This window comes from Solanum verrucosum, unplaced genomic scaffold, assembly GCF_900185275.1.
Source record: "Solanum verrucosum unplaced genomic scaffold, falcon-dt-bn FXZP01000101.1, whole genome shotgun sequence".
Classification (NCBI taxonomy): Eukaryota; Viridiplantae; Streptophyta; class Magnoliopsida; order Solanales; family Solanaceae; genus Solanum; species Solanum verrucosum.
This window is the reverse complement of record NW_026020111.1, coordinates 2,725,507-2,797,595: the sequence shown is the minus strand read 5'-3', so window position 1 is coordinate 2,797,595 and position 72,089 is coordinate 2,725,507. Positions and strand designations below refer to the sequence as shown.

General features: G+C 35.1%; 1 protein-coding gene and 1 non-coding gene across 2 annotated transcripts; both read right to left on the bottom strand.

The window, feature by feature from the left end:
• Positions 1–5,762: 5,762 nt before the first annotated feature.
• LOC125825545 (small nucleolar RNA R71) lies at positions 5,763–5,869 on the bottom strand. Its single transcript, XR_007442865.1, has one exon. It is a non-coding gene; the product is annotated as a small nucleolar RNA R71 (small nucleolar RNA).
• Positions 5,870–42,268: 36,399 nt separating this feature from the next.
• LOC125825505 (ethylene-responsive transcription factor-like protein At4g13040) lies at positions 42,269–47,764 on the bottom strand. Its single transcript, XM_049504829.1, has 7 exons — positions 47,484–47,764; positions 46,546–46,605; positions 46,202–46,332; positions 44,572–44,656; positions 43,106–43,280; positions 42,725–42,846; positions 42,269–42,640 (listed from the first exon to the last, which is right to left on the bottom strand). Exons 2-7 carry the CDS (start codon positions 46,586–46,588, stop codon positions 42,480–42,482), a joined length of 717 nt encoding a protein of 238 aa, XP_049360786.1. The 5' UTR covers positions 46,589–46,605; positions 47,484–47,764; the 3' UTR covers positions 42,269–42,479.
• Positions 47,765–72,089: the final 24,325 nt, after the last annotated feature.

Below are 72,089 nucleotides of genomic sequence, written 5' to 3'. Positions count from 1 at the left end.
AGTTATTGCATAGGAGCGAGGGTTTTACCCTATGCGCACCCAAAGGGTAGCGTAGTTATTAGAAAATTCAAATTTAACCGAGAACAAATCATTTGATAGAGTCCGGAATCAAAACACACTTTTTGAACCCTAAACACCTAAAGGGACCCTCTCTAAAAACACACACCAAAATGGATAGTTCCCTATTTATGGGCGAACTACAACTCCCATATTTTAATTTTGTAACCCCTGTTAACTCCAAATTCACCCAAATCAATATTACACAAATTTTAAAGGTAGTTCGCTCATTTATGGGCGAACTACAATTCTTTTTGTTAACTCATCTGAATATATATCTTTCTTCCTTACATGAAGCTATATCTCTTTCTTCAACAATAAATATGGTTATTCAGTCCACATTTTCTCATTCATCTTCTATTTTTTTTATATTTTATATTTTGATTTTTGAAATTTGATAGTCATATCTCAACAATATGAAAAGTCTATATATTCAATTGAACCAAATGTTTGTAAATGCAAAGAGTATTATAAAATGAAAACGTCAAGGACTCCAAGAAATTCCGGTCGTAAGTTTTGGAGTCGTGTGCGTTTAAAGATTAAAAAAATTATTTTGTTCACTTAAAAATATTTGGATATTCACTTGATTTCTTTTTTTTTTATTTCAAGAAAATAATGGATGCGATTATATTTGGTGGGTAGAAAACATGCTCATAAATGAAACTAGCACCATTCTTTCACGGGTGAAGAAACCCTCTTTCGACCGTTGGTAGTGTTCAAGTGGAAGAATAAAAGAATAGCACTTAGATGTTATCGAACATGTTATGGAGGTCCTATACGATTCAAGAATTATATATGTTAGAATAGCGGGCTCGTAGGTTTTCCTACGGTCTGTAGACACCAACCATAGAAATCAATTTTAACCCTCAAAATTCACCAAGTCTGGGACTCACATACGAAATCTATCTACGACTCATACATAGGATGACAGACCATCCTGGTAAACTGTAAAAAGGGTACTGAACTTGATTTTAAAAAATTATTTTCCCTCTTCATACGAGTGCCATCTACGATCATAGAAGCTTCTACAGCCCGTAGAACCAAACTTCAGCCCAAAATGGTCCTTTCTCCATTTTCCAAAATTCTAGGTGTTATAATATCTCCTCCTTGGGAACATTCGTCCTCGAATGGGACTCAAGGCAACACAAAGAAAATAGGTGATGGGATCTAGGAGCCCAACAAGAATGCAACTTCATCAAAAGCACATAACCATACTCAAAACATCATTTCATAAGGTACATATGAAAATCATACTCAAATGCACATAATCATGAAAAAATCAATCAAGTCAACTTATTTTCTCAAAAAACAAGTTTTCATGAATATGCATGCATGAGGAAACATGAGCACAACTAAGACACATGAAACCAAAAGGATAAACCAAAAGGAGCTAAATACATCAAGTTAGAGTAGGATCGGAGGGAAAGAGATGGGGATAACGGGATATCATATTAGCCTTGGCCTCCCAAGTATCACCCTCAACCCTTTGATTCCTCCATAAGACCTTTACGGATGCAACTTTCTTATTTCTCAACTTTTCAACTTACCTGTCCAAAATATCAACCAGAACTTCTTCATAAGAAAGACTCTCCTATATACCAAGATTCTTCAATGGTACTATGGATGTCGGATCACCAACACATTTCTACAAAGAGACATGGAAAACCGGATGTACCGATGCTAAGTCATTAGGCAAATCAAGTTCATAAGCAACTTTACCGATACACATCAAAATCTTATATGGGCCCACATAATGGGGACTAAGCTTTCCTTTTCTTCCCAAATCTCATCACACCCTTCATAGGTGAGATTTTCAAATAAACCCAATCATCGACATCAAATTCAAGATACCCCCTTCTAACATTGACATGGGAATTTTATTGACTTTGAGCCATTTTCAACCTTTCTCTAATAAGCCAAACTTTCTCCATAGCCTCATGTATCAATTCAGGATCTATCAAAGAAATCTTACCAACTTCAAGCAAACCTTTAAAAGATCTACACCTCCTACCGTAAAAAGCCTCAAATGGAGCCATACCAATGCTTGAATGGTAGTTGTTATCATAAGCAAACTAAATCAAAGGCAAATGATCGTCCTAATTTTCCTTGAATTCAATCACACAAGCTCTTAACATATCTTCCAAAGTTTGGATAGTATGCTCTGCTTGTCCATCAGTTTGAGGATGAAAGGTCGTACTAAGCTTAGCACGAGTACCAAGACCCTTTTTGAAAGACTTTCAAAATTGAGAAGTGAATTGGATACCATAATTGAAGATAATGGATAGTGGCACTCCATGCAACCTAACCATATACGTTAGATACAACTTAGCATAGTCTTTCACCGAATAAGAAACCTTGACAGTAATGAAATGAGTTGACTTCGTCATATGATCCACAATAACCCAAATCGAATCATGTTGTCGTCGGGTGCGGGGTAAACCAACAATTAAGTCTATATTCAAATCTTCCCACTTCCAAGTAGGAATACTATTATCTTGGGACAACCTCCTGGATTTTGATGCTCGGCTTTGACTTGTTGACAAATAGGACACTTAGCCACAAATTCTGCAATATCCTTCTTCATTCCATTCCACCAATAGACCTCCCGCAAGTCATGGTAAATCTTGGTGGCTCCCGGGGGAATATAATATAGAGAACTATGGACTTCTGATAAGATTTTCTCTCTTAACTCAGCGACATTTGGAACACACAACCGACTTTGATATCGAAGCACTCCATCTCCCACTTGGGAGATAGCCTCAACGGGTTTCTTAAGTAAAGCTTCCTTTTAACTCTACCAAAATCAGATCAAGACCTTGCTTAGCTTTCACATCCGACACAAAGGATGATTCTGAACCATCATGAAAAATAACACTACCTTCATTAGAATCAACCAACTGAACACCCAATCGGGCCAACCTATGAGCATCACGAACCAACTCCTTTTTATCTTTCTCGACATGAGAACCACTACCCATCGATAATCGATAAAGATCATCCACCACCACATTCGCCTTATTGGGGTGATAGAGAACACTCATGTCATAATCCTTCAAGAGTTCTAGACATCTAGGTTGATGAAGATTTAGATCCTTTTGCTTAAACACATAGTAAAAACTTTTATGGTCGGTAAAGACATCAACATGAACACCATATAAGTAATGCCTCCAAATCTTTAAGGCAAAAACAACCGCCACTAACTCCAAATCGTGGGTAGGATAGTTCTTTTCATGAATTTTAAGTTGCCTTGAAGCATGAGCACTAAAATTTCCATTTTGCATGAGGACATACCCTAGTCCAATCCTTGAAGCATCACAATAAACAAAAACCCTATCAGACCTTTCTAGTAAAGTTAACACCGGAGAGGAGGTAAGTCTACCTTTCAAATCTTGAAAACTCCTCTCACATGCTTTCGACTATAAGAACTTGACCTTCTTTTAGGTCAATGCCGTCAATGGAGATGCAATCGAAGAAAACCCTTCCACAAACCTTCTATAATAAATAACCAAATCCAATAAGCTTTGAATATCCGAAGGGGATAGAGGTCTAGGACAACTCTAAACCACATCCATCTTCTTAGGATCTACCTTGATACCCTTGATGAGTCCATCGTTTGGACTCATTTATGACTTTATTTTAATAGAATTAGTATCCTCAAATGCATGTTCTGTGTCAATGAATGATGTAAAGTCTTGAATTGTAGGTATTTCAAATTAGGAATGATACATGGACAAAATTGATCAAAAAGGGAACAAAGCAAGCTAAAGGAATGAAGAAATGAAGACCTGATGATCGATGATGTCATTCGGCGAATTACCAATGTCATTCGGTGAATCACCAAGATACCACCTAAAGTTACAAAATGTCGGAGCTAAAATGGGGGTGAATTCGGTGAGCAACAACTATATTTGGCGTATCGTCGATCTAGTCGACGAAGGACAACCAAGTCGCTAAAAGTACTAAAGAAGATTCAAGCAAGTGCTGATGGGCGAGATGGAAGGATAAAGGGTGAATCACGGAGTCATTCGGCGATCTCGACCTGGATCGCCTAAAGTTACAGTAGCTAGACCAAGAAAAAGCAAAAAATGAAGGCTAGATGAAGAACAATCGGCGATTCGCTGATCTGTCAGCGACTCCCGACTTACTTCGCCGAGTAGTCATAAGCAGTGACACTTCAAACTTATTTAAATTAGTTTTGTCTAGAGAGAGAAATTCATTCAGAACAAAAAAAAGGAATTACTTAGAGAGAAAACACTACCAAAGGGTTGAGTGAGTGATTTTAGCAAGATTTTGAGAGAGATTTTGTAAGAGAGGAGATTATCAATTGATTTTCATCTATAATTCTCATTTTGTACCCAACTATGGGAGTGATAATTGATTTTGATTCTCTTATTTTTTAGATGAGTGGATAAAACCCTCTACTTGGGGTTTTGATCATGAAGCCAATTGTTGAATTTACTTAGTGGGTGTTTGTTAGTTGCAAAGAATGGTGTTAATTTGAAGTGGGTCTAAGTTGTTTGTGTTTTGAGGTTAAATTGCGTGACTTCGTGTGTCAATTTTAGTGTTGTGCACTTGCTCGAGAGAGAGGTGTGGAACCAAGGTGACAATCTTAGCATCCTTAGTAGTGGATTTCCTTGGTCTCCGCTCAACAGAGTGAAACAAGCGATCCATCCTTTGTATTAAGCTCGAAAGAGTGGATTTGATGAGGGTAAAGAGCTGGGCTTCTTTCGATTGGTGTTGAAGTTCGAGAGAATTCAACATAGAAAAGGTAATTGTTCGAGAGAAATTTACTTTATATATGCTTCGACCTACCTACAACAAATTATCCCATTATGAGCAGTAACATTTATCTACTTCGTTAAGATTCAATAATTGGCTGATCAATTCCCCAAACTTTACTCTAATATTTGATTGTTTGTGTTCAAGTGTAAATTTGGGATTGATAGGTAAAACCTGAAATTTGAGATTTGAACATTAATTGTGCAAGAATTGTTTGATTGAAGAGGTTGTCATTGTACTTTTCTTATTGAATTTGAAGAAAGTAACTACTCCATGTGGGATCGACCCCAACTCACGTAGTTGGGTTATTATACTGACGAATGATCGTTGGCATTTAGTATTGGATGAAATGCCTTGATACGTTAATCAAAATGGCGCCGCTATCGGGGAGTAGCGTTACTTAGAATTCTTTGATTAAAGATTTGACACTTTCAAATTCGTTGGCTGTAGTTGAATTAGTTTTGACTGCTTTGTGTAAGTGTTGGTTGGACTACGTAGAAGTGAACATGAGTAAGGAAGACATGAATGACAGCCAAACAGGTCATTGAGATGGTATACACAACATCAATAGTGTCTACAACCCAGCTCAATCGGGTGGAATGGGTGCAATTTGCATCCTACAAGCTGATGAGAATGTGATGTTTGAAGTCACTATCACAACTCTTCATCTTTTCCTAATGAGGGGACTATATGGAGGGCTAGATCACGAAGACCCGCATGAGCATGTGAGAAACTTTACAGAGGTTTGCAGCCCTTTTTCATTCAAAAATGTTTCACAAGAGTCAATTCGGCTGCGGTTATTTCCATTGTCCTTAACAGGAGCAGCTAATAAGTGGTTAATCGAGTTACCAAACAATTCCATCACCTCATGGGAGGAGCTGGTTATAGCATTTAACACAAGATTCTTTCCTCCATCAAGGATGATAAAACTTAGAGATGAAATTCAAAGTTTCAAGCGACAAGAGGGGGAACCCATCCATGAAACGTGGGTGAGATTCAAGAAGTTCTTACTTAAATGCCCAACTCATGGGCTACCAAACGATTTGTTACTTCAATATTTCTATCGGAGTCTCAATTCGGTTAATAAAGGAGTGGTTGATCAATTGGTACAAGGAGGAATAATGTTACAATAATTTGAGGTAGCTTCGTTTCTTCTGGATGGCATGAATAGAATAAACCAAGTGTGGTACACCAAAGAGGATCAAGTTTCTCCATTTCATTTTAGATTAACGCAGGAGCAACTTGATAAAGAGATAGAAAGGGATGAAAACATCAAGAAGATGTTGACCCAAATGGAATTTCTACAAGAGCACATGAAAGAGACATGTGGAGTGTTTAAAGTTGAGGAGGGTTCTTCTTCCGGTTACTCAAGGCCGGGGGAGAATCAAGGTTGGAACTCCAAGAGATATGATGAGGGTTTCCACCCACGCTCTCTACAATGAGGCGAAAATCAAGGTTGGAACTATCATAAGAGAGAAGAACAAATGAGATAATATCAAGATTGGGTCGAGCAAAATGATTATTGGAGAAGGGAATATGATTACGAGGAAAACCATACTCACTCAAGTGAAAGCCCAAAATCAAAAGGTAATGCAAGCAGTCCCCGGGTGAATGATGTGTTGTCACGCATACTTGCCAAAGTTGAAGGTTCAGATGATTTGTTGAAAGGGATGAAAGATGACTTTACATCATTGAATAGTAAAGTGAACTCTTATGTCGACGCCATCAAGACACTTGAAGGACAACTGAGTTTATTATCAGCTTTGTTGAAACCAAAAATAAAGATAGAAGATGACGATAGAGGGCTGACTGTGGTTACTTGAAGCGGAAAGGTAGCAATAGGTAATGTGATGGGAAATGAAGATGCTCAAAAACATGAAGAAGGTGAAGGCATGGAGGAACAAGAGTTGCTTATACATCGAAACCTTGCCAAAGAACCACAAAAGGAAGTGGAACAACACGTTCAACTTCCAAAAGTCATGCAACCTTTACCCAAAATACCTCCACCATTTCCCCTACGTTTAAAGAAGAAAAATGAAGATGAGAAGTTCAAGAAGTTCTTATCAATGTTCAAGACACTATCAATCAACCTCCCCCTTGTGGAAGCATTGTTGGAAATGCCGGGATACGCCAAGTTCATGAAAGAGTTGGTCACGAAGAAGAGGAGTTTAGATTTTGAGACAATTGAAGTTTCCCATAATTGCAGTGCAATTATGACTAAGAGCTGATAAAAAAGAGGGAAGATCCCGGGGCATTCACCATTCTATGCACCATAGGCATGCTCCAATTCGCTAAAGCTTTATGTAACCTATGAGCAAGCATCAACTTAATCCCCTATGCGATATACAAACAACTTGGATTGGGTGAACTGAAAGCAACCACAATGAGACTATTGATGGGAAACCGTTCAATTAAACATCCCGTGGGGATACTGTATGACATCTTGGTGAAGGTCGATCGGTTCATTTTTTCGTCTGATTTTGTTATTTTAGAATGTGAAATAGATGTTGAAATTCCCATTATTTTGGGAAGGACATTCTTAGAAACTGGGAGAGCATTGGTGGATGTTGAAAGTAGAGAATTGAGGTAACAAAAATGAAGTAACTTTCAATATTTGCAAATTCATGAAACACCCAAGTGATATTCATGTGTTGTCTACTGATGATATTATCGATGAGGCGGTAGCTAGTGTAAGCCATTTGATGTGCATGAATGCACCCCTTGAAGTCGTACTTGCTAATTATGATGAATCCGAAATTCAGGGCTATGAGGAGGTAGTAGTTGCTTTGACAGGTTTAAGAGGCTATTCAAAGACTCCAGTCAAGTTGGATATTGACCTAAAAAATAGAGAGAGTCCTCCCGCAAAACCATCATCAGAAGAACCACCTAATCTGGAATTGAAAACATTTCCCTCTCATCTCCGATATGCTTTCTTGGGGGAAAATAACACTTTACCGGTGATCATTGCAGTTGACTTGCTTGAATGGCAGGTGAAATTGTTCCTTGAAGTGTTGCGAAAACATATAAAAGCTATAGGATGGACCATCACTGATATAGTACATCCCTCCCGGTATTTGTACTCACAAAATCCAGCTTGATAATGAGTGTAAGCCTAGTGTTGAGCATTAGTAGAGATTGAACCCAATAATGCAAGAAGTGGTAAAAAAGGATATCATCAAGTGGTTGGACGCATGTGTGATCTACACTATTGCAGATAGCAAATGAGTAAGTCCGGTGCAATGTGTATCGAAAAAGTGAGGTATTATTGTAGTCCCAAATGAAAAGGGGGAGCTTGTGCCGACTAGACCGGTGACCGGATGGAGAGTATGCATGGATTATCGAAATTTAAATTTATGGATTGAAAAAGATCGCTTTCCTATGTCGTTCATGGATTAAATGCTTGACAGGCTATCAGAGAGGGGTTGGTATTGCTTTTTATATGGGTATTCTGGTTATAACCAAGTTTCCATCACACCGGAAGACTAAGAGAAAACCACCTTCACATGTCCCTATGGAACTTTTGCCTTAAAAAGGATGCCCTTCGGGTTATGCAATGCCCCGGCAACCTTCCAACGTTGCATGCTATCGATTTTTGCCGACATGGTAGAAGATTCAATAGAGGTATTTATGGATGACTTCTCAGTTGTGGGTGATACCTTTGAGACATGCTTAGTACACTTAGGACAAGTTCTCCAAAGATATGTGGAAACGAACTTGTTCCTCAACTGGAAAAAGTGTCACTTCATGGTTAAAGAGGGAATAGTACTTGGTCACAAGGTGTCGCAAAAGGGGTTGGAGGTTGATAGAGCAAAAGTTGAAGTTATTGAGAAATTGCCACCACCAATTTCGGTAAAGGGGGTTCGTAGTTTCTTAGGACATGCCGGTTTTTACCGGAGGTTCATCAAAGACTTCTCAAAGATTGCACATCATTTATGCAAACTCTTAGAGAAAAAGTGAAATTCCATTTTGATGATGCTTGTATGATGGCTTTCTGGTGCTTGAAGGAAAAATTAGTATCGACCCCAGTCATTATCAGTCCTGATTGGTCAGAATATTTCGAAGTAATGTGTGATGCAAATGGAACGACATTGGGTGTTGTGTTGGGGGCATAAACGCAATAAAAATTTTCACCCAATTTATTACGCAAGCAAGACTCTAAACAGTGCTTAGCATAATTATACCGTGATTGAAAAAGAGTTGCTTGCGGCAGTCTATGCATTTGAGAAATTCCGAGTGTATTTGTTAGGCACTAAAGTTAGTGTTCACACTAATCGTGCTGCACTCCGTTACCTAATGGCAAAGAAGGATGCAAAACCAAGTTTGATAAGGTGGGTGCTCCTATTGGAAGAAAACTCTTCCACAAACCTTCTATAATAAACAACAGAACCCAAGAAACTTTGAATATCCGAAGGGGATAGAGGTCTAGGATAACTCTAAACAACATCCATTTTCTTAGGATCTACCTCGATACCTTTACCAGAAACAATGTGACCTAGAAAATCCAAGGATCTCAACCAAAACTCGCATTTACTAAAATTTGCAAAGATTTGTTGGTCCTTGAGGACTTGCAAAACAATTCTCAAATTATCGATGTGCTCATCCTAACTCCTTGAGTAAATAAAAATGTCACAAATGAACACAATCACAAATATATCAAGATATTGTCTAAACACTTTATTCATCAAGTCCATAAATTCAGCCGGAGCATTAGTGAAACCAAACAACATCACCAAAAACTCATAATGACCTTACTGAGTCTGGAAAGACGTCTTTGGAATTTCATCTTCCTTTACCCTTAATTGGTGATAACTCGATTAGAAGTCGATCTTAGAGAAGTAACTCACTCCTTGGAGTTGACCAAACAAATCATCTATCCTTGGAAGAGGATACTTATTCTTCATAGTAACCTTGTTCAATTACCGATAATCAATACACATGCGAAGTGAACCATCCTTCTTCCGTACAAACAAGATTGGATCCCCCATACAGAGATACTCGGTTGGATGAAACCCTTATCCAACAATTCTTTCAATTTCTTAGTTTTGCCTGAGCCATATGGTAAGAAGGAATAGAGCTAGGTTGTGTATTGGGGAAAAGGTCTATACCGAAGTTTATTTCCCTTTAAGAAGGAACACCAGGTAGATCATCAGGAAACACTTCCGGAACTCATTTACAACGGGCACCGACTCAAGAGTAGGGGTGTTTAAATCCGTATTCCTAGCCTGAACAAGATGATATATGTAACCTTTAGTGATCATTTCCCTATCTTTAAGACAAGAAACAAACTGACCCTTAGGCATAGAATTTCCCCTTTTCCACTATAGGACGGGCTTCTTAGGAAATTAAAACTTGACAACTCGGTTCTACAATCAGTAGAAGCATAAAAAGAATGGAGCCAATCCATGCCAAGAATAACATCAAAATATAACATATCAAGCTCTAAAAGATCAATGAGTGTGACTCTATGGGATAAGGAAACATGATAATTTTTATACTCTCTTAGCCACAATAGATTTACCAATAGGTGTAGAGACCGAAAAATGGTCTATCAGCACATCCGGAGAAACATCAAACATCATTGTCACGTATGACATCACAAAAGACTAAGTAACACCGTATTAAGAAAATCATAAACATTAAGATGAAAGACTTTCAAAATACCAGTAACGACATCGAGAGAACCCTCTTGATCATAACGAGTTTGAAGTTCATACAATCAATTTTTCTTTGGAGCACTTGAACCCAAACCACTATGTGGATCTAACCTACCATCCCTTCCCTTATCAATTCTAGACGAATAATATCTCAAGCACTGACCACTTTTACCACAACCAAATCAATTATCCATACCCATCAAGAGTTCTTCAGGATGACTCTTGCCCATTTCCACCACTATTTCCTCTTGGAGGCTTAGGGTTAGACACCCAATCTTTGTTGAACTTAGAAGTTGGAGCATTGGAGGAGCCTTGACCGAAAACCTTTGTTGGATTGAACCTTGAATGTGAAAAGTCACCTCACCAGTCTTTTCCCTCTTTGCCTCCCTAGACTTTCCCTTAAGTTTCTCCTCTTTAATTTGTTGATCATGAATTATTAGACGAGAAATGTCCATTCCTTGATGAGGATGGCCATACGACATTCCTTAACCACATCTTGGACACATCCGAAATAAACTTGCTCATTTTGCCCTAGGATCAACAACCATAGTAGGAGCATATCAAGACAATTGCGTGAACTTTAAGTCATACTCTTTCACACTCATATTTCCTTGACGAAGGTTGATGAATTCAAGTACCTTTGCCTCCTTCATCTCAAGGGGAAAAAACCTATCAAGGAAAGCAATCTTAAACTTCTCTCAATCAAGAGGACCTGCATCAACCACCCTCTCTTCCTTCCATTGGTTTAACCAAACTTAAGCAACACCCTTAAGTTGGTAGGTGGCCAATTCCTCCTTTTCCACTGGTGTCACTCCCATAGTTATCAAAACATTGTATACCTCATCAATGAACTCTTGAGAATCTTCTTAAACCTTGAAACCATGAAACTCTGGGGGTTTCATTCTAGTGAAATGCCCCACTCTAGTTGCCGTCGTACCCATATTTGGGTTCATGGGGACCACAACTTCCCTATTGGCTTGAGCCAACACTTGAAAAACAGCTTGTAACTCCGCATTAGTCACTTGTTCGGACAAAGGGTCGGCCATAACTTGTGGAGCTTCTCGTTTCACATTCTCATTCAAATTTCTCCTGACGTATGCTCTTTGAGGGGCCATATCCTAAAAAGCATCGGATAATGATTAGGAGAGAGACATATAGAGTTAAACTATATCACACGACTTTAGAGTGATTAAAAAATTGGAATTTTCTAAATGTCTTATAGCTTCATATTCATATATATGGCGTGCTTCACACTCATGAACAAGGCTCTGCTCGACGTGTCTTATGAGATGTCATAGGACCTTTCTAAACCTTATGCTCTGAAAACCATGTTTGTCACTGTCATACCCCAACCCTAGGTGAGGCAGACAAGTACCATATGAACACATGCTTTAAAAGTGGTCTATGATGAGAAAGTAAACTACTATGCTGATAGATTTACTTATGAGAAGCTTCATATACAACATATGTCGACTAGCTGAACCGATACATGTGACAAGTGAAACTATAAATACAGATGATAACTTTACAATGTCTACAAAGCCTCTACTGGAATCCATGACTATACCACTATGAAAATACACATAGTAAAGACACGACAAAGCCCCGAATCAACCTGGAGCTCACCAATAACCGCTGAGTATCATGTTCTTCTATTGGGGAGATCTACTAGTTGAGTACATGTACCTGCAGCATGAAATGCAGCGTCCCTAATAAGGGACGTCAGTACGAAAGAATGTACTAAACATAAGAGGCATAATACAACCATATGTAAAATCAGAGCTCAAGTGAAACCAAATACCAATAGATAAGGATTAGAGACCACCTTTGCTTATACTTATAGAATCGTGTATGTTACATTCTTCTATTTACTTTTCTATACATTATTATCTTTATAAGACATATCATACAAATGACCAGCTGATTAGTGGTAGAAAAGGATGACCCATGCTAGGCATTTTAACCCCTAGATGTTGTCCTCATAATTTCACAAATTAGGATCGGCCCATGCTAAGCTTTTGCCCCCGAGCTGCCACCCTTTTATACCATTTGGTATCGGTCCATGCTAGGCTTTGAGCTGCCACCCTTCTATATAAATTGGGATCGATCCATGCTAGGCATTTACCACTGGTCTGCCACCCATAATTATACAGATTGCTTCGCTTAGATTCTTTAATTTTTGAGATTGTTGTTTCGGTGTTCATAACTCTTTTGAGATTGTTCTTTTGATGATTATAACTCTTTTGAGATTGTTCTTTTCATGATCATAACTCTTTTGAGATTGCTGTTTTGGTGGTCATAATCATTGTTGAGATTTGGAACTATGGACCAGTAGTAGAAGACATGAATATGGACTTACGATAATAACAATGACATGGGAAGCAAATGTGACACCAACGTAATACTTAGGAGCTTATAACACTCAGTAAGAATTTTGACATCTCAAATTGAAACACATATGAAGTGAAGACATTTAGCATTCAACCAAGAGATTTGAACTCTATATGATAGCCAAATACTCACTAACTAATATCAAAGACAAGGTATACATGAACGCGGAACCAAGGGAGAACATGGGCAGATTCAACTTAAGAACTATTACTTATTTCAAGTAAGTACATATAAAATGTACAATAGAGCAAGTATGGATCTTGTGACGTAACATTATAGTTTAACACAATGGGAGTAATAACCAATAAAGGGAACATATGAGCATGTGAAAAGATGACATATATGATAGAATAGACAATTGAAGCAAGTTGGCAAGATATGGGTAGATTGTATATCTAACATATAAACATATGTACCATGTGTAATTTAGGATACGTGCATGATAATACTTGGTAGAGAAAGCACGTTCATTTAGTAATAAACTCATATTAGAATACTCTCTTTAATGCTCTAGGGAGTAGGAGCTGCAACTATGGATCAATCACTACCAAGGGGACTTAGAAAGCTTACTTTGTAATACAAGTGTTGGATTCATGCCAAAGAAATAGGAAATAAAATAGCCTTACATACCTTATTTTCTGACCAATATAACTATCACGATTCAGCCTCCCTTTTTGGTGCTAATCTTAGTTTCTGGAAAGTTATCCTCTAAACTTTAAGTTCAAGAACTGAAACTCTCCTTCAAACTTTTTCTTGAAAAATGGGTCAATATTCAAGAACCCTAAGGTGTTTTAGGGATGCTGTGTTAATACAAGAATGACCAAGAGAGAAACTTAATAAATCTGAAATTTTGCAAGTTAAAAATGAAGCAAAAGATCTGATCTTTATCCGTTTAAAAAGGAGGTGCATTGGCCGACTTTCTTGGCCAATTTTGGGCCATATATTGTCAAGTAGGTGACCCACCTACTTGGTTTATTAACTTGGGCCTTTGTGACTTCAACACTTGTTGGGCCTTGCTGCCAATTATCCCGCTATTCTTTTCAATTTGGGCCTTAATTAATGCAAGTAGGTGATCCACCTACTTGGACTTTTCACTTTGGCCTTTTTTGGACTTAAAAATATTGGGCCTTGGCTGTCCATTTTCCCCTTAGCCTTCTACTCAACTTGGTCCAGATTAATGCATGTAAGTGGTAGTGTACTTGGCCCAATTGCATGGTCAAAAGAGTCTTAGTAGGTGATGCACTTATTTGGTCCTTTGGACTGGTCAATAAGTCAAAGTAGGTGATGCACCTACTTGTCACCTACTAGCTTAGTTAAGTCAAGCAAGCACCTCAATATTTTATTCCATTTCTAGACCTTAATACCTTTAACTTAACTTAAAACTTATATACACTATGTCAATTTAAATTTTAGACTCAAATACCGCCTTATGATCTCAAGTTTAAATACTTCCATCGACGTCAACTTAATCGGGTCGCATCAAAATCTACGGACAATTCACTTTAAGCCTATTCTATTGTCACTAGTTGCATAGGAAACCGAGTCCATAACTATACCACAAGAAAATTTATAAGCGTCATATAAATAGAACTAGTACACGTAGAATACGGGGTGTTACATCCTCCCCCCTTATGATCATTCGTCCTCGAATGATAGGTGCACCTGATAGTTCAGTTGATCTTGAAATTTCATATAGAGATTTGCGAGTGTTCCCTTTGTAAATAGGACTATCCAAAATCCATAGACTAACCTAAAACACGTATAGACAAGTCTAGTATGACGTCTCAATAGATATGGTTCATGAAATAATAATATGAAAAATAAAACCTCTTCTTTACCATGTAATTCACTGAAGATACACAAGTAGGACTCATACAAATAAGTACTTTAATATACCTAAACACAAGACATGCAAATGACATATCAAATAAGGGGACCACATGATCTAAGATCCTTATGTTGATGTTTAGGATGAAAAGGGTTATTTAGGATCTCTACCATATTCTATTCCCAAGTATCTTTATGTTATATTCTAGTCGTTCAATAATACTTCAATGGAGATTACACCTTTGAGCTTAGCTTCCGGGCCTTAACAATCAAGAATAACTATAGTATCTCCCAAAATAAATATATGGAACGGACACGTAAAATCATAGGTCTAACCTTTCTGGGCTCTACTTTGACGCTTTCCAAATGTGAGTCTTATAAGAACGCATAGATGTTATTATAAAATCTAAAGTTTTATGTCGCACCTTCCGATAAGGTATTATGCTAAGTTATTTATCTATGGTTGTGATAAAATTTACATATATTCCCAACCTTTTCTGGTCAAACTCTTCGCTACATAGTGATACAAGGAAACATTTTCCCAAATTGTTCAAAACTCAAGTCAATAAGCGCAGAGTGGCATAATATACGGATAAACAAGTCACATTGGGTATGACACAGGAAGACTAGCCCAAAAGGGAGTGCATGGTACACAGGCATTAAGCTATAAAAATATGTGGTGTACGCGTGCATATGACCTATAGGGTAGCATGTGAGCGAATGAACTATAGAACATGTAGGAAATGGACTAGATGAGCACATAATGCATGAGTACTAAAGCTATGAAATATATAATATGTAAGCAAGTAGACTATAAGACATGTAGCCATATAAGAAAATGAACTACGGAACACAAATCACATTGAGAAAGTGTGTTATATCACATGGATAGGTGGATGAACATGTCCATAAGTACACATATGATATATGAGCAAGTGAGCACATGACACATGGCTAGAAAATCTATAAGGCCTGTAATGTTTAAGCAAGTAGGCTACGAGGCATGTAATATATATAGAAATGGTCTATGATGCATATGACATGTAAACAAGTGATATTCGAGTCATATAACCCATGAGCACTAATTTTTACCATAGCATATGATCAATTAGCATGCAGTACCCACACAATATGGACAAGTGACATGTGAAAAGTAACCAGTACAATAAATATATAACATGTGAAAAGGTCCTACGAAAACATATAACAATAAACAAGGGTGCTCCGAAGCGGATAACACTTACCTGTAAGTATTCTATGACATTAGGTAACATGTGAGAAAGTGATCAAGGGAAAATGACATACAAATAGATAAGTTATAGAACATGCAACATGTATAATTATATAACAAACCATCTTTGGAAACTACGAGATATCCTATAGAATCACTCTAGCATATTAACAGCAAACACATTGTCTTAAGTGTTAAGTCATGGGTGGGATAGTTCTGCTCATATTCCTTATTCACCTCAAAGCACATATAATTGATTTCCCCATCTTCTCTCTTCAATCTCCTAAGAATTCTTATAGGTGTTCTGCTATTGGAACTTTGTTTCCTTCTAGGTCAGTATAAATACTACAATTAAGATAGAGATAAAAATCCTCAATAGTTCATCTATTGGAGTAGGAGGTCGAGGTCAATTTTACCTTCGTTACTTGCTTGCTTTATATCATGCTCAATATCTGGTGCCTTTTGAAGGTCGAAATAGAAAATAAATAGTGAAGCTTGAACGCACCATAAAACATGAACTCTAGTAACATGTAAATGTCAGGTACCTATAAAGTTATATCATGATTCATAACGTCTTAGAGTTAGCTGTTTTGGGCCTAACTAGATAGGTCTGGCCATACTAATAGATTTTTTTATTTTTTATTTTATAACAAATGAGGGTGATCCGACTCTTTTCCCATGCAAGATAGCAAATAAGAACAACTAGCATATGATCAATTTTTCTTCTGCCTTAACTAGACTATGATTGACGAATTACTGCAGGCATATTAAATGAATCTTGTAGTAGCCCTATTCAATTTGATGGAACTCTATACACGTGGATAATGCTCTACTTCTCTTTTGTACTAATGATGTAGATAAACAAGGTCCATGTATCTTCTATCTAGGTAACCTTTCTATTCTCCTTTTTTTCTTGTTGTTATCAAGACTTCAATACTAGAATGATTTCTCTGTCTAACAAAGGTTCACAAAGTTTTTCCCGACTGTGCCTTTATAACTCGTTAGGGTTGAAGAGTTGATACCGTATTCTTGCCTTATACACTTAGCAATCACTTTTTCATAACCACCTATCTCACTCTTCTATAGCATCCTCATATCACTCCTACTCCTATGTTTAGGGGATTTGACATATCCCATCTCTTTCTAACTAGAAGCTCTACGTACATATTTGTCCCATGTAATTCAAGCTTCATTCTCACATGCTTCCTATCTAACAAGTACCTTCTAATCAAAACTAGTAGCTTCATGTACTCTAATCCCTCCATGTACAACCTGACTAATCACTACTTAGGTCTAACCAATCAATTTTCCTTTTTTTAACCTTACCCTTTAGTCACACACTAATCATCTATAGCCAAAACATAGATCACAATAGGAACTACCATACATATATCATTTTCAGCAATTGGCACACTTATCCCTAAGTTTTATAACCATGAAAAGAATACAAATGTTATTAGTACACTTATTCGGGGTGGCTAGTACATAACATATAAAAATCCAACTATTAACATATTCGGGATGATATATGGTGAGAATTTGGGCCCTGTCAACCAATTTGGGGTATCACTAGTAACACTATTACACTGATACATTCACCTATCAGATTGTGCCACTGTCTTCTTCCAACTAAAAGAAACTGGTTTAACAACATCAATTTCGAGTACATGTGTAATGCCGACAATTCAATGTATAGCACAGACTAAGAACAAGTGTCCTCTAAAGGAATAAATTATATAAATATAGAGGAAATATAGAACTCAATAGTTGGTTACATCCTCCTAGATCTGCCTGGAAATGCTAAAAGCTCATATATGTAACTAGGAAACCAAACGTTTTTTTAAGCATATACTATTTCTTTCTCAATTGCACCAACGTGATACAAATGGTACAAATGCAACTTAAAATGCAAATAACATAAAAACCTTTACACACCTTGTGGAGTGGGACGGTTGAATAAAATGAGCTCAATCTAGTCTAAATTTGATAACTTAAGATCCTTTTATGTAGTTGAATGTTGACATTTTAGCTATCGTTAACCTCACCATAGTAGGCATAATATGAATAACATGATCAGGTGCAAGTGGAAATTGACTTCTTAACTTTGCTCTATTGCACGATTTGGATTATGAAGAAAGTAACATTTCCTAAATGCCCAAGTAGCCCCCTAAATATATATGTGGCATGCAACACATTCATAAGTAAAACTCTACTAGACACGGCTTTGTAGACTCCCTAGGATGAACTGCTTTGATATAACTTTTTGTCACACCCCAAACCCTAGGTGAGGCAGACAAGTACCATATGAACACATGCTTTACAAGTGGTCTATGATGATAAAGTAAACTACTATGCTGATAGATTTACTAATGAGAAGCTTCATATACAACACATGTCGACTAGCTGAACCGATACATGTGACAAGGGAAACTATGAATACAGATGATAGCTTTACAATGTCTACAAAGCCTCTACTAGAATCCATGATTGTACCACTATGAAAATACACATAGTAAAGACTATGCAAAGCCCCGAATAAACCTGGAGCTCACCAACAACCGCTGAGTATTATGTGCTTCTATTGGGGAGATCTACTAGTTGAGTACCTGTACCTGCAGCATGAAATACATCGTCCCCAATAAGGGACGTCACTACGAAAGAATGTACTGAATATGAGAGGCATAATACAACCATATGTAAAATCAGAGCTCAAGTGAAACCAAACACCAATATATAATGATTAGATACCACCTTTGCTTATACTTATAGAATCATGTATGTTACATTCATCTCTTTACTTTTCTATGCATTATTATCTTTATAAGACATATGATACAAATGACCAGCTAATCAGTGGTAGAAGAGAAAGACCCATGCTGCATTTTAACCCCTGGGATGTTGTCCTCATAATTTCACAAATTAGGATCGGCCCATGCTAAGCTTTTGCCTTGAGCTGCCACCTTTTTATACCAATTGGGATAGGCCCGTGCTACGCTTTCGCCCTTGAGCTGCCACCCTTCTATATAAATTGGGATCGACCCATGCTAGGCATTTGCCCCTAGGCTGCCACCCATAATTATACAGATTGCTTCACTTAGATTCTTTAATCTTTGAGATTGTTGTTTTGGTGTTCATAACTCTTTTGAGATTGTTCTTTTGATGATTATAACTCTTTCGAGATTCTTCTTTTGATGATCATAACTCTTTTGAGATTGCTGTTTTGGTGGTCATAATTATTGTTGAGATTTGGAACTATGGACCAGTAGTAGAAGACATGAATATGGACTTACGATAATAACAATAACATGGGAAACAAATGTGACACCAACGTAATACTTAGGAGCTTATATGACTCAGTAAGCATTTTGACATCTCAAATTGAAGCACCTATCAAGTGAAGACATTTAACATTCAGACAATAAATTTGAACTCTATATGATAGCCAAATACTCACTAGCTAATATCAAATACAAGGTATACATAAACGCGGAACCAAGGGAGAACATGGGCAGATTCAACTTAAGGACGGATACATATTCTAAGTAAGTACATATAAAATGAACAATAGAGCAAGTAGGGATCTTGTGTTGTAACATTATAGTTTAACACAATGGGAGTAATAACCAATAAAGGGAACATATAAGCATGTTAAAAGATGACATATATGATAGAATAAACAATTAAAGCAAGTTGGCAAGATATGGGTAGATTGTATATCCAACATATAAACATATGTACCATGTGTAATTTAGGATACGTGCATGATAATACTTGGTAGAGTAAGCACGTTCATTTAGTAATAAACTCATATTAGAATACTCACTTTAATGCTCTAGGGAGTAGGAACTGCAACTATGGATCAGTCACTACCAAGGGGACTTAGAAAGCTTACTTTGTAATACAAGTGTTGGATTCATGACAAAGAAATAGGAAATCAAATAGCCTTACATACCTTATTTTCTGACCAATATAACTATCACGATTCAGCCTCCCTTTTTGGTGCTAATCTTAGTTTCTGGAAATTTATCCTCTAAACTTGAACTTCAAGAACTGAAACTCTCCTTCAAACTTTTTCTTGAAAAATGGGTCAATATTCAAGAACCCTAAGGTGTTTTAAGGCTGCTGTGTTAATACAAGAATGACCAAGAGAAAAACTTAATAAATCTGAAATTTTACAAGTTAAAAATGAAGCAAAAGATCTGATCTTTATCCCTTTAAAAAGGATGTGCATTAGCCGACTTTCTTGGCCAATTTTGGGCCGTATATTGTCAAGTAGGTGACTCACCTACTTGGTCTTTTAACTTGGGCCTTTGTGACTTCAACACTTGTTGGGCCTTGCTGCCAATTATCCCTCTATTCTTGTCAATTTGGGCCATAATTAATGCATGGACTTTTCACTTTGGCTTTTTTTGGACTTAAAAATATTGGGCCTTGGCTGTCCATTTTCCCCTTAGCCTTCTACTCAACTTGGGCCAGATTAATGCATGTAAGTGGTAGTGTACTTGGCCCAATTGCATGGTCAAAAGAGTCTTAGTAGGTGATGCACTTACTTGGTCCTTTGGACTGGTCAATAAGTCAAAGTAGGTGATGCACCTACTTGTCACCTACTAGCTTAGTTAAGTCAAGCAAGCACCTCAATATTTTATTCTATTTCTAGACCTTAATACCTTTAACTTAACTTAAAACTTATATACACTATGTCAATTTAAATTTTAGACTCAAATACCGCCTTATGATCTCAAGTTTAAATACTTCCATCGACGTCAATTTAATCGGGTCACATCAAAATCTACGGACAGTTCACTTTAAACCTATTCTATTGTCACTAGTTACATAGGAAACCGAGTCCATAACTATACCACAAGGAAATTTATAAGCGTCATATAAATAGAACTAGTACACGTAGAATACGGGGTGTTACAGTCCCGACCTAAAGTAGACCCTAGGCGTAAAATGACTTATAGAACTCCGAGAGTTCCTACACAAGCCACTTTATATACATCATTCAAGATAATAGAATTAAAGAATTTAAAAGATAACATTTTCATATATCAAAGATTATGACAAAGCGAAGTCTAACATAAGTCTCAAAAGCCATCTAATACATCATAAGAAAAGTGATTGGGTAGTAACCCATACATCACATATAAGTATGAAAATGGAAAATGATATTAAGTAATAAAGTGTCTCGGTTCTCGGAACATAAGGACTCACAAATCACTTGAAGCGCTCAATAGATGTCTAGCCACAAGTATGAGAGGTAGGGACGTCAGACCCTACATTCATGAGATAATGTAGGCACAAGTATGAATTAGTACATGAAATGTACTAAGTATGAGGCACTATGCGTAAACATGGACATGAAAGCATAATGGTTTACAGCATGTAGACATGATCAATATTTGGACATTTTAAACATAAGGAAGCAAAACATGATTATCATAAGGTACAGTCAACATATTTGAAATAAAGGACATAAGAAAAGCTTTGAAGAAAACATAGTCATTTTGTGGGATCTTAGCTTTACGGACAATAAGACCATGAGAGCTATATCATGAATCCGGTATAACCCTCAAACCGAAAAAAAGGAAATCTACTTGCCCAGTTAGAATCCGTACATATCATCATTTGCTAAAGTGGATCCACTATCTAGGTCATTTAAGACTCTCCTAGGGGGAACACAATTTGGGACTAGAGGTTGCTATTGGAGACTACCCTATTTGAGCCTCCACCTCAAAGCCCTCTCGGTGCTAAGTCTAAGTCCCAACGGAATAGGTAAAATTCAAATACCAATATAACATGGTAAAGGCAATGATCAACACCAATCCACATCTTTCAAGATCAAAACATAGAATAACTCCTTGAACATAATTCAACATAGATGAGAAAACCTTTCACCAATGTGAATTCGTATGTGAGAAATTCCTTTCACAATCAGGATCATAATAACATGAGATAAAGCCTTTCATAATAACATTAATACCTTTCTTTCAAAGCATCCCATGATTATTTACAATAACTTCATAAAAACAAGAATTCGTAAGTTAATGAGTTAATCATAGGTTCATAGTTGTGAATCATAATTTAGGCATGTGTCAACATAATTTCAACTAAATATCATGTATTAGCATTGAATCATGCATTAGAAGGATTAATTAACAATAGTCAATCACTATTGAATGAAACTCATAAAGATTGAATTGAAAACCCTAACTTAAATCAATTGAGATTGGAGGACGGGATTGGAAACCTTAGGGACCCCATGGGGGAAAGTACTCAATGGGTGAATACCCACATACCTTGATGTTTGAAGTCCAAAAAGAATGAAGATTTGGAGACTTGGATGAACCCCTACTCTTCCTCCTTAGTCTTAAGAGAATTTAGGGGAAATTTTGGAGAATGAATTGAAAGTGGGTAATTTAGGGCTTCAGATCTTTATATAGCGCTGAGGGTAGAATTTAAACCAATGTAATATAGGGTTAAAACAATTAGGGAAAAGACTCAAAATCCCCTTAAAATAACTGCCCGACTTGACCTACGATTTGGACCTACGGACCATAGATCTTTCTACGGTCCGTACTGGTCAACCGTAGACCAAGTATTGGGACCATGAAAATCACCTATCTTTTGATGGAACACTTCTATGGCTCGTAGTTCTTCCTACGTTTCGTAGACACCAACCATAGAATTCAACTTTAACCCTCAAAATTCCACTAAGTCTGGGACTCACCTATGAAACTTATCTGCGACTTGTACATAGGATGACGGACCACCCTAATAAACTATAAAAAAGGTACTGGTACTTGATTTTGAAAATAATTATTTTCCATATTCCTACGAGATCCGTAGATGGGATCTGTAGAACTAGACTTCAGCCCAAAAAGGTCTTTTCTCCCTTTTCCAAAATGTGATGTGATACATGAAATAGTAAGTAGGAAGTTAGATTCTTACTCCCTGAAGCAATTTCACCTTATCCGTAGATTCCTTCAGCAATATTTTACCCTATGGACTGACCTTGATAATATCAAACTAACCCATCGAAGAACAACCTGTTCTACCATACAAAGCCACAAGTGGAGCTATCTGAATCCTAAAATGAGAATAGTTATTGTAAATAATCTTTGTCAAAGGCAAAAACTAGTCCTAATGACCTTTTAAGTCAATTCCACATGCTTGTAGTATATTCTACAAAACCTCAATTCTGTTCATGGGTAAAATACTAGAGAGTATATGATCATGAGTATAAGAACGTGTAATACCTCACAAATTATACTCTTAGGATCCAAATTGTTCGTCATAATGTATAAACTTGGAACAAATGATATTCTCAAAACACTCTCAGCAAAGTTTTCAGAACTTGATTTTCACAAACTCAAACTATGGCTCGTGGATTGAACCCATCACAATTCAAAGTAGACCCTAGGTTTATCATGGTGTGTAGAACCCCGAGAGGCCCTACACAAGCCACTTAACATACAACATACAAGTTAATAGAATTAAAGACTTTAAAAGATAGTATTTCATATATTAAAAGAGTTTGATAAAGCGAAAGTCTAACCTAAGTCTCCATAAGCAAACTAATACACCGCAAGGAAAGTGACTGGGACATAACCATACATCACATACAAAAGTCCAAAAATTTAAATGACAAAAAGATATAAAGTGTCTCGGTCTTTAGAACATGAGGACTCACCAATCACTTGAAGCGCCCAATAGATGTCTTGCCATAAGTGTGAGAGGTAGGAATGTCGGACACTACATTTTGAGATAATGTAGGCACACACATGCATTAGTACATGTAATGTACTAATTATGGGGCACTATGTATAAACATGGACATGAAAGCGTACTGGTTTAAAGCATATAGACATGATCAATATTTGGACATTTTAAACATAAGGAAGTAAAACATGAAAATCATAGGATATAGTCAATGCATTTGAAATAAAGGACATAAGAAAAGCTTTGAGTAAAACATAGTCATTTTGTGGGATCTTAGCTTTAACCGACAATAAGACCATGATATATATATATATATAATGGAATCTGGTATATCCCTCATACTGAAAGAAGAGGAATCTACTTGCCAAGGTAGAATCCGTATATATCATCATTTGTTAAAGTGGATCCACTAGATAGGTCATTCACAACAATCCTACGGGGGAACGTAGTTTGGAACTAGAGGTTTCTACTAGAGACTACCCTACTGAGCCTCCACCTCAAGCCCTCTCGATGCTTAGTCAAAATCCCAACGGAATAGATAAAAGTCAAATATCACTTTAACATAGGAAAGGCAATGATCAATACCAATCGACATTTTTCAAGATCAAAACATAGAATAGTTCCTTAAACATAATTCAACATAGATGAAAAAACCTTTCACCAATGTGAATTCATATGTGAGAAATACCTTTCACACAATCATGATCATAATAGTAAGTGAGAAATCCTTTCAAAATAGCATTGATACTTTCCTCTCAAATCATCCTCCAATCATTTACAATAATTTCATAAAACCATGCATATCTTCATAGATTCATAATTCATAGTTCATAACCTTCATCATGGGTTCTTAATAAAAAATCATGGATCATGTATGGGTCAACATAATTTCAACTACTATCATGTATTAACATTAAATCATGCATTAGAAGACTTAATTAACTATAATCAACCTTATATGAATGAAACCCATAAAGATTGGATATAAATCCTAATTTGAATCACTTGAAATTGAAGGAAGAAATTGGAAACTTTGTGGACCCCTTGGAGGAAACGACTCCAGGGTGAATACCGACATACCTTGATATTTTAAGCCCAAAAAGAATGGAGAATTGGAGACTTGGATGAACCCTAGCTCTTCCTCTTCTTCCTTAGCCTTGAGAGAATTTGGAGGAATTTAGGAGATTGAATAGAAAATGTTAATTTGGGGCTTAAAAGCTTTATATAGGGGTATAAGGCAAAATAACATAATTTTGGGTTAAAACAATTAGGGAAAAGACTTTAAAACCCCTTTAAATAACTTTCGGACTTGACCTACGTACGGTTCCAACCTACGGACCGTAGATCTTTATATGGTTCTATGGTTCGTACTGGTCAGCCGTAGACCAAGTACTGGGACCATGAAAATCACCTATCTTTTGACATAAAATTTCTACGGCTCGTAGGTTTTCCTACGGTCCGTAGACACCAACCGTAGAATCCAATTTTAATACTCAAAATTTCACTAAGACTGGGATTCACCTAGGAGAGATATCTACAATTCGTAGATAGGATGATGGACCGTCCTGGTGAATCGTAAAAAGGGTAATGACTTAATTTTGAAAAAAACTATTTTCCCTCTTCCTAGGGTTGCCGTCTACGATCCGTAGATGGGACCCCTAGAACCAGACTGTAGTCCCAAAATGTTCTTTCTCCTTTTTCAAAAAATTGAGGTGTTACAGAACCACAGACCATAGATTGAGCTTGTGGAATGAAACAACTTCATAAACTTATTTTTTAGCATAATTTCCACAAACCCATTATACTGGTTGTGGATCAAACCACATATCGTATATTGAGCTCATGAAATGAGCTTTAGAGACTCAATTTTTTATTTGAATTCCCTGGACCGTGGTTTACCTTCGTGCAATATTCCGATAAATTTTTAATTGGGGTTATTTTAGTCTTTTTTCATTCTTCCTAAGTTTAAACCTCAATATTTTAGTACCTAATTAGGGATTATATCGTAGTATTACCTCATAATACTCTCATATCTTTATTACTAGGCAAGAATCAAGAAGAAGAAACCTAGGGTATCAAGTTTCTCAATCAAGCTTTCTTCAAGAAGTCTTGTTCTCCAAGATATGTAAAGCTATCATAGTAAGGTATTAAGTTCTTCCTCACACCATACATCTACGAATTCAATTAGTAAGACCAAATTAGGATTTTACCCCAAAGTGCAATATGTTCGAAATTCTCTCTCTATTCATATGGTTGATTCTTGATTTCATTACAGAGATTTCAATACTTCATATTATTAATAACCTTTAATTTTTTCATGCTTAATATACCACAAGAATTTTTTTAGCCAAAGAATTATTTGATAGCCTTGACATACTATTTGTTATGCATTATTTTATGAGTAGAGTAAATTCCAAACCTTAAAGTAGTATTTCAGAAAGAGTTTTAGAAAATCATAAATGACTTCAAGTGCATTATTTTCAAAAATAAAAACACTGTTAGCTTTAAAGAAAACATATCTTAGTTAGAGAAAGTACAACTAGTTTCTCATAAAAGTATAGCCTTTTAAAGAAAGTTCAATACAATTATAAAGAAACATTTTAGAGTATTAACTCAAGACAAAGATTATCAGTTCTCCCCTAAAATGGAACGGAAGTTTAATACAATTATAAAGAAGCATTTTTGAGTATTAACTCAAGACAAAGATTATCAGTTCTCCCCTAAAATGGAACATTTTCCCTATGTGGGACATCATATAGTTATTGAACATTATTGCATTGTTTTGAGAATATTATTGAGCATTGAGTTGGATAAGGTTCAGATAATCCAAACCTCATTACTGCACCACCACCATAGTATATGATAGTGTCGTTGAGTCAGACGACTTCTCAGAAATCCACTGGCAAGGGCTTAGAGATTGGATCCATTAGTTAAGTTTATCCTTTACCCTGACAAAGTATTTGATGACTCTGAAAATATGGACAAGACATCGTATCATCATGAGCTCACGTGATGATTTTTAACTAGAGAAACTCCCCAAAGAAAAGTAAAGTATGTTATTTTCTACATTGCTACTATTACATGAATATTCGGTTGTAAAGTTATATGTTAAAATTATGCTTGCATGATTTACTTTGCAGCTATCTATATTTTAGTATATTTTTAGAGTTATTCTCTCCCGATTTATTATATTGAATTAATTAGTTGTTTCATTCAATTATTTTACATACCGTACATTCCATATGTACTGACACCATTTGGTGTTGCATCTTTAAATGATAGTCATGTATTCGTGATTGTTAGTAGGCGCTTTAGTATGACTCTTTCTACTAGCTTTTGGTGAGACCTCTTTGCTTTTAGAGGGCTCTAGTTTATTTAGTTCAGTTCTATTAATTATTAGTCTTTGCTAGTAGTAGTCAAGTAGCCATAGGTCTTGTCCCAACACCTATATTCAATTTATTAGAGAATTCATAAAATAAGTTAGAAGAGTTATTTAAGTTATTATTTCTGATGTTTTCAAACACATATTACTAATATTATTATTCAGACCTTTTAGACTTTTAGATAAAGTTTTTGATATTGTTTATTTTTGTTTAAATCTTTGTGATGCTCATATCTATAAAACTTCTGCGTAAGTTGTTCACCTTTCCAGTTTAGGACAAGGGCTTGGGACAAAAAATAGTTTCGAGTGTCGTCCACGTCTAGGATGTAGGCTCATGGTATAACAAACATGGTAGATCATAGCGTAAAGCTCAAGTTTCCTAGATGTCTATGAAGTTGTATCTAGTAGAGTCTTTCTTATGGTTATGAAACGCACCACATCTATAATATGGGGGCTGCATGATGTTGGAAGATACTATCATTTTTTCATATTCTAGTTTGTGCGATAGAGTTTCTTCTAATCGTGCATTCATGAAATTCAAATCATACCTCCAAAGCGTACCACTAATCAGATAAAATGTTGCAAATACTGAGGTTCCCACTAGAACTAATGCAAGCAATATGCCTTTACCAACTAGGATAAATACTAGGTATAGAGCTCGCTCAACAGATCTGAGTGCAAGTGTTGGAACTCAAGCTATGCCTCATAACACATTATGGGTTCCATAACCACCTACTCCTTAATGTCCCCATACTACTACTTTTGTGGTAGAGTTTAGGGGATCTATTCAAATACTCACTTAATTGGTTGCTTCTCAGTCAGGCAGTTAGGGAACAACACCTCATAATTCCAATTCACATGAACCATCAAGTGTGTCAAGGATTAAGGAATTCCTCATGATGAACCCGTGAGTGTTTATAAGGTCCAAGGTAGAGGAAGACTCTCAGAACTTCATTGATAAGATATGAAAAATTCTGAAGGTGATGGATGCTACTGAAATTGAGAGAGTTGAACTTGTTTCTTATCAACTCAAAGATGTTTCAAATGTATGGTATGATAAGTGGGAGGAAGTTCGTTGTGAGGGAACCGCTCCATCGGTCTAGTATAACTTTGAGGAAGAATTTCTGAACCATTTCTTTCCCAGGTGATGAGAGAGACTAAGGTGTAAGAGTCTGTGAATCTAAAGGAAGATGGTATGAGTGTGGAAGATTATGGTTTTATGTTCACCCAACTATCTCACTATGCTCGAGAGATGGTTCTAGACTTAAGAGCTAGAATGAGGAATTATGTGTTTGGATTGGTGATGAGTCCGAGATTTGGACTCATTTAGGGCTTTATTTATATAGGTTTAGTGTCAGCAAATGCTTATTTTGTGAAAATAATTGATGCAAAACCCTTGATTTCCAGGTATATGGATTGAGGAACAAAGCAAGGACACTAATTTGCAAAAAGGAACAAAACAGGCTGAAAGAATAAAGAAAGGCAAGCCTGGTGATTGCCAAGCCCACTTGCCGAGTCACCGAATGGCTACTTGACCGCCTAAAGTTCCAGTGTGCCAAGCCCAGAAGGGTAGAACCAAGTTGGCGAAAGAAAGGAGCAGTCGGCGGATCGCCGAGTGGTTTCGCGATGCAGTGTTAGATCGCCCAAAGTTACAGACCTTGAGGATGTTGAATGCCAAGTAGAAGGGTGATGGAAGTGACCAAAGGGCAGATCGTCGAGTTGTTCGGCGAGCTCGACTTACTTCGCCGAGTGACTCTTCGCAACACATTTTTGGCAACTATAAATACATTTTTGAACATTTAGTTTAGTATCAATTCTAATCTTAGGAGATATTTTTGAAGTTTATTTTTGAGTTTTGAACTGGTGAGACAGTTTTCTCTAGTTTTTCCTAAGTTTTGAAGAATTAAAGTTTTTCACTTTTGAGAAATTGGAAGTGGGTCTTTGAGATTCTTCGAATTGGAGCATTGTAAGGACGAATCTACACTTACCCAATTGATGGATAATCAATTTGGTAACTGTTTTGACCTTTTTAGGATGTCTAGCTAAAACCCCAATTCTTGGGGTGTGTTTATGTGATTATGGGCTCATTTAGTTTATGGGTATTGCTAATTGTTAGTTTAAATGCTATTTAGAAGTGAGTTCAATCATTAATTGTGGTTTAATTTAAGAATTGTAGTTGCAAATGCAGTTCTAATCTTATGTTTTTGGCTTGCTCGAGAGAGAGGTTTTAAAACTAAACTTATTGATTGATGGTCTGTGGGTATTGGGTTGACCTGGGTTCAGCTTGAAAGAGTGAATCCTAAATCCAATCTCACACATTCAGCTCGAGAAAGTGAATGGACTAAGGTGTGGGTTGGTCTTATCTTGCATACTTGTTGATGTTCGAGAGAAATCAACTTGATTCGGGGTAAATTGTTCAAGAGAAAGTTTATCTCCTCTATAGCCTAGCTTACTCACTAATATCTAGCTATGTTCTAATAGTTGCAATTTTCCCATTTGTCTATATTAGCCTATAATCGAATCACATCCCAAGAACCCGTCTTATTATTGTTATTTCTTATTGTTTGCCACTGCTTGTAGTTGATAATTTCAAACCAAAACCCCTCATTTGACATTTGTGTCACCTCCTGATTTGAATGATGTCTTTATTTGATAATTTTTATTTCTATGACTGATTTGATCATGTTCATACTTCCCAATTGACTCTTAAACACGTACCGCTCCCTATGGAATTTGAACCCAACTCATTTAGTTGGGTTTTATATTGACTAGCGATCGTTGACACTTAGAATTGGATGAAGTGTCCTTGAAACGTTAATCGCAATGGCGCTGATGTCGGCGTGTGGTGTTGTTTGAGATTCTTTTGGTGAAGTTGAATTTTGTTCTTTTTAGTTATAGTTGAATCAACTTACTTTTAGTTTTGGTTTGTGTGTTGCTGTTTAAAACAGAGGAAATGAGTGTCAACGGAAGCAATGGTAGCCAAGTGGGCCACCAAGATGACATCGAAAACCTCAACAACATCAATGAACCGAATGTCAATGACCCAAATCTTGTGGGTGGAGTTGGTACCATTTGCTTGCCTTTGACTGAAGGGAACACTGTGTTCCTTATTACAAGCACCATGTTGCAGCTCTTACAATTGAAATGGTTGTTTGGTGGGTTGGATCATAAGGATCCCCATGAGCATATAAAGAACTTTGTTGATGTTTGCGGGCCGTTCTCCTTCAAGAAAATATCGCAAGAGTCGATCCGGTTGAGGTTGTTCCCTTTTCTCTAATGGGAGAAACATGTAAATGGTTGGCTGAATTGCCAAGAGATTCTATCACTTCGTGGGAAGAATTTGTCACCCCATTCCAAGTGCGATTTTTCCCTTCTTCAAAGATGATGACACTTAGGGGCAGTATCCAAAGCTTCAAGTGTTTGGAGGGTGAGCCAATCCATGAGACTTGGCTAAGATTTAAGAAGTTGGTGTTGTAATGCCCAACTCATGGTTTGCCCGATAATATTTTGCTGCAATACTTTTACCGAAGCCTTGATTCGGTGAATAAAGGAGTAGCTGATCAACTTTCTCCGGGAGGTTTGTTGCAACAACCTTACATTATAGCAGCCCGACTCTTGGATGGTATGACCAAAATAAGCCAGTCATGGTACACCCGTGAAGATCAGGTCTCCCCTCTCACTTTTAAATTAACAAAAGAGTAGCTTGAGAAAGATCAAAAGATAGACCAAAACATGGCAAAAATGATGATCGAACTTGACACTTTGGCCAAAAATGTCATGGGAACTGGTGCTAGGAGTATCAATGATGTGGGTGTGGGGTGTATAAACCCCGATGAGGCCAAGTTCGAAGCGTTGTACAACGTGAAAGTGAACTTTCTAGCCAACCAAGGAGGAGGTTATCATGCTAACTACCCAAGGTAAGGTGGTAACCAAGGTTGGAACAGGGACGAGGGTTGTAGAGATCGTGATAGAGAAAGGAGGGATCGTAACCCCACTTAGAAGGGAAGAGATGGGGAGAAGGATAGGTATGTTCCTCCCCACGAGCGTCAGAAGCCCAAAGATTCTGAGGGTGGCCGGTCTGAGAATATGCTCTCTTGTATTCTCAACAAGGTTGAAGGGTCTGATAAAATTTTGAAGGAGATGAAGGAAGATGTATCGACCCTTAACCAGACTGACTTCTCATTCTGTCTCTATCAAGCAATTGGAGACCCAAATGGGTCAAATTTCTTCTCATTTAAACCTGAGACAATAAGGGGGGGGGGGGGGGGGTTGCCTAGTGACATTATGGCAAACCCCAAGAATGAGGTTTAAGCGAGGACTTGCGTCGTGCCACGACGTTAACTAAAGAGCTACTTGGGAGGCAACCCAAATTTTTATTTGCTTTCTTTTTTGTTTTCAGAATAACATGTGTTGATTGTGCAGATTAAAGTGTGGAATGTGTTTGAAAAGTGTAGGTTGGAGGCAACCCAAATTTTTATTTGCTTTCTTTTTTGTTTTCGGAATAACATGTGTTGATTGTGCAGATTAAAGTGTGGAATGTGTTTGAAAAGTACAGGTTGGCGAGCAAAATGTCTAGTAAGTGAGCCCAACACGGACCGCCATTGGACTTAAGAAATTATGAAGATGGAGTCTGTAAAACTCGGCGAGCCCATGGACAAGTCAGCAAATCGCCGAATAGGTCGACGAGCCTAACTTTGTCCGCCGTTTGGACCCCCAAGTTAACTGGAGGTCCTGTAAAACTCGGCGAGGTAAGTAACCACTCTACGTGTCGTCGAGTGGTTCGGCGAGGTCGACTTACATCGCCGAAAGGTGCAAACTGAACGGTTTTAAAAGGCCAAAGGTTTAAACTTTCAAACTCTTTCATATTCCCTCACTTTTAACTTCAATACAATCACACCCGCACTTCAAATTTCCTATATTTTTGCATTTTCTTGCTTTTTGGTCGTCATTCTCATGTTCGGAGTGAAATTTTTTGCCGCTTAGCTTTACAAATTCATATATTCGGTATTAAGGGTTGGTTTTCCGAACCCCAAACTTGTATATAGCGGTTGAACTCATTTGCATTGTTATAAATTGTGTTGATGTGTGCTGGGCCACTCTGAAATCGTAAATTTGTGCGTGTGTGCCTATTTTAGTTTTGATATCGTGCCTAAATTGCCTATGTTGTTGATTTCCTGAAATTCGCGCTTTAAAATTGATCATAAATTGTTGGGTTGTGCTATTTCATTTTTGGGTCTAGTAGGTGAATTCTGAGTAACCCAAATTGTGTTAAATGACGTGCTTTGCCCAATGATAGAGCATTTGACGTCATTCTTAAGGGTTAAAGTCGTCAAATGACCAATTTTGGCCAAACCGGGGGAAGTCTAAGCACCACGGTGGCATGGGTCTAATGGGTTCGGGCTTAATTGAAAATGTATGTGGTTTGATTTTGATTTCGGGGCCTGCGTGGTTGATTTTGAAAATTGGGATTGAAAATGGCATGTTAGGCAGTTTGGCGAGTTGGGTCAAGATCGCTGAACCACTCGGCGGTTCACCGAAATCCCCTTTGATCGCCCTTAATTTCATGCTTTGATTGGTTTTGGTTCTGTAACTTTTGGTGAGAAGCCTGAGCTTGCCAAGTGTAGCTGGTGACTCGCTGAAAGTCTTCTTTGATCGCCTTTTCTGCGCCCCTAACCCCTAAAATACACTGTAACTTTTGGCAGGCTAGTATGTGCTCGTCGAATGAGGTCGGAGATTCACTGAAAGGACCTTCTCATCGCCGACATGCCATTTTTCTAGGGAAATTTTGAGCCAATCCTTTCGGCGAGGCCGATCTGGCTCGTTAAAGTGATTCGGTGACTCACCGATCGATTCAACGAGTTTGTCTGCAACTTATTTTCTGAACTTTTCTTGAACTATTTCTAACATTCCCTAATGTGTGTTGCAGATATGGCTAGATCAAAAGTAGCAGGTCGAGACATGCCGCCCCGCAAGAGGCAAAGGGAATCACCATAAATGAGGATACAGCTGCATCCCGGGAAAGGGCGACAAAACTGCCTACCACCGATGGGAAAGGCAAAGGGAAAGGCAAGGCACCTGCTCCTACATCACCGGAGGTTAGCTCTGATAGTGAGGGGATATATGACACTCACCCACCACTTCTGAGAGTGATGGTGAGCACTAGGATCCTCGGGCTTCCACTTCTGGCTTGAGGATGATGAGTTATTAATGGCCCGGAGTGTTGAACTGCGCTCCAAGAGGATGCATGATACGTCTAGGATCAGGGTGTCTGAGCCTCATACTTCTCCTTCCGTTCTAGATCAGGTTGTGGTCCCAGCACCACCTACACAGGGTACTCCTCCCAAGTCTATGAACAGGCTGAAGACTGAGAGATTAAGGACCATCATCAAGGAGAAAATGTTGTCTACTGATGGAGTAATAGACAGGTACCCAGAGATCTGGAGCTGCTTAAAGTCCCACAAGTTCCAGATATTCACTAGACCCCGTGGCTAAAGTTATAATATGAGTGCTCTCTACCACCCATGTAAGGCTAATGTTGTAGTTGATGCCCTTAGTAGATTATGTATAGAAAGTATCACTTATGTATAAGAGGAAAATAAAGAGTTGTCCAAGTACCCTTATTTAATGACATAGGAGAATGATTTCATGCTTGGGAAGGGGATCTTTGTCGCGCCCCCATTGCACGGGGTTAGTGATTTTCAGGTTCGTTGAAGTTTAGTGATAGTTATGGTGCAGACCTTATTGCAAGAGACCCTTAAAGGCAAAGCATGCGGTCACTTCTTACATCGAAAACTCCCATCAAAGTATCATAACACTTCTAGAAAAAGTTTTAATCATTCTAAAGGCCAAATAACTTAATCTTTAATCTCAAAAAGACATGTAAGGCTACACAAAACATGAATTGATGCAGGAGGTGTTACATAAAAAACATTAGATACAAGCTCATATTTTTTCATTTATCTTTCCCTTTTCATCTCCCCCATTATATTGTCTCCTCCATGGTCTGTTCTGTAATGCTAATGGTTAGTTTGACTGTGATCTATGTATTCAAAGAATCAGACTCTTTGAGTAATATGCAAGAAGGTAAATTGTAAATACAAATCAACTTTACATAGAAAACTCATTGCTTAAAGGATTCAAAACTATTACCTATCTTCTTAGGAATTTAAAGAAAATAGTCAAATGCCCTCTCAACCTATTATCGAATTTCTAACTACACACTTATGCTTTACGAGAGTCCTATTAATCCCTTGGACTATTTTAAAATGGAATAATTACACCCTTAGATACTGACATAGTAGAAGGAGTATCCTCACTCTCTTGGAGTCATGTGGTAGTCAAAAGAATTGATAAATAATATTTTAATAATATTTTTAATTTAATTTTTTGTTAAATATATTTTATTTTTTACCTTTTTCTCTACGTTTTTTGTTTCTTTTTCTTTCTTTTTTTCTCCTCTCTTTCTCTTTACATAACATTCACCCCACCACCATTTCCTCCACTTTGAACCACCATCACTATAATAACCCCATCTTTTTATCCATCTTCTAGTATTTTCGTTACGATTTGCTTCACTATTTTTTACAACTAACGTTGCAAATCACCATTAACATCATCAAATAATCAATAAAATTATTACTCATATTGCCGGAAAAATCAAATTGTCCTTAATCTCACCACTCCAAAAAAATTCACAGAGCAAAGACAAAAAAAAAAACAGAAGAAGAAGGATTGGAAACAAAACCAAAAAAAAAAAAGTAGAATTATTGAACACATTCCATCATAAAAATTCATTCTATTACTGAAGTTTTTTAATTATCAGAAAAATCAAATCAATTAAAATAATTATGACTGTAAAATAAGTTTTTTCTATCATGAATTTCAAGTAAACTAAATATGAGTTATGGGTATATGATCTGGGTCGTCATCCATCTTTTTTTTTTTTCATTTTTATCAATTTCAAATTAGTTCAAAATATCAACACCAGGAATCTACCTTCTCACCGACAAAGAAATTTCAACACAATTTTTTTCTCTTTTCTTTTAATTTATTTTATAAAAATCTAGGGCCGGTAACATACATCAACCCTCAGATCTTATCTTCAATCTCTATTGTTGTTTGGTGAAAACCCAAGAATTTAACATTCGGTAACCTCTAAATAAAGTACTACAAATTTGATGTTATAGAGACGAAGCAATAACATAATAAAAAAATAAAAAAAAGAAAAGAAATGAGTAATCAAGCTCGTCAAGATGCCTGAAGGATGCTATAATAAAGTGATGAAAAAATGATGATAAAGATGGCTTCGATTTTTTTTCTTGGGTAACTGATTTGGAAGAAAGGAATGAAAAACAAAAGAGAAAAGAAGAAGAAAGAATAAAAAGAATAAAGATTTTTTTGGAATTAATGAAAAAGGGGATAAAGAGAGAAAAATAAATATAAATAATAAAAAATGACAGCTGGTAGCGAGTGTGCGTCACTACATGTTGAGAATGTGGTTGTCTAGTTTTAGGGTGGTATATATTATGTTTTTAAGAAATTCAGGGGGTGACCCCCATAAATTATAAGTGTGTAATTGAGAATCCGATAATAGGTTAGGGAGACATTTGACTATTTTTCTAAACTCTTACACTACGCTAAAGTCCAAACTCCAAATAGGTCGCTCTTGTAACACCAAAGAAATTGTTCCCAATAATTATGTTTATACCCTCTTAATCTTCAATGACTTGCCCCAGTCAATAAAATCTCTTATAATAAACATGACAACACCTATTATAATCTATGAATATTATCAATATCATATCTTAGAACCACTCCAAGTAAACTAAGGGTCCATTTGACCATGCGATATGGTATCGTGATATGAAATCATGATATGATATCATAATTTGGAATTATGACATGAAATTGAAGTTTTGTTTGGACATGCAATATGAAATTTTGGTGTTGTATAGTTTCTCATAAACATAAGAATCTCATAAGTTGTAAAACTATTAAAATAGCTCAAATTGTTTATTCAATCTTACCAAATAAACAAAAATTTATAAAATCGCATAAAAAATTATTACATTATTATTTTTTCTCCACTTAAGTAACTGTTTCATCTAACTTTAATTCATCAAACTTTAATTCAATATAAAATTAGACATAAATTATAGTGTACCAGTCTTTAATATTACTCAACAATCGGTTGGTGTGAGTTAAAGTGACTATATGTTGGTGAGAATAATAAATTTTAAAAAGTAATGATGTCATTATACATCTTATTTACATATAAAATAAATGTTTAGCAGATATAAATGTGGAGTTGTTTTAACAAAACATAAACTTGTGGATCAATTTTTGTATTAAAAATATCTCAACTACTGATATGGAATTCCCATATCATGGTTTTTGGAGAATATGAAATCACATCTCATGATATGGAATCAACGTAAAATCCCATGTCCAAACACTGATTCCATATTGTGATATGATATCGCATGGCTAAACGCCTACTAACTATTACAAATTATAGAATTATATGAAAAATACTTGATAGGAATAAGTTATTTATTGTGGCAACAACTTCTTCGAGGCTTTTCGTGTACATAATTTGTCAATTATTAAAACTTCACATGATCTTAAATGTAGATCCAGAAATCATTATACTTCAATAGTTTTTATTTTATTTTCTCAAATCTTGGACATTAATTTATTTTCCACACATCAACCTATGTCCAACATAATCTACACATCAACCCTTTGACAAAAAAAGATGTTGCTAGTGAGATTCAAACATATGAGCACTTAGGGCTCTTTCAAGACATCTAAAACCACTAGGCTAGAACACCTTTTTTTAATCAAGGATGTCCAAAATATGTTATTTAATCACTTTGTGTATCATCTTACTTAAATATACGGTATTATTTAATACTTGAACTATTTTTTTTTAATAAGCTTTAGGTATTGAACAATTTAAGTAGCTTTAAATCTATGTTAAGTTTAAGATATATTTTACCAACATAAAATTAGAAATACACCGTGCCATTAAGGATCTATGTAGTGATACATCACACCTCAAAACTAATAGCTATATATATATATATATATATATATATATATATATAGGGTAGGGTAAAAATGAAAATAATTTTTTTAAAAAAACATAAAATTTTAATTATTTTTTTAAAAGAAAAACAAAATTTTAATTAATACTCCCTCTGTCCCTAATTACTTGTCCACTTTTCTTTTTTTAGTTGTCCCTAATTACTTGTCCATTTTGACAAATCAAGAAAGGACAAAAAAAATTTACCTATTAGACCATCAATTAATTAGCTTGAAAAAGATAGAACTTCTTGAAAATCTTAAGGTTTTTAATTCATTCACTTCATACTTAATAAAGGTAAAATGGTAAACTCACTATGTCAATCATTGGTTACTTAATAGGTGTGTCAATTCAAAAGTTGACAAGTAATTAGGGACAGATGGAGTATTTTTTGGGAGGGGGGATGGTAGGTGGTTGGGGTAGGTGTGGGCTAAAGAAAATGAAAATTTAATTATTATCTTTTAAAAAAAAAAAATTAATTTGTTATTTTGTAGTAAACAGGGTAGAGATAGTCAAGGGTTGAGCAGGGTAAGAAAATAAAAAAAAAAAAAATTTGAACTATTTTTAAAAAATAAAATTTTAAGTTGTGAATTTTTTTTGTTGGGGGGAGGGGCTAGTTTGGATGTGGGGGGGGGGGGGGGAGGGTGAGGGGTAGGGAAAAAATAAATTAATTTTTTTTAAATGAAAAATTTTTAAATTTAATTTATTTTTAATGGGGAGAGTCGGGGTGTACGAACTACGAAGTGAGGTAAGAAAAGAAATTATAATTTGAGGAAAATAAGTTGATTTGAAAAATATTTTTCAAAACATTTAAGCCAACTAAAATAAAAAAATTGAGAAACATATTCTAGAATGAGAGATAAAATGAGTAAAGTAAAGATATTTGAAGAAAATCAAAACAAAAGTCAAAAGTGATTTTTTTTTAAAGGAAAATTTAGATGGTTTTGGAGCCAATAGGATATTGTGGGTCTTTTACACTTTGTCGTGCCATTCATGTCAAAATAGTATCATGCTAAACAGTACTTATAGAAATAGTGTGATAAAATACCATACTATTAATTATTTTTTTAATAAATATGTCAAGTCAAATAATGTCAAATAAAAAGGGAAAATGCATAGATTCCCCCATAAACTTGTCCCGAAAAGTTAGTTACACGCTTCAACTATCATGACGACATATTACACACATTTACTACTTAAAAGTGAATTTAATACCACTCTACTATATGCAACACCACTCACATAGTATGTGGTGTATTACACTCGCTGGCACATCAGCGCCATGTCAGAAATTGTATATTTTTTATTTCTTTTTTTATTACTTAACTTTTTTTTTATTAATTATATTTTACACTAATTAATTATTAAAATTCTCTAATAATTCTATCTTCTTCAAAATGGTAAAGAAGAAACTTTTAACAATGATCGCCAAGGAAATTGCCCACAATCTGAAATTGATTCTGGAGTGAAAGAATTCTTCCATTCCAAAATGTACCCACAAGAAAGTTGCTTCAATTTCTTCCATTGATTGGCCATGGAAACTAAGCTTTCATTATTATTTGTTGCGGCTTGTAGTTGTAAATATTTTCAAATTTTGGCATACATTCTTTGTTATTTTTTCATGTTCTTCCTGGAGATTTCTTAAAAAATAGAGATAATAGAAAAATAATTTTCTTCCCATTTTTAACCAATCATTCAATACTCAAAAACGTCCGCCGAAGCCCCACCGATTGAAACCTCCCAAAATTTTACTCTTTTTTGAAGTAATTTATTTCTTGGTTGTTTCTTGTTATTGGTTTATTTTAAGCTTAATGAGGTGTGAAGAAGATGAGGAGGGTGGGGTGTGAAGAAGAAGAGATGTGGGGGTGGGGCTTAAGAAATATTTTGATTTTTAATTTTTTTACTTTAATAATTATCTGACACACATGATTTTTTTTAATTATAATTATTTTGCCATGTCAGCTTTAGGGAGTAAATAAATCCACTTTTAAATATCATAGGTGTGTAATAGGCAGTCATGATAGCTTAAGCGTGTAACTGACTTTTCGGTACAAGTTTAGGGAAAATCTACGCCTTTTCCCCAAATAAAAATGAACTAATAGAGTACTCCCTCCATTTCAAATTAATTGAATTGTTGAAACATTTTTTATTTTTTAAATTAACTTAATTGTTTAATTTTCAAGACTACTTTAATTATGTTCTTTCAATTTTACCCTTCTTTAGTTAGTATTGAAATTAGTTATTAATTAATGTTTGGTTATTTTAATCATAAATTTGATAATAATTAATAAGATAAAAATGGAAAGTTATGTCTAATTTATGTCTTAATCTTCTTTTCTTAAAGGGTGTGAAAAATCTTAACAATTTAATTAATTTGAAGACTTAAGTCATATGCGGCCTCCTAAAGTTGTCCGCACATTTCATTTGGACACCTTATCTTAGGTTTGTTCCAATTGAACACCTTTATTAGTAAAAAAAAATACCCATCAAATATTTTTTGATAAATAAAAATTAAAGATTGTGTGTCATACACTTGCCACTGACGTGGCATAATAACTAATGAAAAAATGACATGTGCGATAATAACTATTACTGTAAAAATAAATTAGGAAATACTCTAAAAGCTATATTTTCAGCCAAAAAAAAGAAAGAAAATCTTTCTTCCCCTTTTCTTCTTTGCAGAAGCCGAGAACACCCCACCCACCGGCCACCCTCGACATCCATTCTTCCCCAGAACACACACAATCGTTGCCGGTTAAAACCACGTGCACTCCGATAATCATCCTCACCCCACCTTTTGAATTCTTTAACGATTTCAAAGAAAATAATTTCAGATTCGTATTAGTTTTGTCGGAAAATATGGAGTTTCGCCGAAATTATTTTTAACTCAATTTAATTTTTATTTTTGATGAAATTTGCTTCCACAACTCAAATGAAAATCTTTATCAATAAGCTCTTTTATTTTTTGTGTTTTGACTGGTTATTTATTTAATTGATGCTTTTCCGATGAAGATAACAACAACGATGATATTGATGATGGCGGAATGATGCTTGAAAGAAAGAATGATGGATTATTTGAGAAAGGGGTGTGTCGATGGTGGGAAAAGAATGGCGGACGAGGGTTCTAGGTAATACTATTGAATTGAGAAATCCCATTGGGAAAGATGAATTGGGGAAGAACTGCCAGCGATTTTTTCTTTAAAAAAATTATATTCATTTTCTGATTTTTCTTATGTTGACATGTTCATTTTTTATTGGTCCATAAAAAGTTTTTTTGGCTTCACGCGCCACTTAAACGTGTATTACACTTATAATGCCATGTCATCCAAAAGTATTAAATCGGTACATGTATTGAAGGGTAGATGTGTTCAATAGGTACAACCCCTAATTGAGATGTCTAAGTGAATTATGCGAACAACTTTAAGGGACCGCAGATGACTTAAATAGAAGAAGTAATTCAAAAAAGTATGAGTTATGACACATCCCTTATCTTTGGGAAGCAAGTTGAGTAGTTGGGTAGCTGGAAATGCATGTCCAATCATAAAGACTTAAAAAAATAATGTTTGGAAATGAAAAGTAGTGTGATCTATCAATGATAAATGATACTCATAGGGCGATCATTCCAAGATTTTGGCAAGAGAATCAAACGTGGAAAACTCTTACTTGTCTAAACTTCTTTTTCCAACACAAACTGGCCCATATCCATATGTATATCATGTTACATTGCCATCTAGGGAAAATTGAACCGCCTTCCCTCCACACATATTTTAAAAACTTTTATCTTCCATGTCCCTTTGCACACAATAAAAAAGCACTTGTATTATTTTTATTTTTATACAATTTTAGTCTACGAAATGTAAATTATAATAGCAAATTAGCAATAAGTCAATAACATATTTGGTGTAATTCCACAAGTGGAGCAAGAGAAAAATAGAATATATGTAGACTTTACCCTTATCTTTTGGATAGAGAAACTTTTTTTAATAGATCTTTGGATCAAAGGAAGTTATCAAAGCAGAATATTAAATAAAAATAACAACAACAGAATAACAAGATACATAAAGCAAATGAAGCAACAATAATACTAAGAAATGAAGAATAAGATATCACGCTAATATTAAATAAATACAACCAAATAAGGAGAAGATGTGTAAAGGAGACTGACACCGACCTCTCCCACATAATGTACGAAAACCCTTTGCACTTGCTACCCTTCTACCCAAATTCTCAACCTCTATATTTTTCTATCTAATGTCATGTCCTTAGTAAGATAAAGATGAATTATGTCGTGTCTAATCACCTTTCATAGTTCTTTTTCATCTTTATCTCTACCTCTCCTAAAATCCGTTATAGCCAACCTCTCACACCTCCTCACTGGTGCATCTGCTTACCTCCTCTTGACATGCCTGAACCATCTTAATCTCGCTTCTCCATCTTGTTCGCCACGAAGGCAACTACCACCTTATCCTGTATAACTTTGTTCTTGGTCTTATACCTCTTAGTCTGCCCACACATCATCTGACATTCTAGTCATTCTAAAATGACATTAAACAACCTAGTTAGTCACTCCACACCTATATCGCTTGTGTTCTTACAAAATTCCACCAAGATCGATCCAATCGCTCTTCTCCTTCTCATCCACTGAATTATCCCCTTTACCTCCACAAACTTTATACATCTACAATATACAAAATTTCTACAACTCTCGAAATGCTCTAATTCCCCCGACACAATATTCATGTCTCCCTTCTCATTCAAGAGCATATGAAAATACAGGTGTCATCTCCATTTAATGTGATATCATGATTGTAATAGTCATATTACATGTAATAGCATCTTTAATATAGTAACATAATCTAAAATTCATATAATCAAACCTAACTTGTTTAGTTGTTATAATTGTATGATTGTACCTCATCATTTTTCATGATATCATAAGTAATATATGTATAAACAAAACCTTATTTTAGTTTTGATCATTTTACTAACTCACAACCTACTAAATCCTCTAATCATATACACTTATATGACCAAAAATTCCTTTATCTCCTTCTCATATTCCATTTTATCATATAGGTAAGGGATGCTGATCAAAGTCACTTTCATATGTCAAAGTTCATCAAGCATGGCAATAGGTCTTGAGGCATGCACAATAACATACTTGTTATCAAATTCAATTAACTTTGCCAATAGAAAGATAATGTATCATCATCCACCCTAATAGGGGCATCTATATTTGGGTAAATCTATATGAATACCATCGAGTTGTAAATACGTGGCTGAGCAGCTTAACAGAATCAGTAGAACTATTTTTTTCGGCATGCACAAAATGGAGGGGAGAAGAGGGGATCAAGAGAACAATATGTCGTGATCTATATCCTCAGACGCTGAAAAACTGTTGCTTTCCGGCTCCCCTCCCTCCTCCTCTTCCTCATCCTCCTCACTGTTCAGTGCTGAAGTTAAAGGCTCGGATTTCCTCCGTGCACCAGCCCCACTTCTTCTTCGAGTTTCTGCAAAAATATTTCATCTGATTAGCACTGTAGCCACCAAGAAATGCTACAATGACTAGAAGTGGCAACAGTATTGGGACTTACTCTTATTAGTAATCGCAGAGCGTGTAAATGCCAAAAAGTCGTCCCATTTGAATTGTCTTAGTTCCTGCTTCTCTTCCTCGGAAAGCTCAAAATTTGGTTCCCTCCCACACATAAAAGCAGCCCTACAAATTCAAGGGAAAAAAGAAAAAATCCATCCATATTAAGGCTTCCATAGAAGAATCATCTAATAGCAATAGAACTGCACAAGGATCTTGTTGCTGTAAATTTCTGAAAATTGGTAGATGAACCCTAGGAAACCCCATCTTATCAGATACCAGTAAGGTACGAGCCTGTCGAACATTTGAAATTTTTAGCATCACACTGAAGGGGGAGCAGAATTTAACAAGGTGAAGAGAAATAAATTTGCAGGCAGTATGATACCTGTCATACAGTCTAGCAGCTTCTTCTTGAGTGCCAACTGTACCCAAGTGGATTTGTTTTTTATCAACTTTTATTGCAGCTTGCCATTTCATATTTTTAAAGTAGACACCTCTCATGAGACATGGTTCTTGGTTTTCAAAGTGCTTTCTCCTGTGTCGCTTTCTACGTTTAACTTCTGGAACAGCAAATGCACAAATGTTATTTCATGGGATGGAAGCAGCACTTCTAAAGACACAAGAGATTCCTTAGCGCTCGATGTGAATATTCCTGCGCTAAGATTTATGGAACTAGAGTGTCTTTCAGTCAAGCCAAAAGCTGGTGGTTTAAGTAGGAGTATTCAAATAGCTCCCAGCCAATTCAAATGTTGATTCAGGTAAAGAACAAAATGGAGCAATTCATCATTTGATGGAATTTTTTGATGATAGATATGCTGATGACAGCAATCAGCAGCTAAGTTTCAAGTGACATATCCCACAAACATGAAATATTGATATTCTGAGGCCAGAAGAATTGCTATTCAATGTGAACTAGATATAGTAGCAACATATGGCTTCTCAAAACCTAGATGAAAGAAGTTATATACCATGACTATTGAGGAACAGAGGAAGCTAATTAATTATTCAAGGTGATCCCTTTTTTGTATTTACGAGCATAGAAAAGCAGAGTAATCACACACATAAGCAGTAAAAGACGTCGTCCTTATATATGCTTCATGCTGTTGAGGTTTCTTGAGTTTTTGTCTGCAATAGACAGTTGCTTCATGGCGCTGCTCAATTAATTATCATGTTTCATTTAAATATACTTGAAGAAAAGTATTCATAAACACATTTATAGGATTCCACTCTCTGTCCTCATCAGTCTGTCTGTTGCACAATAAATGAATCAGCTGGTCAAGTTAGTTAGCTTTGCCTTATCAGTAATTAGTTACACTGTTGAATTAGTTAGAAGAAGTTAGCAAAATAAGATTCTTTCTCATGTATATATAAGGCATTGTATCATTACAGATTGAATCATCAATTGAATGTTCAAGTAAACTTTCCTATTGAATTCTATTCTTCATCATCTTCTATCCTTTCATCCATCATAGCTGAATAACTCGAGCTTCCTCAACCCCTCCACCCCCTTTTTCTAATCTTCTGCCTTTTTTATTTTCTTATTTACCCCAGCATTTTCCTTACTCCTTTAGACCTGTTTTTATTGAACTAGCAGCACTAGACTTTGTAAAGCACAATAGTTCCCATCAGTTGATATGACATTAGAACTTTGTTTCAGAAGCAACAAAATTTTAAAGTCAGCTAAACAAGTAGTGGGGCTGAACAATTATGTGCAGTCATGTAGAAGATACCGAAACAGACATTTGAATTTCGTTGTATGTACCATAAAGATCGGCAGGATCTGCCCTAATATAATGAACTAGAAATACGGCAACTAGGTGATCAAACCATCATTAGTATATAACCAAAAACCTGGAAATTGTTGAGCGGTCTGCTCCATCAAGGAGCCAGAGGCATGACTATTTGATGATCCAGGAACAACCTTTATAGCAATTTTCTGGAGTGCATTGAAACAATAGATTAGAATATAAAGAATGCCAGCAGAACTTAAGAGTTCATAAAGAAAACATGAAACTCAATGGGTCGGGCAGAGTATCCCATATGATCCTCTGTGAATTAAAATCCTATTGACTGGAATGTACATGTTAATCTGCTCCCTATAATAGTAATAGTTGTGCCATAACTTGTTAGTAATCAATTATTCTTTCCTTTCTGTAACTGAAGCAGATATTTAGAGAGAAAACTATTATTCAAAATTCAATTAAAGCTGGACAGAATCTAAGATATTTAAAGATTTGGCTTCATCATATCACTTGACTTTATTTTTACTAGTCAGAATGCTATCAGTTCAAGCAGACAAAACAATGCAAGAAAGGCCATAAACTGTAAAAGGGGCAACAAACATAGTCGGCTATTCACTAAAATCTCATTGCTTGGAGACATTAGTGATAAACCTCCTCCAGTGAACACATTTTCTTTTTCCCTTTTGTGTGTCATAGCCAGTATTATTTACCCAGAAAAACAAGTGAATTGAATTTCCATCCATCAGACACAAAAGTGTTTTTCAATGTAAGCACTTTCGGGAGAACCTAGAGGACCCCTTCCTTTTCTGCATGAAATGATCTGAGGAACAAGCTGAAACACACGCAATACAGCACAGGACATAACAGCATAACAACAGTTGTCATGTCTTACCAAATGCGGTAAAAATTTCACTTAGACTTCCCTCTACAAGAAACCAAATAACTACCTATGCTGAGGAAGGCACGTCCACTAATTTGATCAGTATTCTGGAAAATGTTTTACATAGTTCTGAAGATAAGAATCAACACATTTAGCATAGAATTTCTGAGCTTCCTTATTATGCAAACTAGTTTGCTTAAGCACGAAGGTATGGAATAGCTACTTATGTTTAGTAGGAAACATATTATATAAACTCGCAAATAGGTTTAATTCTAGCAGATTAACGTGGTGCTATTGAACCAATCAATCTTTTCATGATAACCCAAAATAGAAGGAAATGGATTAGAGACAATATCCCTTAGGATCATAGCTTAGGAAGGTCGCATCACATACTGCTTCTTCAATTAGATCATCCATAAGAACCATTTGGCTGAAAACTACTTTATTTGCTGATTCAAGACACAGTTGACTGCAGGCGAAAAGACCCATAGAAGAAGCCACCCCGGTACTATAGAGCCTGTCCTAAAATTGTTAAAGGTGACTCCGCATTGCTTCTATCTCATTTTAAGCTAAATGCTTTTAGTGTTCAAACTATTACATCCTTCTTACTTGCTTGTCAGTTCAGAAGTAGAATCTAGTTTTCAAAGATTATTCGGAGACTTTTGAAAACAAAATCAGGCAAATTTAGACATTCATGCTCACACAACATATTAGCACAATAGTGAAGCATATAGATAACGCTATCACTTCTCTTTCAGATACATTAAAATTAGTAACTGAAGGGATGCAGCAAGAATAATGAGAACGACTTTAAACTAATATAGAGTAGAAATACCAAACATCAATAAACTATTCATACCTCTTTTGACTCATCAATATCAGTTGATGGCATTGGATGTACACTAGTGGGTCTGTTGTTGAAGAAACGATGTTCGGCAAAGTGCCCATTCCCAGAGAACTTTGGCAGTGGAACCAAGAAGGAGCTTCGTCCTTCATAATCATTTGTGTATCAAGAAAAGTTATCCAAAAGTATTGCTAAACTTGTTAAGTAAGTGAAAAATATAAACAGATAAAAGTGAAAACAGGGCATTCTAGTTTACAATAGATAGAAAACTTGACAACTGTATTTTACAAAGTATAGAAACTATGCATCTACTGGACTTCAATGATTATAATAAACCAAGATGCACTAACTTTCCATACCAGAGCAAAGTCCTAACAGCTTGCGCCTTCGGATGCTCACCATAGCTCACCAAATTATGCCTAGCAGAATTCCAACAGCACGAAAATTAGAAAGTTGGAGACACATTTCCATTTGTAGATAGCAGAATACTGCCAACTTGTTAGACAAAGTAGAAGAAATGCCTAATCTGTCCCTTAGATTGCTGGGAATTGATATCATGTATGAAGCAAGATATATTCACTCATAAAACACAGTGTAAGTGAAATCTGAACTGTAATTCATATTACATTATCAGCATTACATATATGATCACTTCCAGAACAAAGTCAGCAGCCTGAGGCTGGGGAGACATCGCTAAAACTATGACAACACAGCTAAAATCAAGATTTTGTCATTCCACACTACTTAATCTACCTGCTAATAAAATTAAGCCCCAAAAACAAGTAGTGGAAGATTTAGCCTTGCATAGAAAGAATGGTAACATTTAGACTAGTTAGTGGTCAATATTGTCACCCTGGGGTTGGGAGATTTCACATTCCATACAAAGAATCTTAAACATCAAGTGACAATACCAAGGACTAAAAAACATGAACCCCAAGTTGGCAGCAGGGAGTAAAGATAATTTTTGCATAAAATAAAGCAAAAAATAGACCCTGTTGGAAGATAAGGTTATGTAGACCAAGTCAACCCTCACCAACCTACCACCTTTTGTGGAGAAGAGAAAAGAAGAACAAAGATGCAAACTTTCCAAGACTAGAGAGTAGAGACATCAAAACAATCAGAGAACAAGGGGGAAAAAACCACCCACATGAAAAAAAAAAGTACCATTTGTCATCATCCAAAGCACAATGACCAAGGTCAGTAATAGTAACAAACAAATTATCACACATGTTAAACCATAAGTCAAAACTCAAAAGTAACTCAAAAGAAACAAAACCAAAAACCAAGAAAATAGTACCTTAAAACTACAAGAAGAAGAGGAAAAGTGGTTGAAAATCAAGAATCTTGAAATGGGGATTTAGGTGAAAAAAAGAAGGGATTTTTTTCAAGTTGAAAAGGGTTGAGAAAGGAGATTGTAAAGAGGGTGTGGTAGAAAAAGAGAGAGAGAGGTGGAGATTGTGTTTGTAGAAGTAGTTGTTGTTGTTACTCATGCATCTACCACCTTTTGTTTTTATTTCTACTCTCATTATGTCTTTCTTTTCTAACACTGGTTGGCTGGCTGGCTACCTTGTTGGTGATGCTGGTAAACCCCCACTCTACTACCTTTGAGGGGTAGTGGGGTAGAAAGAGATACAAACAAAGAGTTAATATAGAGAGAGATATTAGAAAATTAGTTGAAACTTCTTCTATAATTACTTATTATAATATATATCTATTATTCAATGACCATTTTGCCCCTCTTGTTCATGGAAAAGTCTTAGTATATTCATATTTTTCATGACAAAAATACCCTTGATTAATCTACGGCCTCTTATTTTTTAATTGAAAAAAAAAAAATCCTAAAAAGAATCATTTTTCTTTAAGTGAAAAAGGAAATGCAATATTTTTGTATTGGATATTTCCGGGGCCCTCTTGAAAATAATACTTCAAAATGTTTAATTAATTAAAATTTAAAAAAATTATGTGTTTGTTTTTTTTTTAAAAAAAAAAGAAGAATTGGCTTTGTTGCTGGCCAAATACACTTCTATTTTATGGTTGAATGACATATGAATTCATTGAGAATTTTTTGAAAATTTTCTTTTTATTACGATTAATACATGCTTTATTTAACTAATATTTAAAATATATTCTTGTTATTTAATTTATACTATTAATTTAATATAATGAAGTTGCACCTTGTATTATAGAATTTTCTGCTAATTAAATTAATTTAGTCAATCTTTGCTACTTGGTCAAATTGACTTTTGATAAGGAAAGAGTACCAAGGAAAAAATAGAGGAGCACTATGTTTTTAGTAGGTACTACAAAAAAATCTCCAAATCCCCAAGCTCTCAATATAGTTAACAAAATGTTTTTTAAGAAAAGAGGTGAAAATTATTTATGTCGTTTAATTTATTTTAAAAGTTAAATATTTCTTTAATTCTGAATAATAAAAATTGTCTCTCCTTTATTATAATTATCTTTTTAAAATGACTATTTATCCTTATATAATTAATCTTCGTCCTTTCTTCTTTCTTTTTCTATACTTCTTAAAATCATGATTTATTTTTATTTTTTTAATTCATGTAATAAAGTTTTCATAGCAAAAACTAGTATTATTTCTTAGACAAAAGAAAGAAAAGAAAAAGAGTGAAAAGTACTAATTAAATATATAGGTTAATTAATGATGTTTTAAATAAAATAAATAAGCAAAATAAGAAAATTATATTTATTTAGTAATAATCAAACTCTAAAATCTTGTTAAACAAGTGAATAACAAGCAATACAAAATAATTAATAAAAATAAAGGTATGTTTTGTATAAAAAATTTCAAAAAAAAAAATTAAAATATTTCATTGATGACAATCAAAACTCATTTAAGAGGGAAATGAAACTTAAATATGCACACATGCAGGTAATAAAATAACACTAAATTTGTGATAAATTCATAAAGAATTATTTTATTTATAAGGTTAATTAGATTAATAAAAAAAATTAAATATCCGAGATATAATAAGATGTAATATAGATGGATGGTTGGAAATGTCAAAAAGGCAAAATCGATATTGTATAGGATAAGAGGAGAATAGTGTATATTATTCATAATTGGGATGGAATATGATTTTTTGAGCAAAATTAAGGGTATGAATAATTTTCACCTTTAAAAAAAATTAATAAATTCTTAATAATAATAACATTTCAAGTGCAATTTTTATTATCATAAAAAATTGCCATTTTACATCTAAGAATTATATTTTAGGGGAAACAATGATTTTAATTTCTGTATTATTATATAATTTTAGTTTTAGTCCATGTGTTATCTGGTTATGTACATTTAACCTTTAATTATTTGAAGCGTGCAATTTTGGTCATTGAAGTTAACAAAAGTTAACTATTTAAAAGAATGATTATTTTAATATTATATAAAATAAAATAAATTAAAGAGTTGGTGATTCTAAATGCTTGAAGAATTATGTATATAAGAAAATTTGAATTTTATAAAAATTAAATATTAAATTTTTAAAAAAAATTGAAAGTTGTTAGGACACTGTTGATAGCCTTAGGAAGCTTGTCCACCTATTAAACTCCTTTAAATGTGAGCGTATTTGACCTTGATTAGTAACCATTTAAAAAGAGAGGAAGAGTGAGTTGCTATTTGCTAATGAATAAAACACAAAGCAAACAGAGAAGCAAATGAGATCATTTTATATATTAAAAATAATCATTCTAATTGTATATTTTTTAAAAATATATAATTTTAATTTTATATACATAATTCTTCAAGCATTTAGAATCACCAACCCTTTATTTTATTTTATGTATTTTTAAATAATCATTTTTGTTAAATAGTTAAATTTTGTTAATTTTAAGGACCAAAATCGCACACTTTGAATAATTAAAGGTTAAATTTGCTTAATCAAATAATGCATGAACTAAAACTGAAATTATGCAATTATATAGAGATTAAAACAGTTATTTATCTTCTTCTTTTTTTGCACTTATTCGTCTAAATTTGTTTGAACTTATAATTTTATATTATTATTATTTTTTAAAAACAAAGTGTATTACTTGAGTACTTTTCAACACATATATTGCCTTTTTGAGAGACTGATATTTGAATCCCTAACAGGAGGAAATTGGGTAAGATGCATCCCTATTAAAGAATAGACTTGCAAAGTTTTCTATCTAGCATCAGGGGAGATAGATACTAAATGGGGTATTAAAATAGACATACCTTCTTAGTAGAAATTCAAAAATAAAAGGTGATATAAATGTATGTTAGTTGAAAGGCTTCTTTTTTTTTCCTTTTTGCTCATAAAAGATTACTTTTATTATATTAAGTAATTAAAGATATATGGAAAATAGCATATCCGTTGATACGTTTGTCTTAGCAAAAGAAATACATCCCTATAAGGATAGGAAAATATAATATTAGTACATTGTTTGTATGGGCTAAGTTAGGGCTATGAAACCAACAAGGAACAAACAATAAGGAATCACTTCTTCTTCTTTTCATTTGTCATTATTAGTTCGATTAATTTGAATTTATATTAAAAATATTAATTTAGGAGAATAAAACATGTGTACTGATTTTTGTTTTTATACTCTGATCTCAAGCTCAAAATGTTTGGTAGGTGTTTAACCATGAAGTTTAAATATTTTTTTACTTTATTTAAAATTTATGGAATTGAAACACATTACATTACGATTTTGCATTAGAAGAGAGATTTCAAGAAATAGTAAATCTATAAAGATCGAGTTGTGATTGGTTATATTTTTTATTAAAAAATATTTGAAATAATGTTTATGCTTGAATGTACTTATATACAACTTTTAAAGTGAAAATGATTTTAAAATAGGTATAAGTTATGGATAAATAAATTTCAACTCTTTCATGGCTCCGCGGTGAGGCACAAACTCCAACAACAACATATCCAGTGAAATTCCACAATTGAGGTTGGAGAGGGTAGAATGTACGCAAACCTTAACACTGCCTCGTGGAGGTAGTACAGAGAGGTTGTTTCCGAAAGATCCTTGGTTCAAGTGCAATAATCCCCGATATAAAATAAAGGAGATAATGAATAGAATATAGCAAATACAAGAAAAATGGTGCAAAAGTCTACTAGAGAAGAGTCAAAACAATAATAAAATCATGTGATAATTGAGAACCACAAACAACAAACTAGGTTGAATTATTGAAATAATATTAAACAATGATTTTTTTTAAAAAAATAAGAACTACCATAATACAACTAGTACCATCGCAAACACCAACAACCCTAAGCAAGACTCCACTACAGTAGCTACTAACATTTTATTCTAATACGTGTCCTCTACACCCTCTTATCTAAGGTCATTTCCTCGGTAACCTGAAACTGCGTCATATACTGTCTTATCACCTCTCTCCAATACTTAATCAACCTACCTCTGCCTCTCATCATACCCTCTATAACTAACCTCTCGCACCATATCAATCTTGCTTTTCTCATCTTGTCCACCACAGAGCTACTCCGCCTTATCCTGGATATCCTCATTTCTATTTTTATCGCTCCTAGTATGACTACACATCCACATCTCGATAACATGTGTCTTGTGGACATGAGAGTTCTTGACTGGTCAATACTCAGTCACATACAACAATGTGGATTGAACCATCTGTAATGACTCGGTCGGTCTTTTTAGAAAGTTTCATGAATTTACCATTTTTGCCTTCTCGATATCGACCCTGAGTCTTCTATGATTGAGTTTTGAAAAGTTGGTTTTAAACTTGGAGTTAAAAGTTGAGAATTTGGTAAGTTTTGAGTTTGAAAGGCTAAGTTGTAAAGAAAATGATTTTTGGCGTCTTTTGGAATTTTGAGTGTCGAAATAGAATTCCGTTGATTCCATCAGTTCTAAAATGTGAAATTTGATTCATGAAAGTTTTCGGTTTTTGATTCGTAGTCTTTTTGAGGATTTCATGTCCTAAGTTGTGAAATTGTGGAACTTTAGTATTTGGGTTGACTTTGGTCAACATTTGGGCTTCGGATGCTCGAATTGAAATTCTGAGAGTTTTTTTGGATTCAGGGGATGATATTAGACCTAGGTGAGGTCATGATTACTTTTTGAGAGGTCCCAAACTTGTTTTAGCCTTTTTAGGTTGAGTTAGTTTCTCGTGGTTTCACGGATGTTGGGTTAAGGAGACCTTGAAATCGTGTTTTGATGGTCCCATTGAGTCCAGAACATCGAGTATAATTGTTATGTAGATATGGTTTGTTTGTACGAGATTCTGAACGAATCCTGAGGGTCTTTTCGAGGTTTAGAGTGTTGGCTGATTTTCCGATGTTTGTGTTCTGGTGCTCTCCGATTTTGCGAGGGGTGTCTCGCTTTTGCGAAGTTCGCTTTACCGAGATTGGTTTCGCTTTTGCGAAGGGTCAACCCCTGTTGACCTTCGCATTTGCAAAGAAACCTTCGCTTAAGCAAAGACCGTTCACTTTTGTGATGCCTGCGTTTTAAGCGGGGTTACGTAGGAAGGGCTTACTCTACTAGTGGTTCGGCTTGGTCTCACCGCCGTCCCACATTATTCCTCCCCACTAAAAAGAGCAATTGCGAACCTTTCTGAGCGCCTGTCTTTGCGGGGCGATTGAGAAAGAAATGAGTATTTCATTCTTTTGATGCCTTTCATTCCACCATTCTGATTGAAATAATGGTTCATTCAAATGACAGTCATAATGAGATTAAAAACTGTAAGCGAATCCTGGTCGTTTTTGCGACATCAGAAAGGATTTGGACCAATTTTTTTATGGAAATCTTTTAGGTAACAATTCTTAATTCTAAATCTTCAATTACCTATTATTATTTATGAATTTATGTGTTTGAATCAAGCTTTTGAAATGAGTAATTTGGGGTTATCTTCACGAACCCAAGACATTAATAAAATGGTGACTTTCAAATTTTGATCCTTTTTTCGAAATGATTTTCACTAATGAGCTCCTAAACTCTTAAACAACATTTTCAAGTATTGTTTTCCAGATTCAAACCTACATTTGAAATCGAGTTTTGAGTTGTTTGACCCATTTTTCTATATAATTGATATGAGAATGTTGTTTTTTATGAATGCTTGTAAATACTCGATTATTATAGATTGCGTGGCTTTGGAAGTGATTCGGAAGGGGAAGACCCAACTCTTAGAGTGATTGTTGATTGATTTAAGGCAAGTGACTTCCTAAACCTTATTTTCTAGTAGAATTTGTGTACTTCCTTCATTTCTTGTGTGATGAGAGTAATGGGGATGAGGTGGATGGTTTAATTTTCCGTTTGTTATATCTAAATGAATAAAAGGAGTTGAAATGAAAAAGCTTCTGTGATGAACATGATGATGTGAGTTGCCTTATTGTGACCCTTGTTGATTGATTGATGAAATGTTTGAAAGCATGAATGTGGACTTGAATTGTTTGAATTGTTGTCTCTTCTGTGTGGTGTGATATTGCTTGTACGCATTGATTGTGAACACTGTGATGAGGCATGTGATGATTTGATATAAAGCCGATGGAAAATGGTTCCAACTAGTGATATAAAGCCAATGAGAAATGATTCCGGCTAGTGATATAAAGCCGATGAGAAATAGTTCCTGCTAGTGATTTGATATAAAGCCGATGAGAAATGGTTCTGACTAGTGATATAAAGCCGATGGGAAATGATTCCGGCTAGTGATATAAAATCGATGAGAAATGGTTCCGGCTAGTGATTTGACATAAAGCCGATGAAAAATCATTCCGGCTAGTGATATTGTACCGATAAAAAATAGTTCCAGCGAGATTTTGATCATTGTGACTTGATACTTTTGATGATTACGGGTGACTTACTTGTTAATTGTGATTGATATACTTGTGCGTGTAACTAAACTACTTGACATTGAGATTGACTTATTTGAATTGTGAAGATTGAATTGTGAATATTGGGCATTGTGAGTCATCTATTGTAGAATTGCTAGGTTTGACTGATTTATGTGCAAGTTATAGTTTGAGGAGGTTCGGTTGGAGTGTAAGGGATATTCGAATTCTAGCTAGTTGCTTTGTTTAGTAGGTTTCTTGTTGGGTACCGTGTTGTTGGTACTCACCCTTTGCTTCTACACTTGTGCAAGTTTCGAGCCCGGACCTATATGATCTCTTTCTCCTTATTCTAATTTCGAGGCTTGTCACGGATTTGAATAGGTAGTTGTTTGTCACTTGGCGGATCCTCTTTTCCCTTTTATTTATACTTTGTTCTATTTGAGAAACAAAGATTATGACTTGTAATTATTTCTTAATTCCGCACTTTATGTATATAGTGGCTTGTACACGTGACAGCCAGATTTTGTGGTATTGCTTAGAATGAATAAATTTTTCGCTTTTGTCTTGTTCTTGCTTTATATTTTCACATTTCTTTAGTTTTCGTTGAGTTGAGACTAACTTGTCTTGGTGGAAAAAGACAAGTGTCATCACGTCCGTTTTTGGGTCATGACACCATCACTCTATATAACTTACTTTTGAGTTTTCATGGTACTTTCTTACCACAATAGACTCCACAGGCAAGCCTCTAATCCACTTCATCCACACCGCACCAATATTGTGTGTGACATCATTGTTGATGTCCTAATTTCCTTGAATTATAGACCCACTATACTTGAATTCTATCTCTTTCATGAATATTTTATGTGTCAAGCTTCACTTTCACGCTTATCTCATGCATCACATCATTGAATTTGGACTCCACATAGTATGGCTCGATCTGGCTCAACTAAACTTTTTAGCCTCCAAAGTTTGTCTCCACTCCTCTAACTTAGAATTAACTCCATTGCGCATCTTATAAATCAATATTATGTCATCTACAAATTAAATAATATACACCACGATACCTCATTTTGAATGTCTCCCGTTAATACATCCATCACTAGGACAAATAGAAACGAATTAAGAGTCAAACCCTGATGTAACCCTGTTTCCATGGGGAAGTGATTTGAATCTCCTCCCACCATTCTTACCCGCATTTTAGCTTCTTCGTACATGTCTTTCATCTCCCTAATGTAGGCCAAAGATACACCTTTTGCCTCCAGTCGTCGCCACAAGACTTCTCTCGAGACTTTATCGTAGGACTTCTCAAGATCAATAAACACTATAGGTAAATCTCTCTTCTTTTCGCGATATTTCTCTATCAATCTCCTTAGAAAATGGATGACTCTGTGATCGATTGTCCTGGCATGAATCCAAATTGATTTTTGAAATAGATACACCCCTTCTCACTTTCATCTCCACCACTCTCTCCCAAATTTTATAGTATGGCTTAAAAACTTAATACCCATGTAGTTATTGCGATTTTGTATATCACCCTTATTCTTGTATAACATAGTCATTGTACTCCTTCTCCATTCCTCAGACTTCTTACCCGTCTCCATCCTAATTTAATTCATTTTTTAGAAATTTAATATCAAAGCTTCCAATTATTTTCAGTTATTGATAAAATAGTCTTTTTAAATATTACTCAAATTTTTAAAAATATCTAAATATATATAAATCATTTAATAAACTATATCTTTTATTTATTTATTTTTTCTTAATAAATGTAAAAATAGCTAAACCAACCATTAAAATGGAAGGGAAAGTAAGTGGGTGTTTAAATTGACTTATTTTAAGTGATTTTTGACTTTTAATAAGTATTTTTCTTTTTTAAAAAATTCGAAACTGTTTGGATAATATAAAAATTACTTTTAAGCACTTTCTTTTAGGTTGAAATGTACAAAAACAAAAGAAGTTCAAAAACTAAAAACTTGAATATTCTTGACTTTTGACTTTTAGCTTTTAACTTTTTTAAAAATAAATCACTTAAATAAAACAATTCAACCCCCCTCCCCCCCCTCCCCCCCCTCCCTAAATTCTGATGAATGCAGAATGAATGAATGAATGAATGGACAAATAAAAGTAGTATTTTCATCCTAAAGTGATGTTTTGCCTACTATATTCGGGAGCCCTCATGCGTATGAATTATAATCGTCACACACGTGCCATGTGATTGTGCACGTGCCAACTTGCCATTCGATGAACTTTCTTTAAAGTGGATAGCTAAAACAAGAACAAAGCTAAAACAAAATTAATTATTCTTTTCGTACTAATTTTAGTATAAATTTTGAGAGTCAAATAAATTATTTTTTAGTATTCTTTTTATCGTTAAAATTATTGAATATTATAGTTTAAATTATTTTTATTTATTTTTAAAATATATAAATTTTGTTTTAAAAAACCAAATATTATATACATGTATAAGTATATTATTAAAATAAAAAAATTAAATCTTGAAAAGTAAAAAAAAAAAATCAGATTATTTAAATAGTATTTAATTAACATCTGAAAATAAAAGTATCGTCCACTTCCTTAACAAAAGTTTGGTTTCCTCTATGAGTTGAAATTTTAAAAAAAAGATTAACAAAAGAACACTAAATATTTTTAATTATGTAAATAGAGCCTTCCTCCTACTTTAATTCATAAAATCTTCCTATTGTAATAATTACTACATATACATTGTAGACAGGTAGTTTTTGATCGAACCTAAAATTTTGCACCATTTTTAGAGCTTAAATATTTTTATAAATCTAAATAAAATATTTTGACTTTTATCTTATTTTATTAAGTTTATTTTAAAAGATTTGAAAACAACAAAAATAGAATCACTTTTTAAGGTACGTTTATTTTTAATTATTTAAAAAAGAAATGAAAAGTTACAAAAAAAATATATATTTTCTTTTAATTTAGATTTAATAAATAAACTAATGTTTCTTAATTATATGTTTTAATTAACCATTTAGTATTTTTTATTAGTTCAAAATAATTAATATTTTATTATTATAATTTTGTATATATTTAATTTATAAAACATACCCATTATCCTCATCCCATTTACCCTTCCATATCTCACAACTTCACCTCACATTACCCCTTTTTCCTCCATTACCCTCACCCCCACTTAACCACAACCCCACTATCCTAAACACCCGCACCACTTGGATACATTCAATACACAGACACGCACACGCTATACACACTACAATATACATATTCCTAATAGATAGACGCACAGCAACACAAAAACCAAGAAACAAAGGACTATAAAAATACACAACACACCCACACGAAAAAAAAGAAGAAGAAAAATCTGCAAAAAAAATAAAATACATACGAAAAACCCTACACCCTCACCACTTGAAAAGAAAAACAAAAGATCAACAAAACACACTCAGACGTACAGAGACAAAAAAACCCAAAAAAATCCCACACTACCAAAATCCAACACCACACACCAAACAAAATATTAATGGGTTTTCTAATCGAGCTTCAGTCAAGATTTTGCGGTACATATTCTCTTTACCTAAGGTTAAATATTACTTTATCTCTTTGCTTTATTTATGGAATTTGTTGTAACTTTATCATAAGTTTTCTTATATTTTGTTACATTCATAATTTGATTGAAATGAATATTGACATCTTGAGTTATATTTATGTTATTTTTAGTGCAAATACCTAAAAGATGAATAAAATCCTATTATTATGGTAGAATTTTTTGTTGTTGTTTAATTTTGTCGTTCCTATGCCATCATTTTTATAGCATTGTCGTAACTTAATGTTGATGTCAATTGCCTATTTTATTACGTATTTTTGAAATAAATGAGTCATTACCCAATAAACAAACAAATGTGTTATGTTGTTAAACTTGAATTTACTCCATTTTGGATTAGTTTAATCATTTGACATGAGGAATAATTTAATTAAAAGAATCATCAATTAATATAATAATGAAATGAGAAGATTAGTTGTCTAGAATTCAGAAAACATAAGAGTAAGTACTTTTAATACTAGATGAGTTTTATGCACATTAAAAATATTTGTAAACAATATTTGTTTTCGATTAAGAATGCGGTTGCGCATCTTTTTTGAGACATTGAAAAAACTCAAGAATACGGTGACACACTTTCTCCAAAATATAATAATTTTCATTAATTTAAAATAAGATCACTTATAGATAAAATTATGTGATGCACTCGAGAGAAGAAAGCAGTTATGTTCTTAAGCTATTTATATGTCAAAAGTCGAGAATGCAGTTATGCATTCGATTTGAGACCAAATAAAAGTTCAACAATAAAAATGCGAACAAGTCATGGCCTGAAAATAATATATCCAAAAATATTTTAAAGTAAGTATAAGTCAATAAAAGGGACCGTGCTAGAACCACGGGACTCGAGGGATGCCTAATACCTTCCCCTCGGTCAACATAATTTCTTACTCGAATTCTAGTTCATAGACCATATAAAGAGTCATTTCCTTTTGATTAGGGATTAAACAAAAAGATGACTTGGAACACCTGTAGACAACAAAATTCGCGTTGAGAAAACAATAATCAAGAACGGAAAAATTATGCAACAATCGTTTTATTGATTTAAGTGCGAGTGTTACAAACTCTATTATTCCTCTGAATTCGCCTTTTCAAATATAATTCAAGGGCTCTTGAGCTTGATCTTGAACTTGTGATTTATTTTGATCTTGATCTTGAACTTGAACTTGGTCTTGGTCTTGAACTTGAACTTGGACTTGCACTTGGACTTGGACTTGATCTTGAACTTGAACTTGATCTTGACTTGAACTTTATCTTGATCTTGACTTCTAGTTGAATTCAAGGGCTTTGAGCTTGATCTTGAATCCGACGGTCTTAATCTTGATCGTTCTTGAACTTGAACTTTATCTTGATCTTGACTTCTAGTTGAATCCAAGGGCTTCGAGCTTGATCTTGAATCCGGCGGTCTTGATCTTGATTGTTCTTGAACTTGAATTTTATCTTGATCTTGACTTCTAGTTGAATCCAAGGGCTTCGAGCTTGATCTTGAATCCGGCAGTCTTGGTCTTGATCGTTCTTGAACTTGAACTTTATCTTGATCTTGACTTCTAGTTGAATCCAAGGGCTTTGAGCTTATTCTTGAATCCGGCAGTCTTGATCTTGATCGTTCTTGAACTTGAACTTTATCTTGATCTTGACTTCTTCAAATCTTCAATTCTTAAACTTGAACACTTGAATTCTTTAACTCTTGAGTTCTTGAATTCTTAAACTTGTAGCTTGTAGAGAAATTTCCAGCTTTTGATCCACGAGCTTTCTCTAGCTTTTTGTTTAGAATTCTTGGTTCTCTTTTCTGAATTATGAGGACCACTATTTATAGTTTTAGAATAGGGGAGTTGTGATTGGAATAGGATTCCCTTCGGCCAATCAGATTTAAGTGACATGGCATATGGGCTTTATGGAGCAGGCTTTAATTAAATTCATATTAATTGAATTTAAATAATTAATTCAATTATATTAATCCATAATATTTATTTGGACAATATATTAATGAATTTAATATAATTCGAATCATTTTAATAAATTTATATTTAAATAAATTTTAAATGATTACAACACCATAACTCAATTCCAAGTGGCGACTCTGAAAACAGAAAACAATTCCTATTCAATATTGTCACTCAAATTGGAAAAATCCTTCCGCCGGACGGAAAAGGGGTGTGACATACATAATAGAAGAGTATACAAGCTGACATGTCTTCGTCAACATTCCTGCTTGTATGACAAGGGTATTTTTGGAATTTTCTACTTTTTCCTTCATTAAGCCTTTGTAATCTCTTATGTCAACATACCTGCTTGTATGACAAGGGTATTTTTGGAATTTTCTACTTTTTCCTTCATTAAGCCTTTGTAATCTCTTGCTTTAAAGGTGTCCCAAAAAACCAATTAACATTTACATAATGACTCATATGTCCTATAAAAAATTACTACTGTTTTGTTGAATTGTGTGGGTCCAACTCATGGGCTCACTTTTCTAAGTCGGCTGCCTCATTTCTTTTTAGAAAAATGGTCTGGTGGACCCATATACTTGTATTAGTTTGTATTCTAAACCTTTCTACTTAATCATTTGTCAATTGAACCCTTATACTCAATAAAACACAATTTTACAAATCCCTCTGACCATTGAACAAATTTATGTGACATTAGAATGTCTGAGTTGACAAAAGTGTGTAACTCCACGCCTCTTAAGGCGAGTGAATAACTTTTTTAGGTTAAAAAACATTAAAATTATAAAAGAAATATTTTTTTTAAAAATAATTAATTAAAAAGTCCTTCTTCACCCACTACCCCCTCCTTTTTGGCCATTTTCATTGCCTGACCAAACATTTTTTTCTTCTCCACAATTTATTATTAACATCTATTAAGCAGATCTTGGCCACTGATTTACCACGGAGGGAGAAAGCGGACCAATGCTCATCGTAGACCACTGAATCACAGTGGAGTGAGAGAGAGAGAGAAATGACGCTGGTGGTGCACGCCAGCACTGTTTCGCAGTAGAGTGAGAGAGAGACGACACTGACCAGTGGAGAGGAGAACGAGGTGGGTGAGGGTGTGGTCATGGCGGTGAAGAGGTTTTTCGATCAGATTTGGTGGTGCGGTAGCTTAGGTTGTTGGAGGAAAGAAAAATGGTGGCTTAGGTTGTTGGTTTTGTGGAGGTTGGAGGAGCAAATAAAAATGGTGATGGTGTGCGGCAGAGATGAAGACGGGTGAGGGAGAGAGTATATGTGATTTCACCGGCAAAAGTGGCGATGACGGCGGCAATGACTTTCTTCGATCGATTTTGGTCGTGAAATAGTGAAATTGGGGAGAATTGGATGCATGAAATTTTACTTTAAAAAATGCCAAAAATAAATTAAAATGTTCTTATTTTACCTTTTATTAAATAATTTTGGTTAATAATTTTAAAAAATAGTTATGAAAATAATTATGATATAACATTAATATATCTGACGTGGATACGACATGTCATTTATATAAAGGAGAGTGAGCTATACACATGATTGGAGGGGCCCAAAAGTCTCATTTTAATTGAGTTTAAGAGTTCCGTTTATAAATGATTAAGTAGAAGGGCCCAGAATACAATCTGATACAAGTACAAGGGTTCACTAGACCCTTTTGACTTCCTTTTTTTAATTTAAACATTTGTATATGTAGTAGGGTTGTAATAATAATATTTTTCATTAATATTTAGTATTTTTTTTGTATTAAGTTTATTTCTCTTATTCTTTTTGTTGGTTATAAATTTAAAATTATATAAATAATACTATAAATCACAATAATTAACAATATAAATATTTAAAAGTTATATAAAAAATTCGATTGACTCTTGACATTCTATTGGTACCACATAAAATGGGTTAGATGATAGACATATATTATTTGAAATTGACCTGAATATTTAAAAGTTATATATAAAAAATTTGATTGACTCTTGACATTCTATTGGTACCACATAAATGGGTTAGATGATAAACATATATTATTTGAAATTGACCTGAATATTTAAAAGTTATATAAAAAAAATTCGATTAACTCTTGACATTCTATTGGCACCACATAAAATGGGTTAGATGATAAACATATATTATTTGAAGCTGACGTAAAAAGTATTATAAATCACAATAATTAACAATTTTAAAAAAGTTGAAATACATATAAAAAAATCACTTGACTCCAAAAATTTTACCAATGCCACATAATTTGAGACATGGGAAGTGACATGTATTATTTGAAACTTACGTTAAAAGAATAATATAAATTACAATAATTAACAATTTAATATATTTAAAAGACATAAAAAATGGCCAATTTTTGAAATCCTATATATGCCACCTAAATTGAAACAATGAGAGTAATATATATTATTTTTAAAATCAAGTAAAAAGTATAAATTATCATAATTAACAACTTAAAATATTTTTAAAATCATATAAATTTTTTGATAACTTCTCAAGTTCCATGATATCACATAAATTGAGATAAAAAAATTAACATATATTGGGCCCCGTACTGGCACGGGGTCCTGTATCTAGTGTATATAGTATACAAGTCTAATAGAGATAGAATAGTTTCTAAACAGAGGAGGACTTTGGTTTTTTTCCTTGCATGTTCCTTTTTACGTAACACTTTTTAACGTATAAAAACTAATTATTTTTTTGTGTGTTTTATCATTATCATTAATTATTTATATTTCAAAATCTATTATTATTCATCAATTAATATGAATATTATGAAAAAAAAATACTCATCTCATTTATTATTTTTTAAAGGATGTGCAAACTTCAAAATGGACAAGTAAATATAAACGAAAGAAGTATTCACATTTCAATCATTAATTTACTATACCCCAGTTATAAAAGTTAGATGATTTATATGGATAATACATTAGTATTAATTATTTTTATCCTAATTTATGTGACATTTTTATTATTTGAGATTTAAATTATGTTAACTATGGCAAATAATTTAAATGTACTAACTCATCAAATTGGCATGCAAGTTGATATAGTCCCATTTTGATCTTAAAATGAAGTAAATTGACTCTAAAAAATCAGAAACGTCACATAAATTGTGTTGGAGAGAGTAGTATTTTTTTTATACTAGCCTTATAACTCTTTTAGACATTGAGGGTGTGTTTGGTATAAAGGAAAATATTTTCTAAAAAATAAGTGTTTTTTTACTTATTTTATGGTGTTAAGTAAGGACAAAATATTTTTCAAAGGTATTTAGATATAAAATAGGCAAATAACATGACTATGGACCTACGTCCTGACCAACACAGGAATCAACTCTCAACTTGACTATCACAAGAATCAAACCTTACCCCAACCCAAAAATCCAACCTCGACATTGACACCAAAATCTGACTCTAACCCCAAAACTGATCCTAAAATCTAACCCTAACCCTTACCTAACCTCGACCCCAACCCCAAGATCCAATCTCAACCCAACCCTTACCTCGAGACTCAAATTTGACCCAAACCCCAACCCCAACCCAAGACTCGACCTCAAGACCCAACCTCAACTTCGAATTAGACCCCAACCCCGAGACTCGACCTTGAGGCCCAGCCTCAACCTCAAACCAGACCACAAAACATAACATCAAACCTATGACTTGACCTCAACCTATAACCTAACCCTGAGACTTGACCCCGACCCATAACCCAAAACCCACCACTAATCTTGACCTTGAGATCCAACTCTGACCTTAACCCCAACTGATCCCTGACACCCTTCTCTACCTAAACCTTATCCTTGAGATACGACCCCGATCTTGAGATTCGACCTTAACCCTGACCTGAAGATTTGACCTCGTGATCCGATCCCGACCTCGACCTCAACATTGAGACTCGACCCATACACTTGACCCCGATACTAAGACCTCAAAACTCTAACATGACCCAAAGACCCAATCCCGACCATGAGACCTAACATTGATCCTGAGATCTAACTAAATACGTCCTAATTACACTTCTGGTTAAGAACTATAACACGGTCGTTTTCAAATATAAAACTCAATTAGGTTGATATTGAATTCCAGATGAAATAAGGCAAAAACCAGGTCGTATGCAATTATTCTTACTACTTACTTATGTCTGTAAAAAAGAAAAAGAGTTGTGGAAATTTCCTATCATTTGATATCAATTTCAACTACTTAACACTAATGACGTTTCAACAAAAAGAGAAGTAATTAAGAGAGAAACTAGGGTTGCGTAACCATGACCTTTTGACTATTTCAAATGACTTCCAGTAATAAATCTTTCTAGTGCTAGATGTGCAAGCTTATCGATTATAGTACTTTACTTAGTCATTTTTCAACCTAATTAAATGAATGCTACTCTTATTCTTTCGAACTAAAATTGATGGCAGTAAGACGATGGACAATTGCTCTAAGTTGGTTAACCTTTCTACAACATCAACCATCAGATGGGGGTTTGGAACCCCGAATCCTTGTCATTAATTCTTTTTCCTGATTTATACCTTTTTACTCGAACAAAATAAAACTAGGACATGCTCTAATATTTGCAACCATTAGAAATTAATTTATATGGAAGAATAAAATACGTATATGCTTACACTATATGTATTTGTGTCACGATCCAAAAATGCACATGATGACACTTGTCTTTTTCCACCAAGATAAGTCCATCTCAACCCAATGATAACGAAAGAAAATGCGAAAAATAGTAAAGCAAGAACAAGAAAAAGGTAGAAAACTTATTCATTCTAAACAATATTCCAAAACCTGGTTGTCACGTGTACAAGTCAATAATGAAATTACAGAATTTGAAAGATAAATACAAGTCTTAATCTTTGTTTCTCAAGTAGCAAAGCTTAAAAGAAAAAAGGGAAAAAGGGCCCGTCAGGATGACAAGTAACTACCTCTCATATCCTTTAACGAGCCTCAACTGTTAGGAGAAGAAGAAGATCACACGGGTCCGAGCTTAAAACCTACACAAATGTAGAAGCAAGAGGTGAGTACCAACAACACGGTACCCATCAAGCAACCTACTAAACAAAATAACTAGCTAGAAATCGAATACCCCTTACACTCCAACCGAACCTCCTTAAATTAAAACCTGCAAAGAAATTAGCCCAACCTAGAAATTCTACAATACACGGCTCATAAGGCCCAATATACATATTTCAATCTTTACAATTCAACATTCAACAAATCAAATAAGTCAATCTCAATGTCAACTAGTTCAGTTACATGTAGGAAGTACAACAATCACAATCAATAAGTAAGTCACACATAAACATCAAATGCATCAAGTCACAGTGATCAATTTCTTGTCGGAACTATTTTCCATCCACACAATATCACTAGCCATTTTTTAATCGGTTTATCACATCACTAGCCGAAACAATTTCCCATCAAATTTATATTAATCACTAGCCGGAAAATTTCCCATTGTCTTTATGTCAAATTACTAGCCAGAACCATTTCTCATCGACTTTATAAACAATTGCCGACATAGACCTCGACATCAAATCACTCGTCGGCAAAGACCTCGGCATCATAAATTATCACATGTCTCATCACAACGTTCACAATCAATGCATACAAGCAATATCATACCACACGAAAGAGATAACAATTCACACAATTCAAGTCCACATTTATGCTTTCAAGCATTTCATCAATCAATCAACAAGGGTCACAATAAGGCAATTCACATCATCATGTTCATCACATAGCCTTTTTCATTTCAACTCCTTTTTTTCATTTAGATGTATCAAGTGCACAATTAAACCCTTCACCTCATCTTCAGTACTTCAACACACAAGCAACGAAGGAAGCATACGAATTCGACTAGACTATAAAATTTTGGAGATCACTTGCCTTAAATCAATCAACAATCACTCCAAAAGTTGAGTTTTCCCCTTCCAAACCATTTCCAAAGACACACAATCAAGGCACAAGAAAGTATTCACAATCACATTCCAGAAACAACAACACCCACAACAATTCCTTAGAAGGTGGGTCAATCAACACAATACCCAATTCCAAAATAAAGGTTTGAAATTGAAATATTATACTTGAAAACATTACTCAAGGCTTTAGAACTGATGAGTCTGAGATTTCGACTCATTTATGGCTTTGTTTTGATAGTATAAGTGTCATCAAATGCCTAATTTATGCTCTAAAGTGTTGTTAAAGTGTTGATTTGTAGCTATGAAGGCTAAGGAGCAAGGTAAGGATACTACCGGGCAAAAATAAACTAACAAGTTGAAAGAGTGAAGAAAAGCGACCCTGGTGATACCAAGACCACTCGGCGAACTGCCGAGTGGCTCTTTAGCTCGCCCAAACTTCTAGCGTGCCAGCCCTGGGGAAGAACTAATTTGGCAACATGAATGGGCAGTCGGTGTGTAACACCCTGCATGTTAGAACTACCATATTGCAGATTTCAAGTGTTGCAGGCGGCACCCACGGGCACCATCCACGGACCGTAGAATGACCCATGGTCCGTCCTGCAGGTCCGTGGTACACCACCTGTGAACCTTCCCCAGAAACCCTAGAAAAATAATTCTAAGTGTCAACCCACGACCGGACCCACAGACCGTGGTCCGTGTCCGTGGATCAGACCCCCAATTTCAGCTCTTAGTCACGATTGACGGTTGACCAGCACGAACCATCAGTCAATCGACGGTCCGTCGGTCCCGTCCATAGTTAAGTCAAGGGTCTTTTGGTCTTTTCCTTATATGTTGGACCTCTAAACTACATCGTTTAACCCCTAAACTACGTGGTTTTGGTCAGTTTTAACCTAGAAGCATAACTAAAACTTACCTAAGTTAGATCATTCATTAAGACTTAGAAATATTAGAGCGTAAGAGGAGAAAGAGGTCAAGAACCCTAGTTCAAGAACACAACAAGGTTTCATCAGTTTCAACCCCGAAATCGAAGGGTTTCTTCGTGGAATTTGTCACCAAGTATGTGGGATTTCACTAGTGGGTTCCTTTTACCCATTAGGTCCCTAGATTTCAGTCAGAATCTTGATTCCCTTAATGTTATCTAGACATAGGGTTTCTTGAATGTTAGAATTGTTAGGTTTTAGCTGTTAGAATGATCCAAATCATATTATCATGTTGTAGAATTGTTTTTGCCCAGATTCATGGATAAACTCAGAACCCTAGCTATGTAGTTCTTTTAGTTCATGAATTACACATTCTAGGTTAGATAATTCAGTTATATATAAACATGCCTCAATTTTCGAATGCATTATTATCAGTACATTAATGTTGCATTCTCAGTTTACATGTCAGTATTTTGAGCTATCCAGTAGTACATCATTTCAGTCATAAAGTGTTAATTACTTAATCAATTGGGAGAAGCTTAATACCGAGTGGACTAGGGTCAGTCACCCTTAAGTAGAAGAACTATGTGCCCCATAGGTTGTAAGCCCCCTCTGTGGGCATCATTTTAGTGATCACGCCAGCATGCCTCTATACCTCTGGCAGGGTATATTGGGTTCTCTCAATGAGGCGTATACATCAGACTCCACATTTAGCTTATGTGGTTTTATGTTGGTTATTAGTAGCTCCCTTACAGTTCAGTCAGATTCTAGTGCATTGACCATGTTATCAGTATAGTTTAGTATTCACCCTCAGCATGTTATAAAACTTGATCATTGCATTTAGTTTATTCATGTTCAGTATTTCCAGTATCATTATCATGATCAAATTATCATTGCTTTATTGCTTGTTCAGTTATGTTATTGGTCAGTTTTGTTCTATCCTACATGCTCAATACCTTCAAGTACTAACGTATAATCTGCGCTACATCTTCTCGTGATGTAGGTTCGGGTCCTCAGCAGTCAGATCATACATATATCGGTTCCCGATCTTCAGTTCAACAACATTAGTGGTGAGTCCTCATTCTTCGAGGACAGTTGACATGTTATCTTTCAATTTTAGCTTTAGTTTCAGTTTGACTAGATCTAGATGGGGCATGTCCCAACATTTCTAGTCAGTAGAAGCTTTATTTCAGACATAGTTAGTTTTAGCTTTAGTGTTAGAGTTTGACTTTTCATTTGTATTCAAACTCTCAGTTTGCTTATATTCAGAATTAGTACATGGGTATTCCCCATCACTTTTAGTTTATCCCATGTCTTATGCTGCCGCTCAGTATTTCTTTTAAGTATTCTTATGATATACCAGCAAGGTTAGCTTGGGGTCACTCGTGATCCTAGGTTCCGTATTTGCGTCAAGGGGTAGCCTCGGGGCGTGACACGGGGGATCGCCGAACAACTCAGCGATGGCAACCTTTATCAGACTTGGAGGACAAATGGCAAATACAAACTGGTGATGGATTGGATAGAACAGCAGATCACCGACTGGGTTGGCGATGCCTGACTCACTTCCCCCAATGGCCTTTCAGGCCAAAAATGGAGCAATTGTAAATTGAAACTTAAAATGAGGAGAGAGTAGTTCTGATTCCCCAAGATCGAGAGTTTGAGTTTTCTCTTAGTTTTTGAGTTTCCACTGTAGACTTTGAAGATTTTGAAGCTTAAATTTGAGGATTTGCAAGTGGGTCTTTGAACTGAATCATTTTGGAGCATTGTAAAGACTTGGAGACTTTTACCCAACTGATGGCTAATCTAGTTGGTAATTGTTTTTATCTTTTTATGATGTGTAGCTAAAACCTCAATTCTTGGGGTGTGATCATGTGATTATTGGATTAATTAACTTATGGGTATTGTTATTATTGATTTAAATGCTTAATTGAAGTGGGTTTAATTATTAGTTGTGTTTTAATCTATGAATTGTAATTGCAAATTCAATTCTAGCTTAGGGTTCTAGGCTTGCTTAAGAAAGAGGTTTTAGAACCAAGGTTTTTTATTAATGATTGTAATTAGGGAAAAAAGACAAATATACCCCCAAATTTTCGTAAATGGTATGCATATATCCTCCGTCGTACTATTGGGACATTGATGCCCATGCCGTCTAAAAACTAGATCATATATACCCTTCACTCAAACGAAAAACTAAATAGGGACACATAGCACAATCTTATCCATCGATCCGATATTTAATCAGTGGATAAGATTATGACACGTGTATGTCCGTTAGTATAAAGGGTATATATGCTCTAGTTTTTGGATGGCAGGGGCACCAATGTCCCAAAAGTATGACAAAGGGTATCTGCATACCATTTACAATTGTTCAGAGATATATTTGTCCTTTTTCCCTTGTAATTATTAGGTTGATGTGGGTTCAACTCGACAGAGTGAATCCTAAACTCGATTCTACCTATCTAGCTCGAGAGAGTAGATGAATTAAGGTTTTGGGTTGTTTATATTGATATGCTTGTTGAGGTTCGAGAGAACTCACTTGAATTATAATAGTTGTTCGAGAGAAAGATATTACACTTATAGTCTAGCCTACCCAATGAGATGTAGCAATTCATTAGTAATTTCAATTACCCTTATAGCGAAATTAGCCTATAATCGATCACATCCCGAGAATTCCTTTCTATAACATTGTTTCACCTGTTTTCTTATTTGCTTTAGCTGATTAATTGACAAACCAAACCCCCCATCTGACATTCGTTGTCAACTCTTAGATTTATCTATATGTTTACGATATTTTCTATTCCTATAACATATTAGATTACGTTTGTAACTTCATAATTGAATTCGAATTTGTATCTCTCCCTGTGGGTTCAACCCCAACTCTTCGTTGGGTTTTATACTAGATTACGACCGCCTACACCTAGTATTGGATGAGGTGTAGATGAGCGTTTATCAAAAATGGCGCCGCTGTCAGGGAGTGGTGTTGTTTAGAATTCTATTATTGAAGTTTGAATTGTGATCTTCTTGTGTTGCAGTTGAATCAACTTACTTTGTTTTGTGTTTGTGTTGGCTGTATTTGAACATAGGAAGAAATGAGCGTTAACGGGAGTAATGGTAGCCAAGTTGGCTAGCAAGACGATATCGATAAGTTGAATGATATTAATGACCCGATCCAATTGGGTGGTGTTGGTGCTATATGTCTACCCCTGTTGAGGGGAATGTTGTCTTTCATGTCACTAGCATCATGCTTCAGATCATACAAATGAAAGGATTGTATGAAGGGCTGACTCATGAGGATTCCCATGAGCACATTCAAAATTTCGTCGACATTTGTGGACCGTTCTCATTCAATAATCTCTCAAGAATCAGTATGTCTCCAGTTATTTGCATTCACTTTGATGGGAGAAGCTACCAAGTGGTTAGCTGATCTCCCGAGGAATTCCATTACTACTTGGGATGAACTAACAGTGGCTTTCTTCGTAAGGTTCTTTCCCCCATCAAGGATGATGATTTAAAGAGATAGTATTCAGGGGTTCAAACACTTGGAAGGTGAACCAATCCCCGAGATGTGGTTGAGATTTCAAAAGTTGGTACTTCAATGTTCGACTCACGAACTTCCAAACAACGTGTTGTTACAATACTTCTATAGGAGTCTTGACTCGGTGAAAAAAGGTGTTTCTGATCAACTTGTTCTAGGGGTATAATGCAACAACCTTATGAAGTATCAACTCAACTCCTCGATGGCATGACCAAGATTAATAGAGCATGGTACACTCATGAGGACCTAGTGTCTCCTCTCACTTTTAGAATGACAAAAGAGCAGATCGAGAAGGATCAAGAGAGAGACCAAAATATGGCCAAAATAATGACCCAATTGGATATCTTGGCAAAAAATGTGATGGGTAGTGGGTCAAAGAGTGTGAATGTTGTTGGTATTGGTGGAAAAAATCCCGATGAAGCACAATTTGAGGCGCTGTACAATGAGAAAGTGAACTTCCTTTCAAATCAAGGAGGAGGTTTTCATTCAAACTACCGAAAGCCGGATGGAAATCTGGGTTGGAATAGAGATGACAGATGGAGAGATCGTGATAGAGAATGGCGTGACTGTAACGATGCTTGGAAGGAAAGAAATGGTGAGAAGGAAAGATACATCCCACGTCATGAATGTCAAAAGCCTAAGTAACAAAGAGCTGACTCAAAGAACGTCTGTACGGAAAACAGGCTTTCACGCATTCTCAATAAGGTAGAAAGGTCGAACAATATTTTGAAAGAAATGAAAGAGGGCGTCTCTACAATCAATCAGACGGTCACCTCATACTCAGTGTCCATCAAGCAATTAGAAATGCAAATGGGTCAAATTTCATCTCATTTGAACCCAATGGTGAAATGGAGTCTACCAAGTGATACCTTGGCCAACTAGAAAAATGAACCTTGAAAACGTATCCACGTCGTGCCACGACGTTAAATAAGGCTCTTATTGGGAGGCAACCCAAGGTTTAATGCTTTTGTTTATGTTGTTTGAATAATGGGTGTTGAATGTGCAGGTAGAAAAGTTGAAGTTTTTGGTCAATGGCAACTAACGAGCCAAAAGTCCTGTCGACAAGTCGCCGAACATGTCGGCGAGCTCAACTTGGATTGTCGTTGGCACCACCTGGATTACTGGAGGTTCTGTAAAACTTGACGGGCTGAAGTACCATTCGGCGCATCGCCGAGTGGGTGGCGAACACGACTTACTTCGCAGACTGGCGCACGAACTGAAGAGTTTTTTAAGTCCTCCTTGCTTCTGGAGGACTCCAGTTTTGTGAGTTATTCGTAATAGTTTTTGAAGAGTCTTGGGTCTTGTCCCGACACTCACCTTTATACAATAGAGGCTTCATTGATAGTTCCTAGGTGTAGTTGAGCGTTTATCAGGAACTCATTAGGGAAAACCATTTTGAAAAAGGACTTAAAATCAATTTAAAATATCCATTTTAGCTAATAATTTGGGTTCTTGAAAAACCTTACCATTTACCCACCAAAATCCCTCATTTTGATGTTAGAATTCATAAATAATCAAAGGAAAATCAAGGCTTAGGATCAAGAAAACTTACCTAATTGATTTAGCACATACAATCCTTTCAAATTCGCCACCAAGGGTTCCCCAAGTTAAAAAGAAATGGTGAAATGTGGCTTAAACCCTGAAATTTGCAGGCCAAGACCCTCTCAGGTATCGCACAAGCGATTAGGGGTTCGCTTAAGTGAATCCCGCTAAAAAATGTGGGCCTCACTTCTGCGAAGCGAAGGTTACTTAACCAATGGCTGCTTCATTAATGCGAAGGTCAACCAAGGTTGAACCTTCGTGAGAGCGACCCAAGCCTCACTAAAGCGAGCCTCACAATTGAGAGCCATCTCTCGCAAAATTAGAGCATACCAACACTCAGACGTCAGAAAAATAAGCCAACTGTCAAGCATCAAAAGGACCCTTGAGATTTGTTCGGATCTCCGTGCACACAAACCACATATACAAATCAATTATACTCGACGTTCTATACTTAATAGAACCGTAAAAAAATACAAATTAGAGGTCTCCTTGACTTGACATCTGTGTAAACTACAAGAAACTAAGTCATGCCTAAAATGACTAAAACAAGCTCATGACCTCTCAAAAATTAACTAAGACCTTAACTAGGCCTAAAATTACCCCATGAATCCAAAAAAACTCTCGAAATTCCGATCCAAGCATCTGAACCCCGAATATT

Bases quoted from the DNA above. Each gene is read 5' to 3' on its own strand.
- LOC125825505 (XM_049504829.1), bottom strand. From the start codon at position 46,588: ATGGTGAGCATCCGAAGGCGCAAGCTGTTAGGACTTTGCTCTG. The intron at 46,333-46,545 runs GTATGGAAAGTT...ATGATTATGAAG, and splicing joins GCTGTTAGGACTTTGCTCTG to GACGAAGCTCCTTCTTGGTT. The intron at 44,657-46,201 runs GTATGAATAGTT...AATGCACTCCAG, and splicing joins ATATTGATGAGTCAAAAGAG to AAAATTGCTATAAAGGTTGT.